At 40.3% G+C, this 61489-nt stretch overlaps 1 protein-coding gene across 1 annotated transcript; it reads left to right on the top strand.

The window, feature by feature from the left end:
- Nucleotides 1-4020: 4020 nt before the first annotated feature.
- On the top strand, nucleotides 4021-54938 carry mettl16 (methyltransferase 16, N6-methyladenosin). The gene is made up of 10 exons (XM_007900710.2): nucleotides 4021-4163; nucleotides 8377-8505; nucleotides 30608-30804; nucleotides 34088-34228; nucleotides 37222-37337; nucleotides 38814-38956; nucleotides 44789-44858; nucleotides 45573-45662; nucleotides 53049-53222; nucleotides 54185-54938. Exons 2-10 carry the CDS (start codon nucleotides 8378-8380, stop codon nucleotides 54836-54838), a joined length of 1713 nt encoding a protein of 570 aa, XP_007898901.1. The 5' UTR covers nucleotides 4021-4163; nucleotide 8377; the 3' UTR covers nucleotides 54839-54938.
- The last annotated feature ends 6551 nt before the right edge of the window (nucleotides 54939-61489 follow it).

Raw genomic sequence — 61489 nt, 5'->3', positions numbered from 1 at the left:
CTTGAGACCGACCTTGAAGGAGGCAAGGGAGGAAGCGATGCCAAAAGACCGTGGGATGGAGTGCCAGAGTGTGGGGGCAGAGAGGCTGAAAGCCCGGCCACCGATGGTAGGGTGGGTTGAGTGGGAGACATGGAGCAGGGCGGAGCCCAACGAACGGAGGGAGTGGTTTGTAGGGAGTCAGCAGGTCAGAGAGGTAGGAGGGGGCAAGGCCATGGATGGCCTTAAAGGTGAGGACAAGGATCTCGAACTTGATCCTCTGGGGGATGGGGAGCCAGTGGAGTCGGGCGAGGGTGGGAGGGATGGGGTCACGGAGCCTGGTGCGCGAGAGTACACGAGCTGCAGAGTTTTGGATGATTTGCAGCTTGTGAAGGGAAGAGTTAGAAAGGCTGATAAGGAGGGAGTTCCCATAATAAAGCCTTGAGGTGACAAATGCATGGGTGAGGGTTTCAGCAGCCTGAGGGGTGAGGCAGTGGCGGAGTCTGGCACTATTGCGGAGGTGGTGGTAGGCAGTGCCAGTTATGGCGCGGATGTGGGGGAGAAAAGACAGTTCAGGGTCAAACAAGATACCCAGGTTCCTGACTGGCTCAGTGAGGTTGAGTGTGCAACCGTGGAGGCTGATGCTGCCAACGCCTGAGGTGCAGAGGCGTTGGCGCGAGCCAATCAGGAGGGCCTTGGTCTTGCTAACGTTGAGTTGGAGAAAGTTGGCCCTCATCCAGGACTTGATGTTGGACAGGCATTTCGTCAGGACGCCAGTAGTCCTGGAGTTCAGGGTGGAGGCAGAGGTAGAGTTGGGTGTCATCCGCATACATGTGGAAGGTTACCCCATGTCTGCAGATGACGTCACCAAGGGGGAGTTGAATGTTACCAACTGAGCAAAGGTGACACTTTTATGGCAAGCTTACTCATTTTATGCCCTCATTAACCTCTGTTCCATTCAAACCTAGGCCCAACTTTTCAAGTCTCCATATAGTGATAATCTCTCAGTCTCTAATAAATTTCTGCTGCATTGTATCCATTGTTGTGACATCCCAACTTTATACATCTGTAACGCCCCTTCTATAATGTGGTGCCCTAAACTAGATGAGATACTCTAACTGTGGCCTAACTAATGTCTTGTACAAACTTAATTTTACCTCCTTACACTTGAAGTTCACAAGGGAATTAAATCAACCTATAATCGTGGTGTGGATTGGTTTATGCAAGCAAGAGAATACAATGGTGTTTGGAAGAAGGGACTGAGAATGTGGAAATGGTCAGATGCAATATAGTGATTTTTTTTAATGTATATTTTTACATTCCTAAGTTTAAAAGTTCCTGGCCATGGAAATAAGAGTTGTACTTCCGGATGTATAATTTATGGCTTGTGTCACCAATTAGCAGATTAATGTGCTCTTCTTGTAATTAGACTTGGGTGAGAGCAATTTGGTACTTGGCAATATAACTGCACAGTTCTAGCTCCGAATTATTCTGCAGTCAGTAAATGAAGCAGTAAATGTGAAATAAAGACAAAATCAATGTATTTTCATTGTAAATGCTAACATTTTTGCTTTACCAATGTGTAGTAAACCTAACCATCTTGAAAGGAATCTTGTCTCTTTTCTAGAGGTTCTGTGGCTATTTTAAGATGACCATATTATTAGTACCTTCATTGAGGAGTCTTTGCAAACATTCATCAGACAGTTAAAAATCTGTATATAAGGAACAAGAGATAATTTTATGAAAATACATCCTTTGCACTTTTACAATTGTTCCTGGGACTTGTGAAATTTCCCCAAAACTTTTTTTTAAATCATCCTCCTTGTTTGTAACAAAATTAGGACCGATTAATAGGTTTACGACCAACATTCCATTTTATGAACTGCAGTTGATATTCTAACCTGGGGTCTCCTAGGTGAGACCAACATGAACCCACTTTAGTCTTTCTAAATAATTTCACCCGATTGGAAAAAATGTAAGGAATCTTCAAATTCTTTTATACAAGTGTTTTGCATAAAGGTGATCTTTGTAATTTTGTTATCAGTTGTAGTGATTAATGATTGATTAGTGGTAATGCTGAGACAAGCTATAAAAGGACTAGATTTTACATTACATAAGAAATGCTAGGTGAAAAAAGACCAAGGTCCATCTAGTTTGCCTTATACCTTCCTGGCAGTTGCATGCACATATGTCCTAAACTGCCTATGTACTGTATCCCATAATGTTATTTCCTAAAACTATCTAATCTGTGTTAAAAAGAATCAACACTTCCTGCTTCAATGGTCTCCCTAGGGAGCCTGTTCCACAGGTTCACTATTCGCTCACTGAAATAGTGTTTGCGTAGATTCGTTCTGAATTTACCTCCCCCCCCCTTTCAATCGCAGGCCACTGATTTTACTATTCTGGACAAGTTGAAACAGCCTGTCATGATCTATATTGTTTAGCAACTTTAGAATCTTAAAGACAGCAATCATGTCGCTTCTCAATCCTCTCTTTTCCAGCAATTTACACCTCATAGTCCAGTTCTTCCATTCCCTCAATCATTTTGGTTGTCCTCCTCTATATCTTCTCGATTTCTCAAATATCCTTTTTATACTGCGGCGACCAGAACTATACACAATGCTTTAAGTATGGTCTCACCAATGATTTATACAGTGGCAGGATTACCCTCTATTTCGGCTTGCTATTGATCTTTTGATGCATTCCAACATCTAGTTTGCTTTACTCACTGACACAGAGCATTGTTGGGAGAGCTTCAATTTATTGTCAATCAGGAACGTTAGGTCTTTTTCATTTTCCATACATATTATTTTTCTTCCATTCAAATAATAAGTCCCTTCCATGATATTTTGTGCCCATGTGAAGTACTTTAGATTTCTCCACCTTGAAATTAGTGATTGCATAATTGCAGCAGTTAATTCGTGTGCAGCAAAATCATTGAGGTGTGTGCTTTTAGTAACCTTTGTCACCTGATAGTGAACCTTCCAAACAGCCAGATTGCATGTATATTACAAGATATTTGTTGCATCAGTTTTTGCATTCAATACAAATGTTGTAGAAATGTTTTGCTTCATGCAAACATGAACATAGTAAAACTGTACTGCAAAAAATCAATGTGGAATGTGCTTATGTATCACTGTGAGAAAGTATCCTAAGCACACAAACATAATTCTGAAGTGACATCTACTTACGTAGTGCAGTCCATGTCCAAATGAAGTACAGAGTGAACAATTTATTCTCTCTAACAAACATTTAGGGTGATAGACTAACTTCAAATTGATGGCTCAGTTACTAAAGCCATTGCTTAGAGGGTAATAACAATACAGATCTGAAAGATCTCTAGTCTTTGCCTAAATATATCCAGGGTAACAATAACATGCCGTTGGCCTCAGTAACCCTTGCATTATTGTGCATTCCTCATTCCTTCCCACCATTGGTAGTTCAACCTGGGTGTGGACAGTTCAGCCTATCCTAAACTGTCCCAGTGGTTGAATCGTCAACCAGCACACAATGTCTAGGTTCATACTTGCATAATAGTCACTAGGCTGAGGCCTGTCAGCTTCTGTTGAACTGAATCCAGTGAAGTCTATTCTATTACCTTAATGAGAGGGATAAAAAGATATAAGTGTTTAGCTTGAACACAATTTCTCTTGAAAAAAGAGATCAGGGACAAACTGGAAAAGTATCACCTCTGTCTGTGCCAGATAAACACAGCGCCATACATGTTTAGAACCGTAAGAGGCAATCCATCTTCAGAATGGGTTCGACAATGTGCCACTCTTGTCGGACGCAGTAATAATCCTTGCATTTTATACAGCGCCTCATCACATCGTCGAGACGTCTCAAAGCGCTTCACGGAACACACCGTAATTTGTAGCGACTGTGTACTTTGTGGGTGAAGCACAAATGGTTCAGTCACAATAAAATGATTAAAAAAAAATTATAAGAAATGATCAGTGAAGAATCTCCCGAACGTCGGCAGCTCTTCCACTGACACACAGGAGGCGTCTGCGGGGAGAGAGCTGCGCGTGCGCGAGTGAGTCTTTCCGGGTCAGAGGGGAGGACAGCCTTGGTGCGCGGCGCCCGGAATGGCGGCGGCCTGGGACTGACACAGAGAGGACAAGGCCCCGGAGAGCGGGCGGAGGAGCAGGACCGCGCTTCAATACCAGAGCCGCCGCCTCGGCAAGGTACCGACGTTGCTTATAATAGTTCGCACAAGTCCGTGAAACGACACCCTTTAGCCAGAGGAGGGTCTCTCTTTGAGGGGTGGGTGGGGGTGGGGAGGGATGAGTTTCCAAACAACACTTTACCCCCATCTGAATAAAATCACGACAGCGTTAAATCGGGATGTGTGTTGAGGAATACCTTTCTGAGTGAAATGCTAACGAGCGTACACCAAAGTCTTGAATGTGACACTCCTGTTTCGAAATACACTCTCAGTGCTCTCGCCCCTGACCTGTCATTTCGGAGTTGTTCCTTTGTGGGGATCTAAGGTCGTGGTGATTCATTCACCTGCTCCGGAGTCTGAACCCCATTTATGCCCTTGGGTTTGCACTGTGCTTCTTATGGTTAAGTGTTGGGAATCAAGGCACGGTATTAAACTACAGCAGTCGCTGAAGAAAGTTATTGAAGGAGGAACAAGGTGCAGGGATGCCTTGAAGTGCAGCTATCAGGAGGGAGGAAAACTTGACAGTGGCTGAATGTAGCCTGAATTATTATGCAGGGTCAGCTTGTCAAGGGGAGCGCGATTGTTCATGAACAAATCGTAGAAATGAATAGTCATTTGGGCGAGGGTTATGATTAATTGAACTTTAATAAAACAAATACTGTAATCAAACTTGCCTGGGCATCTATTGCTCATTCCATTATTAACAAGAACAAATGTCACCAAGTGGTAGGAGGGTGGCCGAAGGCCAGTCGAAGAGGAGGGTCTTGAGACGTGTCTTCAAGGAGGCAAGGGAAGGAGCAAGTAAAGGGACTGCGGATAGAATTCCAGAAGGTGGGGGTAGAGAGGCTGAAGACCCACCGCAGATGGTGGGTCGGCGGGGGACGTGGAGCAGGCCGAAGCCCGCTGAGCGGAGGGAGCGGACGGGCCGATATTGCGTTAGCAGGTCACCGAGATAGGAAGGAGCAAGGCCCTGGAGGGCTTTGAAGATGAGGAGAAGGATTATCTTCTGGGGGATGGGGAGCCAGTGAAGCAGGGCGAGGATGGGGGTGATAGGGTCATGGAACCTGGTGCGGATGAGTACACGAGCTGCAGAGTTCTGGATGATCTGCAGCTGTGGAGGGAACAGTTGGGAAAGCCGACAGACAGGGAGTTGGGGTAGTCGAGCCTAGATGTGACAAATGCATGGATGAGGGTCTCGGCCTGAGGGGCGAGGCAGTGGCGGAGCCAGGAGATGTTGCGGAGGTGGGGAAGGCAGAATGGCACGGATGTGGGGTAGAAAGGACAGTTGAGGGACAAACAAGACGTCAAGGTTCTGGTCTAGCTCAATGAGGTGGACGGTGCGTCCCTGGATGGTGATACTGCCAGCGCCTGAGGTGTGGAGGTGCTGACGGGAGCCAATCAGGAGGGCCTCATTCTTGCTGAAGTTCAACTGGAGAAAATTAACTCTCATCAAGGACTTACTGTCTGACAGACATTCCGTCAGGACAGCAGTAATCCTGAAGTCGAGGGTGGAGGCAGAGATAGAGTTCGGTATCATCTGCATACATGTGGAAATTGACCCCATGTCTGCGGATGATATCGCCAAGAGGGAGCATGTCGATATTGAAGAGGACAGAGCCCTGAGGACCGCTGCATGAGACCATGCGGTGGTTAGAGGAGAAGCCGATTGTGGAGACAAAGTGGAGGCCGTGGGAAAGGTAGGATTTGAACCGGTCAAGGATAGAACTGTGAAGGTTGAGGTGAGAGGAGAGGTGGTGGGGGAGGATGGAGTGGTTGGAAGAGCAGAGGCAGCCGAGCGGATCCCCTCGATTTTGGTCTTGAGGAAGTCCAGCATCTCCTCGGAGTTGGAGTTGGAGAAGAGGATGGGCAAAGCATGAGAGGGTGGCCGGAGGAGCCAGTTATGGTGGAGAAGAGGAGCCTGGGTTTTCCTTGACCTCCAAGATTATCTTGGAGTGGAATATGATTTGGCAGAGCAAAATATCTTTTCTCTGTGTTTTTCTGTATATGTTTGATAGATTTTGCAGAATCAAGTACTTATGTTTATCAAAATTCCATGTGGAATTCTGGAGGCATTACCACATCAGCCAAAACGTGGTGTAAAAGTACCTTACTATTTTTAATGTGTTTTGGGGGAAATAATGTTCGCTGATGCAGGATATTAAGTTCCATAGCTCATTATTGCATCCTTTTTTAAAATTCTTATATTGAGCGGGAACATTAAAGTGTTGTGCACACCTGCATTGAGCACTGAATTCATTGGTTTAAATGAACACTGCATTTTGTGTCATAATGTAAGATTGTTTCACAAAACTGACTTTGTTGTGCATCATTGTGGTTTTTTAAATGAAATATCGCCCTTTAAGCAAGGGAAGGTGTTCTGAACATGCTCATATTTAGTCACTCTACTGATTGTTAATTACCTGTTTTTTTCACTTGATGGATGTGAGCCGATTCCTGCTGAGCTGCTAGTAAGACGCAGTCTTACTAAACCAAAAAAACCCCCCAAAAAACAAAAAATAATAAATTGGTCATTTTCAACCTATGACTGTTTGTGGGACATTGCTGTGCGCAATTGGCTGCCGCGTTCGCCCACAAATATACAGTCAATTCACTTTAAAGTGTGTTCTGTGAAGCGCTTTGGGAGGTCCTCCCGACGTGAAAAGCGCTATATCAAATGCAAGGATTATTATTATTATTAGTGAATGGGTGTGGCATTCACCTGCAGAATTGTGAAAACACAGAGCAAGTTGACCTGTGGTATTCTGCTCCTCCTACTGTCAGTACAGAGCAACATTGACTTTGGAAGAAAGGCTTTAGGAGAAAGTATGCCTTCTTGGGTGGGAAAAGATGTGATCTCCCTGTTTGTGCAATGGAAATTGACCAGAACTCCCCATTCCTTTCAATGGAATCTGCAGACTTCTCAATTCTCTCCACCTACTCCAACTCCAGTTGCACCCTTCCCATGTGATATTTTTCCTCTAATTCACTAACGCAATACATCTTCAAAAGACCGCAGTAAAATCATACAAACAGAGAATGGTGTCTCAAGATCTCATTGACTAAATGCAATGTGTGGTGTAGTATTGAATCATACAGACCGAAAAGCTGTTAAGCTCACAAATGTTTGTACGGTAACCAATTCAATAATATTTAATAGTACTGTATATAAATACTAATAATCCTTGCATTTTATATAGCACCCTATCACATCATCAAAACATCACTGATTCACAGGATTTTATTGTATAGTATAGTGACTGCATTTATAAATTAACCAAAGCAGATTCTACAGCTTGTGTTTTCTCTATAATGAAATTAAATAAGGATTAATCTAATGAGTGATTTATGCTGGAAACTGTAGATGTTGGGTCAGGCTCAGCTGAGTGGAGAGTGGACTGACAATCATGAACCAGTACATCAGAGAGAGGCATAACCTTTGGGAGAGGAGCGAATAATTGTGTAGAAGGGAGTTTATGAAACAGCCAGATCTTGCACGTAGCCTTCCCCAAGGGATGGAGTGTTGCCAATCACAAATTGGTTGTCTCCAGATCTCTGAGAAAATGACAGTGATATTCACAACACGTTAAAGCATTTGTGACAGGTTTTGACATTGAGACTGAAGCACTGAAATGTTACTATGAATGTAGTAACATTCACTGGTCTGACATAGTATATCCAAAAAGTGGACCGTCAGCATAATAGAATTGTAGAAACTACTACAGTTCCTGCTTCATTGCTGTAGACTGGGCTCTTTATTGCAGATACCAGTTTTGTTCTTTAATATGTTGCCTCTATCTACTTCTTGCTTTCCCTCCCCTCACTTTCAGTGTGGATGGATGGATTGGTTGGGGTGTGTGGTGAAGAGAGAAAGAAGGGTAAAGAAAATGCATAAACGGGGTAGGTGGACCCTGATGCAATCGCGGCTGCATTCTTAAGTGCTTAAACAACAGCATAACACTTGGAAATCTTACCTTGTGTTGGATTGTTTTATTATTTAACTTGGCAGCTCTGATAACAGTGCATTTATTGTTCAGCTGTCAGAAGTTGAAGACCATTAGAGAGAAGCAAAGAAAACAGAATTATTGTTCTCCAGTGATCCTTACAAATACTGCAGTCCGCAACTTATTGATGAGTTCTGCATAACGTTATGCAGTTATTTTCACACTGGTCAATTGCACGTTTCTCCATTCTTATTTTGGAGTTTTCACATTCTGGCTTTTCTTTATTATTAGGATGGCTCTCAACAAATCTATGCATCCAAGGAACAGATACAAAGATAAGCCTCCGGATTTTGCATACTTGGCTTCAAAATACCTGGAATTCAAGCAACACATACATACAAACTTGGCTGGAAAAGTCAGGTAAGTTTAATACATGTTTTAATGTTTGACAAAATATGCCATTAAATATTTGCTGTACTTGCTGGCGTGACGGATGTGTTCTCAGGTTGAATTTATTCCTTAGTGGGCTGATTTTTTTTCCTCTTTTTTCAATGTGGCTACTTCTTTTGTAAGACTATGTTGTAAAATAAAAGATTGTTCTGTTGCCAGAACTAAGGGCTATAAGGGAGGGCATTATATAACTGAATCATAGGTTCCAGGATCTTTCATGAAATAAAGCTAAATACTGTAACATCAAGTTCATAGTTTGAAAAAAGGATCACTATACCCTTTAAAATCATTGTTCTCAACTATAATTTATTGCTCAACTCCAGCAGTAAAGTAGTGGTTCTCAGTATTAATTATTTCTGTTGTGTCATCTTTGTGTTTGCTGATTTTGTTTTCTCGCTCTTCAATTTGTGAGATACTTCAATTATGTCTGACAGCTCAAGTAGAAGACTGGTTGAGATTCTCATGTGACTGGCCTCTAAATATTGGACAAACTTGGGTGCAGAGCCCGTGCAAAATAAAATCTTGGAAAAGCTTTGCTAGCTGCTTTATCAGCTTTAATCCAAAAGTTTGCATTGTGCTTCTTAAAATCAATAATTTAAAATATTGATCAATGTAAACAATTTATAATTTGCGCACTGGTTTCCTTTCATTTATGTGTAAGATGGTTCTCCCCCTCAGTACTGCTTTAAGAGTTGACGAATCCTATAGGGATATTATCTATTTTTCATGATTTAAAACTTGTTGAAGCCTTAAGTGCTAATTTGTATCATTAGGCTGGGACATAGCACTGACACTGACTGAGATTAATTGTTTACACTAGAATTCACAGGATTGCCAAAGGAGCCCAGTTTAATGCTTATATACAATGTTAATTTACCTCCCTTGTACTGTAGGGATTTGTAACTCCACCCAGTCAGTTCACTTCACAATGTTGTCGAGAGCATAATGTATGATCATAATTTTGTCAATTTCTAAGTAAAACAATAATAATTTGGTCACTCAAACCACAACTGTTTGGGGGACACTGCTGTTGTTTGTTGGTTGTTGCGTTTCGCCCACAAGGTATGCAGTCAATTCACTTTACAGTATACTCTGTGAAGCACTTTGAGATGTCTCAAAGATGTGATGAGGCGCTATATCAAATGCAAGAATTATTATTATCAGACTCCATATGGTTTGGAAGAGGAAACAAGTAGTATTGCAGTGGATACAATGCTGCTTCTTTGTTTCAGTGCGTATCCCGTATGTAAATGCGAGGAGTTCTGAGTCATAAATAATAATAATCCTTGCATTTGATATAGCGCTTTTCACGTTGGGAGGACGTCCCAAAGCGCTTCACAGAACACACTGTAAAGTGAATTGACTGTATATTTGTGGGCGAACGCGGCAGCCAATTAATTGCACACAGCAATGTCCCACAAACAGTCGTAGATTGAAAATGACCAATTTACTATTGTTTCTGGTTTTGGAGGGATTATTATTAGGCTCTGTGTGGAGTAAGGAAACTTGTCCAAGGTTTCGCCCTCTGCCTGGGATTGAACTCAGGTCTCTCGCTTGCAAAGCGAGTGCTCTAACCACTGAGCTACAGGAGTCCACATAGAAACAGGCTAATCAACCCCTCAAGCCTGTTCCGCCATTTTATAAGAACATGGCTGATCTATAACTCAAGTCCGGTTACCTGCCCTTGCCTCATATTTGACACCCTGACCCACCAAATATCTGTTTAACATAGTCACATAGATCAGGTAGATTCCTGGTTCAAATCCTGGTCTTTCAATGGTGCAGCAGGTGAGAGGTGAAAGATCAGCCAGGGTCTTCACTTACAATTGCTATCTAGTAATGTCTGCGTTTCTGTCTTGTGATGCTTGCTGGAAAGTGGAATTATGTAAATGTTGGATGAGGATATTATCTCTAATGTCCGACCACGCGGGCGTGCGCACACACACGCACATATAAACACACACATATACACAAATACACAACACACATACAAATAGCCAGTCAAATAGTCAAATAGCCTACCAACACTCAGTGGCTGGGCTCATCCTAAAGCACAGCCACTTGGGCGAGGAACTGACGTACCATTCCATTTTGAGTCATTGCCCTTTGGAGAGAATTGAACAAACTTGGAAGGAAAACAAATGCTGATTTCAAGCATGAGAAGGCCCTCAAGAATCATCAGTAAAAGCTGTTGCAGTAAATAATCCTGAAAGATCTTTGCCCATTCTGAATATCATGGTTCATCATGGAAGTAAAAATCTAAATGCAAGTTCCTATGCCAATCGGTGAAGGTTTTTTGCCACTGGCAGTGAGATAGCATGAAGCAATCTCCTAGGCTTTACTTGTGCCCAGAAAACAGATCAGCTGTAATTTGACATTTGATGCTCAATATCTAATTCACCCAAATTATGAGTCTTTGTATGGACCCATTGGTTTGTTTGGAAGCATGCCAGTGCAATTTCATAGTGGATTCTGTAGCGAATTCTGACTGGCATATATATTCCTCTTTGCTTATTGTATCACACGCCTTTCTGCCTGGCAGGAGTCTTGTGTTTCCATTGATGTTTAATGTTTCAAAAAATGAATGTTGTTTAAAATGGAGCTGTTCCATGAAGAGCATGTTACTAAATAAAACGGTTCCAATAAACAAGCCATCTGTATTCAATACAGTGGGTCTAGTTGAGCATCAGGTCCCTGTATAACTGGGCCATTCTATCACTTGTAATTCTGGCATAACCATTTTGCCATTTTTCCTATTTAACAACAACAAAATTACATTTTTATAGCGCCTATTCAGTAAGCATTTTTCCGTTCGCTCTTTAGTATTTATGATTTAAAATGAACTGTTCATTATTGTCATTCATTTTTGACTGACTATAATTGAATATGGAAAACTCTGCCCATATATTGTAAATGTCCAGGAATTTTTTTTAAAAAAGTAAGAACGTGCATGATAGAAAAAAGACTTCTGGAGTCTATTTGGCCCATCTCAAAGAATAACAACAACAGCAACTTGTAATTTATAGCGCGCCCTTCATGCAGACAGTGTCTTGGAGTGCTTAAAGAATGAAATAAAAATATTCTAGGTAAAATACATGGTGCAGTAAAACCTCATTACAAATTGATATCTTGGTTGCAAGACAAATGTCCTTAACAAGAAGTCTATTGTAGTTATCATTCATAGAATTTCAAGCCCCTAGCCCTATACTGTGATTATTGCAAAAGCAATATTTGAATATACAGGTGGAATTTGAAGAAGTTCATCTCAGAGTTCTCTTATTCCTGCCATCTATTACAAAGTGAACAAAGTTTTGTAATAGAAGTACATTTCAGAAACACTTATCAATATTTAAGTTCCATGTGCCACTGAAATTGTATTCTTCACGTTGGCAGGGTTTGGGGGGAAGGGGGTGGAAGTGGAGTTGAGGGGCATAAATTTGCAAACTGGCCCTTCCTACAATTTAATGGATCAAAAATGTTGAATTCCTTGTCCATAGTGTCATTTTGATATTTTAAAAAATTATATTAGGGTAGAGGGGGATTCAGTAACTACGGTTAAGTCTCCCAACAGGGATCCAGTTATCTTGTTGCACTTTGTTGAGAAAATAATTTGTTCATCAAAGCTGCATATTTTGTTGAGCCTACAACAGTTGTACATCCTTTGGTTCTGTGCCCTGTCATTCCTATTATTTTCTCCCTTGTTTCTACTTTGAATGTGATTTTCATTCCAGTTTCAGAGCAGCGTTGCAGGGAATTTTGATTCTAGAATTTCTTTAATGTTTTAGCGAAAAAAAACTATTGAATCTTATGGTTACAAAACATGTTGGTTGACTTGCGTAGTGCAACCACGAGGAAGGGAGTAGGAGATAGATTCCGTGTCCCATATTAGATTTCTCATCTTACTGGAACCATTTTAGGGCACTACTTGAATGGGTCATTGTTCTATCCACACACAGTAGAAATGAACCTACTGCCCTGAGGTGTTGAGCTAAAATTGTTCTTCAAAACATTTTCCATTTTCCCTCCTTAGTATCAGAAGCCCTCGTGGTGCCATGGATTCTCATCCAAAATTGTTGTTGTTACCTATGACGAAACAGTAAGCACTGGGAGGTCTTTTGCCATGAAGGAAGACATCATATTCAATTTGATCCTGTCCCAACACCCAGACTTGTACTTTCCAACAAGTCGGTCACTATATAGAAATCAGATGACAATATGGGGCTTATGTATCTATCAGGAAGATTTGGCTTATAAAAGAGCAGGTGTGATGGGGTGATCCAAATGGCTGCATTGGCTGTTATTCCTGCTGACTGTGGGAATGTGCTTGGTTTCTATTTTACCTCCAGAAGACCATTCAATTTTAATAATCAGTTGCTGAAGGTACTCCTGCCATTCTGTGGTATCCTGTCATCACACCATCTCATTGGCATATTAATGCTTTGGACCTAAGCACTGCGTGCAGTCTTCAGATCAAAGACCATTTCAAAAATAAATAAAAATTCTGTAAGGGACCTAGATTTTAATAAAGGCAGCAAATTTTAATGTAGAGAACTCCTGATCTTTAAAGGCGTTCATGATTTGAGATATATTGCAGTGCTGGCAAGTGCTCTCTTGTGAAGTTCATGGTCGGGATTAAATATTCACAAAAATGCTGGGCTTAAGTAGAATTTGTGTGCTTTGCACGAGTGAAGAGAATGTGGTATTTCACGCACACAAAAGGTTTATTATTAGCAGGCAAAACAGGAACATTTCCCATCCTACTTGTAAATAAGAAATGAGTAGTAGCTTGGTCAGTTTGTATAAAGTTTTAAAAACTTTAAAAGCTCTTTGTGTATTCAACACTGACATCTGCTACTGCTTTCACAAGTTAATTTTCCTCCTTTTACCTTGACACATAAATGAGAGGTGTAGAAACTGAACTACAACATAAATAAATGCTACAATTGGAGTTACCTTTATTACTGTGATGAACTTTATTGCTGGCTGTCAATTATTCTGTTTAATGTTTTAGAGGCAGCTTGAAAGTAGATACTTTAGATGTCATTCTCTCCCTCCTGTTTCCTGCTGTGATGATGATCTGCATTCGTACAGCAGACAAGCACCATGGATGTTAGGCACCATTCCTCATGCACAATGTCACAGGAATGGAATCTAATAATGACACATCAGAGGGATGTTGTACACAGAATGTCTGCTTTTGGGCTGCCTCTCAAGCAAGGTAATAAAGAGTGATTGAGTGACACTGGAAGGTGTCTCTCATATAACATTTTGGAATGAATGAACGTTCAGCAGAATATTTTTCACCTTCAACAAAATTCCCCCAGCTGGAATATGTTTTTTTTCTAAATAGAGTGTGCCAGGTATGGAGTGTTGTCTGGAAGGGTTGGAGGTTATTGCACTTTTATGTCAGAACTCCCAAAAGGGTCTTAGCTCTCGCATATCTCACCTTTTGAAAGATTCATTTGAAAGAATGATTAGATCGTTATTTGGGAAGGACAAGTTTGCAGGGCTATGGGGAGAGAGCGGGGGAGGGGGATTGATTTGGATAGCTCTTTTCAAAGAGCCAGCACAGACACGATGGGCCGAATGGCCTCCTTCTGTGCTGTATAATTCTATGATTCTAAGCATTCGTCACCTAATTCTGTAATGGAAAACCACATATCTTGGCAGTGATTATATGTCTGACTTACTCAGTTTACCCTGTAAAGATGGTTGCTGTGTACTTGTAAATAACTCTCGTTTGCAGCCTTGTTGTTTATTCATTGTTTAGGAGATATTCATTCCTTGTAACCTCAGCAGCAGAGGTGGATATTTCTTTATTATTCCAACAGCATAGATTGTCAGTTTTACTGATATAAAATCATTTTGTGCTGAGTGCATTAAATGTAATGATTCAGCCCTTCTAGCTCTCACAATCTACAGTTTATTTTACAATGCAAGTGTTGTATTATCTTGTGGTAAGACCTTCTTTCACAGAACGTATGGCTGTGCTGCTATATGTAATGAATTTTAGAGCTTTTCTGTGATAATTTCATTATTGAATGGTGATAAAAATAGATCAAAACTCTGGGGTTCATACAGTTCTTCATCTTGAATCAAACCAAGGATACAAAATACGCAGGCACTACCCTTTACGGTAAATCCTGTGAAGTGCTTTAAAGTGTCCTCCTGATGTGAAAGATGCTTTTTCAAGTATAAGTGCTGGGATTATTTTTTAAGACTTGTTATGCACAATCCTATAGGAAGGCAACTTATGGGAAAGCTTCAGGCACTGGGGAATCTGATGTTGGGATGTCCCCCACTCCCCTGGGTTCTGCCTCCACCCATGGTATGTCTCAGTGAGAACTGCGGGTTGATAGTACTCGTGGACCTATATCCCATCAATCCATAATCTGTTGGGGCTCCAATTTATGATCTGCTGTTGGAGGCTCGTCCTTTGGAATTGGCTGGTCAGTTTACTTCATTTCAATATTTTACTTATTCACATGCATAAATTTTTCTACCTTGCTGCAAATTTGATTCATGCATAATTAATAAGACACTTACAGTTTGAAGAGTTTGCTTTCTGTTCCATGCACATTTTTCATGCCTAAAATGAGCTTATTTCTAATGAATATTATAAATATATAAAAGAGCTGACAGCAGTACATAAATAGGAAGCGGGTCTCTTCTGTTTACTCTTTAGAAGTTGGGAAATCTTTTGTATTTTCTTGTGTTCTAGAAATAGTTCAATATCTGTAAAACCAATTAGTTACAAGACTTTCTTCCCCTAATGAGATAGGTTTTGAAATGTGGGGGTATTAGGCAACGGGAACCATCCTTAAACAAACGTGTACATAGTTTGTATAGTTTGTTTTGATGAAAGTGCCGATTAATAGTTTTGTGGGATGGGAATAAGACAGAATTGAGAAACACTTGGGACCTCGAGGAGGCTTTCCTACAATTTGGAATCTGATTGTTGCCTTTATTTACACTGTCTGGTCGTGTCATGTCAGCACAAGGCTTCTCTCCAATTTGGGGTGCATAGAAATGTTTCTTTCTGCCACAGGATAGAGGCTTACTTTATTTACAGGTAGCTCCTGTTACCTAATATCCCTGCATTTCCAAACCTATTTCATTAGGGCAAAACAATCTTATATCTGTTCAATGAAATTGAGAAAAGATAAAGCACATTTAATTTTAAAGTGGATGCATCAAGTACTGCCAAGTCAGGTATGGAACACGCAGAGCAAAGCTTGTTCCACTTTTGTCCAATAATATGCCTCGGGATCAACTGTCGAAAAGTCTGTTTGTTTGAGTATAACATTTTCCAATTCCCATCCATCCTTGGCCTCTTGAGTGAGATTGCCAATTTGTGCCACATTAAAGACAGTTTTTTTGCTGTGAGCCCATGCCCATTAAGAAATTGTTTGAAACTGCCCCAATAAATTTCACACAGCACCCATCAACTAGCATACCTAGCAGACTTTCATCCATCATTCTGAGCTAGACTTCAGCCCAAGTATCAGAGGTAAAAGGCCAGTTTCTAATTCACAGTGTCACTCACTCCTGTAGCTCTTTGAGGTTACGAGACTGGCTCTTGATTGTTTGCTAACTGGAATTTTAGCTACTGCATCATTGATTGGATTTCAGTAATAACCATGAAGGATGAAACTTCCATTTACCCTGTAAAGAGGTATAGATATTGCTCTCACCTCAGCTTAAAAACATTACGTGTTAAAAAGTGAGAAGTGCCTCCACCCAACAGCAACAGTGATGACATCTGTATATTCGAACCTGTCTCTTTATTAATAATTGGCAGTTATACCCACTAACATGTTAACCTTGCAACAAATATTTTGCTTCCACTGCATAAAGTCCTTCTATAGCTAACTGACTGACTGTCATCAAGCCTTCAGCAGATTGATCTGGCATCATTAAGGAACACAGCATGGCTAATGTCAACTATGCAATAAAAATTCAAACCGTCAAGATGACTGTGGGTTAACCTATTACAGGGTGTGCAGGGAATTCAGTGAGACTGAAAATCGGGTTCATATAAATTTGAGTAGAACTTGTTCAGTCTTATTGTCAATCCCTTTGTATGTGTGTGCATTTGGTGGGGTGCTCTTTTGAAGTTGACTTTAACGCACATTTTAGAGAGAGAGAAGAGAGAGCTTCACCCTGACTTTGAGTGTGCTCTGTATATGACCTGAGAACATTTAATTCTGAAATCATCAGTAGTAAATGTGGAAAGAGTACAGTATTTGTTTCTAACATTACTCATCTTTATGAGCCCCCTAAGTATTAATTTGGAATTGTACTTCATAAAAAATCATGTTTAACCCTTAAATTAATTTAAATTAAATTAATTTATTTAACAGATAATTCTTAATTATGTTCTTTAAGACCCCATATTTGTTTCTTCTGAGCGCAATCGTTTTTTTTGAAAAAAAACAATCCACTAAATCATCTTCAGACTCTATTACATATTTAAGTGTCTTTGGAATTTTAATTTCCTTTTGGAAATTGGCATTGGCAATGAATTAAGATTGACATACTTACAAATATTGTAAGCTTTTAAGCCTCTCAGTTTATTATTGTGTTTTATAACATTACTCTATTAAAAATTGAATACAATTATATAACTTTCATGATTACTACTAACAGAGAAATTCTTAATTAGTTGCATTCCTGAATCATAGGATAGAAGTCTCTGTCAGCAAACTTTTCAACCTAACCGTTTAAAATGTTATCTTTCTTTGCATCTTCTGAAAGCATTTGACTCCCTCGTGCCAAGTTCAAAATGTTGATCATATTTCTAAAAATAACTTTCATAAAAATTTGCTTTCTTTGGCTTTTTTTTCTTCCAAAATAGTATCAGTTGGAACCAAAAGCATTTGATGGAAATACGCAGCAGGTCACAGTAAATCACTTCAAAACAGTAATACAATTGGGGTCAATTGTAAAATTGGGAATTTGTAAAGCAGATTAATTCAAAAGTGTTGGTTGCCTATTGGTTGCCTGATTTAACAACAGTGTTGGAGCATGAAGATCAAAATCAGCAGTGTTGGAGACTGCAAAACTGCCTCCCCTCTCCCCCAACACCAGTAATCAGGCTTCTATTAATCAATGCTGAAATCAGCTTTAGTGACTAAAAATCTAAGGCACATATTTCACCCCAATCTCAGCCGTTACAGGTGTGTTTGTGACTGGCTACTGGATGTTTCTTCCACCATTTGATAGGAAGACATTACCATGTTTTAATAATTAATTGGCCTTGATTGTATGGGGGAAGGGACTTCAACCTTCTTCAGCTACTTTATACAGATTATTCACTGTCCTTGATTGTACAGGAGGAATGTGAGCCTTCTTTCTCAACTTTATGAAGCATAAGCAGTGGGAATCAGTTCAAAAATCAAAATTAGTGGCTTTCTATCTCTCTGTGTCTTATCTATTGGAGCTTTTGCTTAGAAGGACAGTGTGTACAGTGTTTCTAGTGCTTTGTACGATTTGGTGAGTAAGTGGTTGCTTCATAAAAATAGTTCTGTGTCAGAATTGAAGAAGAAGGGTGGTTGGCACGACGCAAGTGAAACTTGCAGGAATATATTATCTGTTTGCTTATCCATTTCGGGGATGGGTCAATTATATAATTAAATAAATCATTAAGTTATGTCATTAAAATAAATAAAATAACAATTTGGTCACTCAATCCATGACTGTTTGTGGGACACGGCTCACAATTGGCTGCTGGGTTTCGCCCACAAATATACAGTCAATTCACTTCACAGTATACCCTGTGAAGCGCTTTGAGATGTCTAGAAGATTATTATTATCTCTTTCCACCCAGGGTTTAATTTTTTTAAAAAAATATATGATTCAAAGGACCATTTCAGTAATCGTGATTACTCACTACCTACAGTAATATTTTGAAATTTACAAGATGTTAAATCTGAGAAAATTCAACACAGGGAATGATTTCCTGAAATCATTGTACTTTGGGAATGGAAACTGTTATTTTTGATTGTATTACTAGAAACTTGCAAGCATGCAATTAATTTTGTGCAAATCAGACTTTGGATCCCTTCCATCCAGTATGGAAATTGCACTCTGACTGAAACCTTTACGTTGTAGCACCCACTTTAAATCCTGTTCTTGTATTTGCTCAGGTTTGACATTTCCACCATTGTTTCTATGGTTTAAATTTATTCTTCATAGAAATTACCGAGATTAAATTTTGACTGACCTATTTTTGTGCTACAATAGAGAGCCGAGCATCCACTAATTGGCCCAATCCCGAAGTGGATAAGGAAACACAAAATACAAATTGGATACATTGCTAACTAAAATATTATTCCATCAGGAGTTACACTGTCACACAATCACACATTGCGCCAGCGCTATTCCTTTGTTACTATCTATACCAATCTCAGAATTTCTTTCTCTAATGCTTTATTTTGCACTCGTATTGCCTTTCTCTCTCTCTCGCTCTCTGAGTCTCTCACTTTGTATCTCTCTCTCTCTGTGTGACTTGCTATATCTTTCTCTGAATAACCCTACACTGTACAAAAATATAAACATTCACCTTTGTACTATTGATTTTAAAAAAAAAGTTGTGCACAAATTTGTGTGCCCAGCGTGAGGTTACTAGGCTGGCCCAGTGTGAGGAAATTGTGAACCTAGTAATCATGCACGCAACTTCACCCAAATACACAATTGTGGAGGGTTTTTATTTGCCATACCCGACAGTGCCACATCCACTTCAGCATAAGTGGACATTCCAGAGCTCCCTCTGACTTCTCTGCTGCCTTCGACACCGTTGACCACTCTATCCTCATCCACCGCCTCTCTTCTCACCTCAACCTTCGCGGCTCTGTCCTTGACTGGTTCAGATCGTACCTCTCACACCACCTCCACTTCATCGCCTCCAGCCCCCGCAGCATCTCGTGTGGCGTTCCTCAGGTCTCTATGCTTGGCCCCTCCTCTTCAATTTCTATATGCTCCTTCTTGGTGACATCATCCAAAGACATGGGGTCAACTTCCACATGTATGTGGATGACACCCAACTGTAACCCCCTCCTCTATCCTTGACTCCAAGACCAAAACAGTACCCGTTGCCTTCGTTCCTCCGGGTCTGGCCTCCTCCTCATCCCCCGAGTCCTCCGCTCCACCCTCGGCAGCCGTGCCTTCAGCCACTGTGCCCCGGATGGCGCTATATAAATCCAAGTTGTTGTTGTTGTCCTGACAGAATGTCTGTCAGACATCAAGTCCTGGATGAGAGCTAATTTTCTTCAGACATAGGCTCTCCTGATTGACTCCTCCTCACCTCAGGCACTGACAGCATCACCATCCATGGTTGCACACTCCACCTTACTAAGCCAGTCCAGGAGCTTGGGTCACCCTCCCGATGTGAAAGGCGCTATACAAGTATAATTTTGTTATTGTTGTTGATATGCGGATATTTGGCATGTGGATAAATGGTGTTCTACTGTATTTTTCTTGTAAATATTTGATTTTTATCAAAGCTTCTTCCAACATAAATCTCTTAACCTTTTCCAGTTGTGTTGTATTTTGTAAATAACAACAACAACTTGCATTTATATAGCGCCCTTCACGCGGGGTAGCATCCCAGAGCGCTTGATAAATAAAATTAATATTCTAGATGATACTCATGGAGAGGAATTTTTATGGGGTACATTTTAAGCTGACAATTTCCATGTCAAAAAATCTATGTGTTGCTTAGTTTCTTTATTTACTGCTATAGGGAACAAGTGTGCACAGATGGGACCAATCTATAATGGATTCTGCTTAGGGATTTGGGCTGACGATGCAGTGACACTTATGGTTTATTATTATAAATAGTGTTGGAATTGCTATGAGTATCATTATTGCACTTGCAAGTATATATTTACTACAGCAGGCATCAGGACTCCTAAATACTGATGCTAATACCTTCAGCAGTGATGACAGACTGTAATGCATATCATCAACAGTAGAAAGATTCCTGCTGAAAATACTGACTTGGTGGTAAAGAAACAAAGATGTTGCATTTTTATAGCACTTATAAAATCAAAACATCTCAAAGCACTTCACAGTAATTACTGCCAGACGTAGTAAATGTTTTTTGTAGGCATATGTATGAGCCATTTTGCACATAGTAAAGTCCCTCAAACAGTCACAAGGTGAATGATCAATTAATCTGGAGGAATGTTTGGCCTTGACACCTTTTTTGAATAGTGTCGTGGAATGTTTAATAAGCAGGCCCGAAAAGCTACTCTGTGGTAATGCGTCCAGAAGTAAATTCATAGTTAGTTAAGACACGGGGAGCTTGAAATGTAGACTCAATTAAATTGTAGTTTGTTTGCATCTCATTTGAAAATTGCTCCGCTACTGTTAAGCACTATGAAACACTAGTGGAGAGCGTTATATAAGTGCACGTTGTTGTTGTTTATAATAATCCTTGCTTAATAATAATCCTTGCATTTAATGCAGCACCTTTCATGTCAGGATTATGTCTCATAGCAATCAACAAGATTTTACTGCAATGTGTGGGCAAACAAAACAGCCAATTTACACACAGCAATCAATGCCTCACAAACAATTTTATCTGGGGAATTATTAGTCCGGATAATGGGAGAAACTCCCTTCTCTTTTTGAATGGTGCCATGAGATCTTTAACTCCCCACAGATGGGAGATGGGACCTCAGTTTAATGTCTCATCCGAAGGACAACTTCTCCATCAATGCAGCGCAATTCCAGCATTCAAGTGTCAGTCATTTGCGTTCAGATCCCAACATCGAGCTTGAACACACAACTTTGTGACTTGGAAGGATGACTGCCACCAGCTGAACTAAGCAGGCACCTTTATTTCATTGAAAAAGGTAGCAATATGTTGGCAAAAATTAACTGGGTTTCTATGTGATGTTTCTAAATCACATTTGTATTTTAACATAAAACATTGCCTCATAGTAAGCCAGTTTGTGTTGTGGTAAACTTCCTGGCACATGTATAGGTGATGTTCTCTTGTGTCAGCAATGATTCTTACTGTCGGAACTCTGATATTGTTTTACTGCTAAGCTATGTTGGATATGCAAGTTTTTCATACAAACAGGAGTTATTGTGTGCATGCAGTAGATCGGGTTTCGTGACCTGATTGTGAATGGATTTTGAGTGGGAGCTCTGTTCACAGGAAGAAAGAGCTTGCCTGTTAGTTCATTAAGGCAGCCCCATTAGTGTTGGAACACTTTGTTGAAAATAGCGTTGGAGAACCAGTGTCCTTACCAATGTGCAGTACCCTGGAATGATCAAACACAGGTTTGTTGCGTGTGATTTCCAACAGTTGTTGAAGCCCATTGGCCAGTGCACAGATGTTATGTTCTTTCATATTTTCTGAAGGCCAATTGCAGTGAGGTATTGCAGAGGCCTAGGAACCCAAAAAGAGAAGCTTTAGACTGATTTGTTTTCATGTGAAGTGGCACTAAGAGTGCTGTAATTGGCCTCAGTGACCTCGGTTGGGGATAAGGTGAGGAAAATTAGTTCCTGTTCCTAGTAGCTAACCAGTGATCTCTGCTGGAGGGTGTGTGTGTGTGTGTGTGAGAGAGAAAGAGAGATGTATCAGATGGATTCCGCTGGGATGCTCACTCAGTTAAGTAGCCTATCCTACACTGGTGTCAAGGCTTTTAGATGAATAATGGATACTTGAACGAGTTACTGGAGGGTGGTGTGGAACCCAATAGAGAGGGGGGGAAAAGTCAAAAAAGCCTTCAGGAAGGGAAAGAAATGTGAAGAAAAAATTGATGAAGCAAAAAACTCATTTAAATATTAATAGTTTTGACCTATTTTAACACATTCTCCTTCTGTGCCACGCATTATTTCTCTCACTTTGTTTTTTTATTGGCCCCTGGATATTGTTGCTTTGAACAGTTCTGCCACACTAAATATTACAGTCACTTTTAGAAGTTACACAAATCTCCGAATTCAGTATATTTCAGAAAGAAAGCAGATTATACATGTTGTCTAATGATGCTACAAGTCTTTTGTTCTCAATAACCTTCACAAATAATGCAGAAAGACAATTTGTGAATCTTAGAACTTTGATGACGTGGTATCCCGTGTTACGATTCCTTCTGTTGCAATCACTTCTAGTTATCCTGGGCATATCTGGTACATGACCCTAGACCATTGAGCAAGCTGAATGAGCTTCATGGCATTTTAATCCCCTCCTTTATCATTTTCTTGCGCTTGCCTATGTCTTGCCATGCTAGCAAGCTGGTAGAATGGCTCATGTCAGGAAAAATAAATTGATACCTGTTGACCTGCCCAAATAAATTGTTTGAACAGAGAAATGAAAACTGTGGAAAGTATGTGTTTTTCTTATTTACTGTTAAGCAAATAACAATAATCTGAAAGTGAGGGATATATAGAGGACAATTGTGCCAAAGGTTTAACCAAAAAGAAGTATTAATAAAGCTGGGTTATTGCGCTAGTGTCATAGGGCAGTGTAATATGACTGATTATTTATAGAGATCTCATCACCACATTTCTCTAATTGCTATCATTTGTAAGGATAAGCTCAGTGTATGGTTCGCTGCTGTTTACTTTAATGACTTATGCTAATTAAGAAAAATTGTTGATTTTAAAAAATTAATAAACAGCATGCCAACCTCATTCATCAAATTGGTTTTGACTTATTTTGTGATTCATGGGAAAACATTACTTAACCATCCATTGGAAGCAGACATTAACTAGTGCTCTGTTATTACTCTGTTAGCAACAGGGCTTTTGGTCATAAGATTTATAAATTTTAAGAGCGGGTGTGAAAGGATTAATTATAGTCCATGGAGGGAGATGGTTGTGGAAGAATGGCTTGGGTCATGTCTGCTCCAGAGAAGTGTGATTTGTGTTTGCCGTTCACAGCATCTGTTCAGAAAGTCTGCTGACTTAACCAGCTAAAGGCAGGCGGAGATATGAGAGTAGAAGGCAGCAGAAGGAGAAAGATGGAATAACAAACCCAGAAACCACTGGTGCTTTGAATTTGCACAAAGCAATTCTCATTAACACTGAGCTCCTTCAATTTGAATCATTTGCTCTCCTGGACTGGCTTTTTTTTGGAGCTTTTATTACGTTGAGTGATCTTTGTATACTATTTACGCCTTTAAAATCCTATCATTCTGCAAACGTTGTAGATTTCTATTGCTCAGTTAGCAAAAAAAGTGTCGTGCAATTTCCAAAATGGTTGGCTGTGAATTCTCTGTATCAATTCTCCTAATATTCAGTCTTTATTTTTTAGCTTATTTTTCTCCCCTCTTGTTCTGAAGGCACTCGGTCTTTCCGGGATATCGTTCTACTGCTATAATAATAATAATAATAATAATAATCGTTGCATTTGATAGGCGCAGATGCTCCGAGACAGACTAGTTGTAGTGCTCCAACTGAGATCAGCTAACTCAGAGTAGATCAGGAATTAAGGCTGCAGCTGTCTGTTTTGTATGGCTTAGTGATGCACTGTGAAGGGCGCCTTTACCTACCAGGCCATTGGGATCCCAAGATTGAACATTTTGTATTGGGGCAGAAATGCAACTGGATATTTTCCATTGGGTTAATGATTGCCAGCTGTTTCTGTGCTGTAGACAGTATGGTTCATCCCTCAAATGGATGTTAATTCTGAACAACATTATGAGCATTGATTTCTTGTTGTGATTGAAAACTTCCAATAATTTGCGCTCTGAGACACTATCCCGCGTGAAGGGATATATTTGTCCAGCACCTTGGGATGTTCTCCTGACATGAACTCTAACAGTGTAATGTTATTGTATAGCTGTGGCTTTTGTTTCCTTGCAATAAGAAGTGATGTTAAGGAATATTGTGCTTATTTTGCCCATCAAGAGAAAGATAGCACAAACATTCACGAATGTCCTACTATCACCTAGCACAGTTACATCTGTTACAAGAATACTGCTTCATTTTGGCTCTGCAAATCTCATGTTGCTGGAAGGAAAACGTGAGCATCCTCTGAGAACAAAGCAAAAATTGTCCAACAAATTCAGTGAGTGTGACAGTTGGTCCTGGAACTGACCCTTATGACTTTGTGATGGGGAGTTCGGAGTTCTGCTGCTGTGCTGATCTGGAAATGGCCTTTGACCTGATGTTTTAATTACGAGCTATAAAAATCAGTTGCGAACCACAGCATTTAATCTTGTACAGTTGAGCTTTCAGATACAATCTTTGTGTCGTGCTTTGCTGACTTAAATTGCCCTCTGTACTGAACTTTCATCAGTCAAGTGTAGCAGTGAACAGTTCCATTAATACCGATATTGAACATGGGTATTTTTTACATTATGCCGATGAATATAATTTGTATTCATGAAAAGCCACCTTTCATATAAGATAATACTAGACTAGCTTTGAACTCTACTGGTTTGTTGTCCATTACGAATGGCTACAGTTCATGAATGAGTGAATGCAAAACCTACACTAGTAAACCTGTCAGCAAAAATATTTTGAGAGTCGTGGTTGGATATTTGCTGTAATTGCTATTGTTAGACACTATTCTGCCTAAAGAGAGATAAGGGGAATGCAAGTTGGTGTAGTCTGCTACGTTCCCATGTAAACACCTAATTCAAATAGATGCAATAACTGTTTCAATGGGTCTTCCCAACAGCATATCACGCAGAACACGTCCTTCGATGGCAACAACAATCCAATGGACACAGATAATCAGGCACCCACTTTACTGGAGCATTTTAGAGCATCTTCTAACTTTCTACTATACAGATACGCGGTGGCCTTGTTAGAACATGCGATTGAGTGTGGGTTTGCTTGAAGTGCAGTATACTATGCACCCACCCTCTATAGGAAGTGAGGTGCAGTCAGATTCTGGAGCTAACCAGCCAGCTTCCTGCTCTAAAAGATGTCTGACGTCAGGGACCACCGCTGACACAACTTACTGCGTGCTATAGTATATGCAGGAAGTGCTGCTGATGTCATATATAAACTGTAATATAAAGTGGATTCATTATTTCCTTAAGTCTTTGTTAAGGCTGTTTGCTCGATAAGAATGCCACAAAAGTCACAGAAAGAGGAAACAAAAATACTCATTGTCTAATGAAAACTTGTATTTTGTTCTTGTCGTCTCTACACGGTAACTGAGTAGGAATAGCATTCCAAACTTGCATTCCTAAGAAGAAATGTAACGTTCAGTTATTCCAGAACAGAATAGTTGTTTTCCTTGCTGCAAAATTGTTGCATACTCAAAGAGAAAAGAAAATTTAAAATGAAGGCAGGAATCCACAGCAGGTCAGTCAGCTATTTAAAGAAGAATCGAACATAAAATTCCAATTTATGTTAACTTTTGGGATGCCACCCTCCACCAAATCTTCACACAGCATTCATTTATCTTTGTCTGCTAGGTCCTGGGGTGCATTTTCAAGATTTTCTCTCTTTATTTTCAGATTTACTGTTTCACCCACAAAATATACAGTCATTTCACTTTACAGTATATTCCGTGAAGCGCTTTGAGATGTCTAGAAGACGTGAAAAGTGCTATATCAAATACAAGGATTATTATTATTATTACGGCATTCACACTTTGCTTCTATATATCTCCATCCTGAAATATAATGCCACTGATTGCACAACAATGTCAAGCTTTGAAAGGAGGCATCAACAGTTGCATTTCTGGACAAGTAAATGAATCCCAGAAAGTTGGTCACTGAAGATAAGCTATCACAACTTATCTTCATCCCTGTTCTCACAATAAAATCTGCTTGCTGCCATCGTTAAGGAGAACAAGAGATTCTGAACAGTTTCACAAATGAACAGTGGCTACAGTAGACATTTTAATTCTGACAAATCCCATTTCCATAAAATGTAAAGGACAATACAGTGATCCTCATGCCTGATAATAACCCCAGCTCCCAAAGGTTTGCAGTTCTGCAGCATTTGTCTGAAATATCTTCGCTTTTTTTTCAGAACTGTGTAGTGGTATGACTGCTAACCATGTAATAATGTATTCTTAACAGTTGCTATTGGAATTACTGGAATGTTGCTGTTAGGATTGATATTACATATTACATCTGAATAACTCAAAACAAGAATCAACCCAGGAATCTTCCTGTCCTGGTTATATAGCTAATTCTGTACTTACCCACTGTGGCATAGAGAGTCAGACCCTGAAGGGAGAATGTTTTAATGTAAGGAGAGAGGAGTATATTTTTAAAAGTCATTTTGGTTTCTTAGCACTGTGTTCAAATCTTGTTAGTTATTTTAGCCGCTTCCAGATTTTTGTTATCATTGGTCTGCAGCTTTCTTTAGTCTTGTTCCAATGTCCGTGGCACAATGCAGATCATAGTTACTTTGATCCCATGTTCAGATTCTGTCAAGCATACAAACACCTCACAACTTAACTGTGATTCCCATTTCCACGAAAGAACAATTTTCAAATGCGATCTTCGTGCCATTGTCACTCTTGAGATTTGGGAGCTTTCTCTTGTCATGTTTTGCCAAAGATTATCCATGTGTCACAATGACGTTTCAAAAGTATCATTCATTGCTGTTTGCTCTTTGTGAAAGCTATGGAAATGTGCTGTTGAATGGATTTTGAATATTGTGTTGGGGTGGAAGTAAAATGTCAATGAAAAACTCCCGACTGTGTATTTGGTCTTTGAGACGGGCATCAGGAAATGTCTTCTGTTTGAGAACTAATTTCTATAGAGCGAATATAATAGGATTCAAAACCTAATAAATTCTATCTCTTGAGATCAGCAGTTACCAAATGAGTGAGTGATTCTTTCTGACAAGGTTAGAATTACACTACAAAAAGGATCACCAAATGAACTGAACAAGGGCAACCTGGTAGTGCAGTGTGAAGAATGTTTGTTGCATGACCCAGTGGCCTTGGATTTGAATCGAATGGCAGCCACAGTCGTCGGGATCTTCATCAGTTCTCACCCATGTTGATGGGGTAGAATGGCCTGTGATAAACTGTTCACATTTTGAAGCGGAACGACTGGAAGGAATCTGTGGAAGAGTGCACCAGCAGCAGTTTGCAGAATGGAAATTGGAGCAAGAAATATTAATTATTAAAAGTAATTAATAGTCAAGATTATCTTCTTTACAGAAAATGTGTTCATTATCAAGTTAATTAATCTCACATTAATTTCTTAAATCTGCAGTTTCTGCTGTGAGAGATTACCTAAAACGATCCATCCTTTTGTGTTTCTTTCTGTCTGTCTCTGTCTGCCTGTCTCTCTCTCTCTCTCTCTTTCTCTCGTGCTGTGTTTTTTCTTCCAATTTTATTTCCTTCCTCTCGAGGGAGGGGGTTTGATTATTTTTTCCCTCTATTGGTTATAAAATTCCAGCTCCTGCCACCTGGCTCACCCAAATTGTTTTTTTTAGACTTTATAGCCGGGGCCATAACATTATTCGGCTTGCTCCTGCCCTCAACAACAACTTGCATTTATAGAGCGCCCCTCACTCCGGGCGGCGTCTCAACAACAACAACAACTTGAATTTATATAGCACCCTCCACGCTGGACGGCGTCTCAGAGCGCTTAACCCAATATCACCCCCATGCATTATCCACGCAAGTTCTTTCTTAGCAGGAATAATGATTGAGTAACTCTCACTTGACTTGTTTTCTCTCTTCCTCCTCCCTTGCCCAGGGGAGTTGAGGCAAATACACCATTGCCTCAGCTGACATCAGCTAACATGGCAAAAGAACGTGTAGATTTGAACTGGAGATGTTGCTGTGATTTCTTGACAACTGATTTTAGAAATGCTAATAATTAAAAATCCAGGTTAAGTACTGAAGTCCGCACTATTTATTAAGTTACAGTTCTTTCAGAATTCACTAAGGTAAATTTCCTATCAATCCAGAAATCACTAGCAAAGATTTTAAATGTACCGTGTTTTTATCAAAATTCTGTAATGAAATGTCTTCTGTTTTTATCTTTTGCAAAGCTTTGATTCGTTAGCTACAATGCATTGCTGTTGTCACCTTGGAGCCTAGTGATATTTTTACAGGGCTTTGTGTCTGCCAGCAGCACAGATGTCTGATTCGCATATCGAATATCACCGAATTTGCCACCCGGTTGCACGCTAAACTAATAATTAGTCTCGTCTAAAGTTTGTGCACATCTGCCTCTAACAAGATGGATTAGTTCACCTTTTAATTATTCCGGGTGATGGAGAGCAAAACGAAAGGGGAGCGATCACCTCACCTTCCTTCCTCAAACAAGCATGTGGTGTTGATGGCCACTGTGATGGTATGTTGCAGTCCGTCCGGACTGCCCCACCCTTTTGACAGTGGCATTCTTGTTCTGCAGAAGAAAAAAAAATTACAAAAAAAATGAAAATGTCCCTATGTGAGATGCTTGTTTTGTAGTAAAGCAACCTTCTCCATCTTTTTAAATGCAAGATTTGTATTCAGACTAAACTTTGAGGGTTAATGTTTGCAAAGCTATAGCTGTGACGCCTTTTAGGCCCTGAGATATTGATAATATCTGAAATACAGAAATATCAGTGTAAATGTTAATCCAACCTATCGTACTTGTATGTGATTGAAATTGCCTATTAATAATAAAGTGAAGCAATGTAATAAAAATTGAATAAAGTGTTTTACAGTCCAGATAGTTTGATTATATAAATGTGTGGAGCCCTACGAGCTGTGTAGGGTGCTGCTGTTATGAGAAATGTGTTTTTAGTTAGAATGTTGCTTGAAATTACAATTACACTGTGGTGCCTGAATTCTTATTTTGACCTTCTTTCTGATGCAGAATTTAATGCGAGTCTGCCTTCATAACCATTTCAAATGTTTTCTTCACTGCTGAAGACAGACACACTGTTGACAAGCTCTTTTTTTTCTGAACAGGATCAAATTGGTTGTAATTTAAACTTCCAATTCTGATTTCTAGCCTCTGTGCAATTTTTCCTTTTAATTTGAGTAGAATTCAAATGAAATGCTCACCATGTCATGAGCAAGTCAACTTCTTTCACATAATGTAAGGCTGATTATACTTTGAATGCAACACTGCAAAGATGAAGTTGGGGTGTGTGCTTACTTGGTGTATTCTGCACTCAGTGCTGACATTTAAGATCAAATAACAGACTTGTTTCATTCGTTACTGAGTGTCTACATTCGTCAAGGAATGGAAATTCTCTATTTCTGTCTGTAGCAGAATCTAGTTCCCATAACCAAACTGAATATGCCAATTTATATAAATGAGGTGCACCTTCAGTTTAAGAAGCAGGATCACTAATTGGTGTTGTTGATGAGGAAGACCCTAACATTGTGGTTCTGTTGCTGCTAACCACTAGCTCAGTATTTTTACAGGGGTAAGACTCCTGCTATGTTCTCAGAACTATACAATACAAAATTATAGGTCGGGAGGATAGACGGTCGGGAATTTGGACCCAAGCGGGCATGAGGGTTGGGATCAGGGAAGGTGGAGGGCAGGGACGATAGGAGAGTGGTTGAAAAGGGGATTATTGAGACGTGCCTTAAAGGAGGCGAGGGAGGGAGCGAGTCGAAGGGTACTTTTCTTGGAGTTGGTTTGAGTAATCTGCAGCTGCACTTCCTGCCTATCTGCAATGGGACCCCAGACAATATGTAGAACACTGATGGATGAAACTGACTTAATATTATGTCTGTCACTCCAGCTGCTCTGAGGGATGTGGGACTGACTGAGTAGGTTATTGTGCATCGAACCGAGTACTTCAAAAACATATGAAATGATTCACGTCCAGTTAAAGGGAGGCGCCGCCGTTCACTGTTTAAAAATAAATTAAAACCATATGGATTCACTCTTCCTCCCGACGTGAAAGGTGCTGTGTAAATGTAATGTGTTGCATTGTGATGACTTATGCTCTAATATCCACAGGCACTGGCAGGCTTCCGGCACCTTGTGAAATAATCTTTCTTTATGTTTGAGCCCAGGCAGTGAATGCATCTTGGCTCTATGACTTGGGCAAGCATCAGAGCTGAGCATAATTCTGTGTAACAGTTGACAACAAAACCAAGGTTCCCTTTGCACCTTGAGCTCGATTGAAATTGTTCCTTTTTTTTTAACACCTTTTTTCCTTCCTTTGTTTCCAGTTTAAATTTTAAAGACCCCGAGGCAGTCAGAGCTCTGACTTGCACTTTACTAAAGGAGGATTTTGAACTGACCATCGATATTCCGTTGGAGAGATTGATCCCAACTGTCCCTTTACGGCTCAACTACATACACTGGGTGGAAGACCTGATTGGCAGTGACTCTGACAAAGACAAACTCATCCGAGGAATTGACATTGGTATGAAACCTCAACTTTCAATTATCCTTTTCAACAAAGGGCCATTGCTTATTCAACATGGCTTATTTTATCATTTATCATTTTAGAAGGGGTTATTTAATAATCTGCGATTGATAGCTAGTTTTAAGGTGTCGGGAAGAGCAAGGAGGTGCCCTGTTCCTATGTCTCTGCTGCCAGGAGGTGACTTTTAATAATCCTTGCATTTGATATAGTGCCTTATCATGTGGTTGAGATGTCTCAAAGTGCTTCACAGAATACATTGTAAAGGGGATTAACTGTGTATTTTGTGGGTGAAACAAGGCAGCCAATTGCACACAGTAGTGTCCCACGAACAGTTGTGAATTGAATTTTACATTCATTAAGTTTATATTTTAGGGATTTAGAGGATTTAGACTTCCACGTCTGTTTCTTTTTCTCTTGTGTGAAAGATTCTGGTTTCTGCTTGACTCCTCCTCCTGAGGGCATGATTCAAACCTCGCTGTGTGAGCAATCACAGCTGGTGAATCCAACCACTATGTGCCCCAGCATGTTTGTATGCTTCCTATACATTGTTCCTCAGACATTAGTTATATAACAAAATTATCATTTTACACAAGGTGACTGATGTACTGTACCAATAGTATTTGATCCACCGAGCAACAAGACCATGAATAACTAGGATACTCCAGGCTGTACTTAACCACAAATCCCATTCGTAACAATAGCCACACGAATACACAGTTTACATTGCACAGATTTATGCCACACCTTTATTTTATCAGCACAAAACCTTCATCCCATATTGCTGCTCAATGGCCAAAGTGACATAGCTATACAGCTAACTCCGCAGACTGAACTCATTGCGTTTCGAGGGAAACCCACTCTCACTGCTTCTCAACGATTTTTTTCTCANTTTTTTTCTTGGTGTCCAGATAGTGATGCGTAGTACATTGTACTTGTGCCCAAACCATGGAAATTCTTCCATGTGCACAAAAGTTTAATTCTGAAATCTTAACATAACCTTAGATGGGGGTCAACTAAGCCTGAGATGCTGCCAATTACAATGACTCCATGTTTGTCTCTCATCAATCTGTGTGACGAGAGCGTTTCCTATAAATGTACTTGCAGATACATCACCTTCTGGGAAATCAAATGTACTTAGTAAATACACACGGTGGCAATAATAGTATTGCAGAGGCAAAAGAGAAGATTTATTCCCAAATCTGACCTTGATTTGAACTATAAGGTCATCAAACTCACAGCTTTAAGCCATTGTCCATCAGTGTTTAGACTGAATTATTTATGAGTCCTATCAAAAATCTTCAAAAATTGCAGACCCGTCTTATATTAAAAGGAATTTTTATTATCCTCCAGTTTTCTTTCAGAAGAACTGACTGGAATGATGAAACAGCTACTCATATGTATTCATGTTATCAGGATTTATGCTGATGTTAAATTAATGAGGTGCAACTAATTTATCCACATTGGTAAAATTCTGCGTTGCTCTTTCTTAATATTAATTCTGCTGAGCCATGTTGTCTGAAGGAATTTCCCTGCATGTTTCATTGTAAGGCAGATCCTTTTTTTCAAAAAAAAACCCACATTACTAAAACATTTGCTAAATGCCAGCTACTTTCCTTGTCTTCTTAGAAGATTAAAAAAATGAAGTACTTTCAGTGACAAGTGCTCTACATATTGAGTGCATTTATCTAGGGAAATGTCATTCTAAAACATTAAACTTTAAATGACCAGGAAGCCACTACAGCATTCTTGCTATCTGCATTTACATGAGACTGACAGCCTAGTAAAAGTGATGCTGTTCCAGTGCAATTTATGAAAAGTAGCTTTTGTAGGTTTTTCCTGAGCAGCATTAAAATCTTGCTAAGCTGTAGATTTCTGCAGACCGACAACTAGCTAACTGCAAGTGATTTACAATGAATGCTGTCTATCACAGCCACCTAATCTCACTGCCAACTCTATATGAATTGAACCTGTATTTATAGGCCAGACTGTACCAATCACCTGGACTCCTAACTCAAAGGTGGTTGCTGTCAAATGTCACCAATTTTGTAGGAAATTGCAGCAGAAAACTCCCAACACGGCTGCTGCTACCTGGGTCCACAAGGTAACCAGTTTGTAAGGCTGACTGCTTGTCACGTTGCACCATGTCCACTACACCTTACATTCTTCACACTATAAATGTAATATAGCCAAAGAATGATTGTAACAATAAAAAGAATGTAAAGCATATGGTTGTGCTCTTGAAAGTGTTTCAGAATGGACTGCATTATTGAGTAGATCAAGTCACTTCCCCAAAAGGATCCAGGAGAAATTCGAGAGCAAATCTGGCACATCTGCTCTCGCACATCTCACAGCTGATTAGTGTGCAATTGGCAGAGGTTGGAAGCAGGTTGGCTGCATACTCTTATCCAGGAATGCTTTGCGGCAAAAGATACTCGTATTAGCATTGGCACATTGACACTTAGGCATCGAAAGCAGCAGCATATATCCGTCCTCATTTCTTCATGACCTGCTCTTTGACCCAGATTATACTTGTATAGCACCCTTCGCGTCGGAAAGACGTCCCAGGGCGCAGGACATTACTGAGGTATAGGCAGCCCTCTGTTATCACACCAAGTGGTTACTCCTCATCGTGAGGCCAATTGTTGAGTGTTGGCATCGATTTGTCTGCAACAATAATTATTGTCCTGTGATCAGAAATTCCTGCTAATATCACTCTCTGCTATCCCCCTTCTTGACCAGTAATGCAGAGGTTATTTTTAGCTGCAATTATATGAGATCTGCCAACTCAGCTTAAAGGTAATTGCAATACTTCTGGTTTGTAAGACAGGACCGCACCAGGTAATTTGTATGCCCATGAGGCATCAAGCTTGCATTTTCTGGGTGTATTTATTACTACTTATAGAGTGGTTCACTCCGAGGCACTACCTCGGGTGAAGGGCGCTATGTAAATGCAACTTCTTGTTGTTTTTGGTTCATCATTGTCTAGTGTATTAGAAGTCTGTCACTAACATAAAGGTATGCTCATACTGTAAAGCCCCTCCCATGTTATCAGCTAAGCAAAAACAATTCGCAAGACTTTTAGTCTGGCTAAAATTTTAGTCTGACTATGTATTGGCTACCTATGAGATTGATTTTAAGGGCACTTTTATCTGGAAGGAATAAATATCTGTCGCTCAAAACTATAGACAGATATTTCAAAACCATAGAAGCGTGTATTTAATAACCACTATTGCTGTGCCTCCCTGTGTATTTAATAACCACTCTCCTTTGAATGTTGCAGGCACTGGGGCCTCCTGCATCTACCCTTTACTTGGGGCCACTATGAATGGCTGGTTCTTCCTTGCCACTGAGGTGGACGATATGTGCTTCAATTATGCAACGAAAAATGTGGAGCAGAATAATCTTTCTGAACTCATTAAAGGTTTGTGAAAGGGATTTTTTTTCAATCACTTGTCACCTTCTTAAGGGTTCTGTAGAAAATGGTAGTGCAGTATACACCTCCCGCTTCTTTCTTTTTCTTCTAATTCTTCCTCAGATGTCGTCCTTCAATTTGCATTGAGTGGCTGCCTTGTCTGACGTGCCTTATTGGCACTTTCAAATGCTGGGAGCTGCTAAGTGTTTTGTATATGTCCCTTTCTCAAGCAAAGATATTTATTCTGCTCCGTCTTCCGGACCCATCGCCCATCTTTCACTTGGTGCTCAATTTGACAATGTAGCTAAGTTGGAAGCCTGCTATCCTCAGGGTGCAGATGTCAATAGTGTATGTCTTCCAGTGCGTGATGTATGCACTGTATTTGGCAAGAGTTTAATACAGCTGTGATATGTATTCTGATGTTGAGTTTGCTCCCCTCTACACTTGTGCAATATTCAAAATCTAGACGCTTTAAGGAAACGTTAGCGCGACCCTATATTTTAAAATAAAGATTGGATAAAAGTAGTTAACTATTTTGAACACCCTGTTCAGGACTACAGAGGAGTTTGGACGCAATTGAGTGAGCGTGCAAATCTCATCAAACCTGATTGAATTTGGATTTGACAAGCTTAAGTTTAACTTAATGTACCAGCTCGCTCTGCCTTGTGGGCTGCTTAGTCACACCAACCAGAAGGACTCGGAGCTTGACTCTTAATTGAATGAGCTAATTGGTGTTTGGAAATATAATTGAACTTGGGGTAAAAATGAGATAAGGTTCAGTTTGAGTTTGAGGTGAGTTTACCAACGGAATGCTCGTTCTGTATTATTCTTCATTTCTCCTAGATATTTAGAAGCAGATTTTGCATGAAGAAATTGGTTCCTCTTTTGACCAAGAGCTCTTGCCCAGTGTAATCTCTCTGATGTCTGTCCTCTTCCTTTTATCTCCGCTTCTCATCACGCAGATTTTGTTTCTCTCAAAACGTTCAGATTGTCATTGTGCACAGTGATAGTCAAATTGGGGAAGAAGCTGGGTGGGATACATTTAATATGTTTCACACCGCATTATAGCTATACAAATAATAATACATATCCATGAAACTAGAATGCACTGGAGCAGGTTGTGCATGTTAGTGTTGCAAAATTCGTTCATTACAAACAATGTGTATGACATTCGATATCTGCTTTTCCCCGCACTCCCATTGTTTTGGACGATTTTCCAGTTATGCTCGAATGTGTTTGTGCTCCGATTCTAAGCTCATCAGATATTTATGTCTGGACATGTGTGGCTTGCATTGTTGCACCCATTTATCTGTGTATAATTATATATAATGATTTTCATATTAAGCCTAACTTGCTGTGAGATTGTAATCTTTTGGCACGCTGCAATAGGCCTGCGTTGACGAACTGAGTATAATCAATTAAACAATTTAATGGTCAGAAAATATAGCCATGTAATGATTCTGTTATCCACACAGCAATCTGTGTAGTGTGCAAAGCATCTGGTTTTTAGGCAGTATTTCAGATCGTGATATACAAACATTTACTGAAACGCTTCTGTCTTGTTCCATGTTTTACCCCAATTCAGCGGGTTATTGAATTAAAGTGATAAGTAGCTGAGGACCATTTCATGCAAGATTAACACATTTATGGTGATTGTGTAGCCATTTTTTAGTTTGATTTTTCCAAGCATTCAGTTTAACATTTCTGGTATAAGTAGTAATACTCCCTTAACATTTCATTGGTTAATACATGCCTCATCCAGAGTGTTTGATGAAAGAAAGAAAATGTTAATTCTATTGCAGAGCTCCCTGTGTGTGTGGGGGGGGGGGTGGGCTTGTTTGAGGAGGGCGGTGGTGGGGGTCTGAAACAGCCCACACAGCTCGCTTCTACAGCCAAGCGTGTACCACAAGAAATTCACTTTGCCATGAGCCCCAGTATTGATCAACAATAATTATTATTGAAACCGGTATTGGCAACCAAGAGAGTCTAAAAAAGTGATCCCAAGCCAACTGATGATGCACTCACTACATATTGCCTAAGAAACACAAAGGATTTGCAGCAGACCATTCTGCAACTCATGGGAGAAGGAAGGAAAGGAAAGATACGGGAGTGCTTTCAACCCATTGCCTTCATCTTTAACCAAATATGGTCGAAGAAAATCTGAGTACCCCATTTGCCCATCAGTGTAGTATTTATCAGCAGTCATTAAAATGCATGCAGTGCTGAAGGCAAAATTTCCAGTTGAGTACTTGTGAAAATGTGAACATCCACACAATTACTGTCAGAGTGAGCGAGAATATGAATTTAAAAATTTAAACGTTATTAGTATTTTTTTGTGTGCTTGAGCACGGACCCTGTGGAATAAACAGGAACTACATACAGCTGGCTTCAAGGGTTAATGTTGCCAAATCAAACTATTCTAGTTTATGGCTGCATAATCACTATTGAAACGCCAAGGCTTGAATTCACTGAGATCCCACAGTGTCTCATTCCTTCCTTTTATGCTGTTAGGCTTTTACTGCTAATTAGCTGCTCAAATACAGGGCATGGGAAAGGGGAAGTTGTACCGAAATTGCACCAATTTAAATGAGAAATGGAAATCAATTTTTCTTTATTTTCAATGACAAACTTATTAACCAATTACAGCATTAACTTGCTAAACTTTCACAGTCCTACAAATAACTACGTTAACTCTGTAACATGCCAATTGTTAACACCCCTACCGTGAAAATTTGAGATAATTTAAATTGCTCCCCATAATGAGGAGCTTTTCTAGCGTTGCATTTTTGATTAGAAAATGACAATTAAGTGTTTATTTTGTGCAGCCTTACGGCTTTCCTCTCTCTCCCACCACCACCCCCTTTGTTCGTTCAAGAGGAAGGATGTAAATAGATTTTATCCAGAAGTGAAAAGTCTCATAAATAAAGAAGAAAGAAAGCCTCTGTGTCAGGTGAGCGTCTCTGTAGCTTTTGTCCCTGACTCACTGTTCTCTCTCTTCCCAGTGGTGAAGGTACCCCAGAAAACGCTCTTGATGGATGCCCTGAAAGAGGAATCTGAGATTGTTTACGATTTCTGCATGTGTAACCCTCCATTCTTCGCAAATCAGTTAGAAGCCAAGGTAAAATCTTTTACAATGTTACCCTTGTGGAGTCCTGTAGCTCAGTGGTTAGAGCACTCGCTTTGCAAGTGAGAGACCTGAGTTCAATTCCAGACAGAGGGCGAAACCTTGGGCAAGTTTCCTTACTCCACACAGAGCCTAATAATAATCCCTCCAAAAAAACAAAAACAATAATTAAATTGGTCATTTTCAATCTACGACTGTTTGTGGGACATTGCTGTGCGCAATTGGCTGCCGCGTTCGCCCACAAATATACAGTCAATTCATTTTACAGTGTGTTCTGTGAAGCGCTTTGGGACGTCCTCCCGAAGTGAAAAGCGCTATATCAAATGCAAGGATTATTATTATTATTATTACTCCTTCACAAAAACATCTCCTGAAGGCACACATTCTCTTTTGTTAGGCTCATTAAATCCAGCATTTAAAACTATATAACTGGGCTATACAAAACGTCACTGAATGCATATTGATTGCTCCGCTGTGATCTAATAGTTGTTGACATAAATTTTTCTTAGAAGACATTTAAAGCGTCCTTCTAACTCCCCCCTCCAAGTGAACAATATTCCAGGTTCTCTCACTCACGAGCTGTTGCCTTAACTCAGCCACATACTTTTGCCGGCGGCTAAACCGATTGACTTCTTGAGTATAATGTTAGTTGAAAGCCACTCGTTGCTGAACTGGCAGGATATAGGCCACAGTGCGAAACTACTCAGCCTTTTGTTACTACTTAATGACCTAGCCGAAACGTGCCACGTGCTCTGCCCTGTTCAGGCACTCTTCCTGCATGCTGACCAAATACAATGCTAGGAATGTCTGGAGCCTGGACCATCTCCATCCTTTAGGTCTGCGGAGGATTCTCTGACTGAAGGTGATGATAACCGTAAAGTGGTTATAGACCCAAAGTGCTTCCGAAGACTGTTGCCTGGTCTCAAATAGGTCAACTTTAAATATTTTCTTTATTATAATAATAATAATAATAATCCTTACATTTGATATATGTAAGAAATGGGGAGAATAGAGATGAGCAAAATGAGAAAAGGTTAAAGGAAGAAAACGTATAGAACAGTGAGATGCAATGAGTAGAGCAAAAATGTGGAATGTTACGATTTATCAGTATTGCACTTCCTTATAGATAAGTACGGAAGTCGGCTCATTTGCTTTCACTTCCATAGATTATAGAAAATTCATCTTCAGAAATAAATCCTAAGCAAAAGATAAAATGCACTCATACAACAAATTCACTGAGCCATCGGAGGAGATAAAACAGTGTTATTTTTTTTAAAAAAACTGTTCTTCCTGTATCCTAAGGGTTAATGGCCACCAATGTGTTCACAATTGTGGGTGAGCTCATTAGTGACAGCTTCACATTCTCGATTTCATCTTCAAACGTGATACATATTAAAAATAAACCTTCAATGTTAACCGGAAACAAACATCCCGCTGCACTGTAGTTCTCATCTGAGCTTTTATTAACAGGGTGAAAACTCTCGGAATCCCAGCCGCCCGCCCCCCAGTTCTGTAAACACAGGTGGAATTACTGAAATTATGGCTGAGGGAGGTGAACTGGAGTTTGTGAAAATAATCATCCACGATAGCCTTCAGCTGAAAAAGAGACTGAGGTAAGTGATGTGGAGAAACCTATTCTGCACCATTACCTTTCTGCTCCAGAGATTGCCGTAGAGAATATTTCCAGCACAATTATTGCATATTTAAAATTGTTGTGGCTTTGAGTCTAATACATCAGGATACAGGGAGATCTTGTTGGATTCACATTTTGCCGGCACCAGCATTTTACTCCCATATATGGGCAAATGTCTGTGAGACTAATTTTAATCACCTAACGCGTGCAGTAATGATTCCTGGGAGAACAGTACGCTCCCAAGAACTTTTCCCCCCGCCCCCCCACTTGTGCTGTCGTGACAACAGCATTCCTCTGCACACTAAACATTGGGTTGCGCTTACCTCAGAAATCCTCCTGCCCTCTGATGAACATTCTCCCTGCAATGCAAACATAATGTCATTTTTTTTAAAAACCTTGTTCTACATTAGATCTAAAAAAAATGATAATAAACAGAAAGCAGCTCTCTGTCCCGCTCTATGGGATAGCTGCTGACCTTTGCTCTGCTCGTCCCCCATCTTGGCTTGACTGCGATTGGAAATTGTGAGGGGGGGTCTTCTCAGTTCCTATATAAATCCCCGTCTGGGTGTAATGAAACCAATATTGACTGCAGTTTTCAGGCTGTATGATAAACTGGTCTCTCCCAGGTTACACAGTTGACCTTGAGTGTGTAGTAATGCCCTCTACCTCCAGCCTTGGGCATTATAACGTACTCTCAGTCACTTGCACAATCTTTGTGCCAGTAGTTTCCTCCGTTTGCCTCGAAGCTGCAGTTCAATCAATATTTGTATAATGTAACGGTATACACTGAATTTGAAGTTAATTAATTAAAGCAGATGGAAGTAGATATCAAAACATCTCGCTTATGGGTCAGTGAAGACAAAAATCTGTTGCATCGCCATTGGACTACATTTATTAAATGTAGAGAGTGTCGATGGCCTACAGTTTCAGTGTAGATAGTTTCAAAGTTTATGTTTCAGAAGAAACATAGTTGAGATAAGAGATAGCAATATAATAATCCTTGCATTTGATATAACGCCTTTTCATGTCTTCTGAGAAATTTCACCTAGTTTTTGCTGTAAGACTATTTTATCTCAAAATGTAATCTCGCCAGAATTATGAATAATTCTTAAATTAATTTGGACAATGTATTTTTTTCCCCCCAAGAACCGCAGAAAACAGTGTTCCCAAGCAGGACTGAAATTAAGAATTTATCACAATTCTACAGTCTCATATTTTAAGACAATGGTCTTGCAGGCTAAAACTACGGGAATTTCAAGCCTTTGTCTGTTGAAAATAAATGGGCTATTTAAATTAGATGGAGCTATTACAAATGACTTTAATCATATTCACTGGCCACAGTACCTGCTGATAACAGCTGACCTTATTTTCAGTTTCTGTAGTGCAGTGGCATTCTTATGAATCATTTTCTGCTTTGTCATGAAGTCGGCATTACTCCTTTATTGAGCAAATAACTTCTTCTGATCAATATTCAATCCCGTTTCATTTTTGCCTCGATCAAAGATAATGAGCAAAAATTAGGATTTGCTAACAGTGCATGACTGGACAGTTACTGGAACAATTCAACTGAAATAAAATAACATTTAAGTCCTAACAAGTGGAAATACATTTTTCGGATCACCGTTTGAGGTTAACGAGCATGTCTTCAGCCCAGAACTTCCAGTATCTGCCTGCTAATTAATCTCTCTGTGAGTAGATCAGGGACGGTTAGGAGAGGAGACGTGGACATTAGTGTGAGTATTTTGGAGGATGGGATTACTATTGGTGTTTCTTTTAAGAAAACAGCAGCCTAATGTGGTGTATCACAGATACTTTACCCTTGCGATTGCCTTAGTCAGGATGTTTCCACACAGGCAGAGAAGTAAAACTGGAAGATGAGTCAAGCTAGATGCACACGCTAGCTTATTGAAAGATACGTAAGGATGGGCTGTGTATCTTGTCAAATCCAGGAATAGTGTGCACAGGACAACTTTAGGTCTGTGTATTTCAGACAAGAACCTTTAAGGACTCTGAAGTATTAATTGTTACACTGCGAGTTTGGGCCATTTGCTAAGGATACAGTGGTTTCTTTACTCAGTAAGATTTAATGTTTTTACGTTTGGGTGAGCAGATTGCTTTGCTTAACTGACTGACCTTGAAATCTAGGTTTGCTTTTTAAGTATTTCAGCAGCACATTGTAATTGTGTGACTAGTAAAGGGTAACACAGTACATGATTAAATAAATTGGTTAGATTGAACTTAGAAATGTTAACAGCACCATATACATATTAAAATAATTCATTAATCCCCTGCAGCAGGAGATTGTAATTCTTTTTTAAAAATTGAATATTTTTAATCACAATACTGAATTCTATTTTGGAATACTAGTGTCTTGATTTGGTTGATCTTGGAGGCAAATTTTAATTCAAAGAAAGAGCTTGCATTTTTTTTATATTGCCTATAACCCAGAAACATCTCAAAGCACTTCACAGCAATTACTATTACATGTAGCAACTTTTCTGTAGCAAATACTGTAATCATTTTGTCATATAGCGAAGTCCCACAAGCAGCCATTGGAGTAAAAGTCTGAGGATTGTTGACCAGAAGAGAAGCTCTTCTCGTTTCATATAATGCTTGTGATCTTTAATGTCTGTCTGTAGAATAGGCAGTCAGGAGCTCGATTTAATGCCTCATCCAAAAGATGGCATCTCCAATGATGCAGCACTCCCTACTGCACTAGAGTATAAGCCTTGAATGTGCTGTAGCCCCTACTCGATGCAAATTGACAGCGAAATTGAGAGCGCATTTATTTTGAGTGATGTAATTTTATTTTAAAAAGTTATTGGTGCTCTTCCGACTGAGAGCAGTGAGATGAGCAGCAGCCCATTGCAAGTGTGCCTAAAAGCCCCAAGCCAGCACATGAGACGCAATGAAATTGTCACAGTCGTGAGTTCTCAACCACGGAACCTTTCATGCTTGCTTTACCTTCTGCTCCAATCAAGGTCAACGACACAAATCTGTCTCAAAAGCCATTTCCAGTCTCACTCATCGGTTGGCATTTATGGTACAGAGACTGTCTATTCAGATAATGCAGTGGAACCTTAAATCTGACAATGCAGAGAACAATAAAACGTCTCCTCTCCTTCACAGTCAAAAGAATTCCTCTTCCAATTTTGATTGTAGCTTTCTCTCAAATGATACAATTATCCTTGGGACTCGTGGCTTGTTTTCATTGATTCTTACTTGAAACCGGGTTGGTTCCACTGTATGCTGGTATTGATTGTATTTTATTTTCTCCTCAATTGACAAGTGCACCCTGTGCGAAATTTAGGACATATGGTATTGATGAAATGCAACAATAAATAGAGAAAAATGGCTTTGAGCTAAATTCAGTTTAAGTCAAATGCAAGTCAATATGAATTCACTCTTGCAAACCCTTTTTTGATTGAGCACCCCCTCCCTCCCCCCCAATACACACACTCACACACACTCTTTCTCACACACACATAGAGGCAGGCAGCCTTTTTTGACCAATAGAATTTCCTCTGGAGCTGAAAGGTGAAGAATGAGACGAGACAGACTCCATACATAATTGCGCCAACAGATGTGTCAATTTCACAAGCCGGATAAATCCTCTGCATTGTCTGCGCCAGCTCATTTTCAGCTCAATTATCAATGCTGTTGCACAAATACTTGTTTCCTTCAAATGGAAATTTGAAATTGGAATTTAAGGATGTGTTTTGAAAGCAGTTGCTTCTTTTTCGTACCTCTGTGGACTGCCATAACAGGTTTTCCTCTAGTGTAGAATTTAGAAATTCTTCTCTGGATTCACAATCTCCTGTCCTGAAATTTGGAAGTTTAGCCAATATTTTTCTTAATGTTTCCATTTATGAAATTCTGGACAAATGTACAAACCCTAGACAGCAAACTATTGTGGTTTCTGCTGTCTGTCAACATTAACTTACCATCTCAACACATTAAATCTCATCTAGTTTCTTCAGGAAGCTTAATAAGTGTCATCACTAGTGTTACATCACCTGTCTAAAATGCACAAAATTTGTGTCAGCAATAAATTAAAAATGAACTGGGGGCATTTTGCAGTGATGCCTGTCTTTAGTTGCTATCCTGTGTATCTGAGTGCCAGTCTCCTTTGAAAAGTAGCTTCCTTTAATTCAAAATGATATTTTTTCTTCCTGTGTCCTTCTGCCTTTTTATTCTCTTTTGCTGTTTTCACACACTTTCTCTGTCTTTCTGTTTCTCGTGCCTGTCACCTTTCTGATCCGCTGTCTTCTATATGTACTTTGCTTTTATTTTTTCTGTATCTCAAATTTATTACTATTATTATTGTTATATAATCTCTGCAAATTCCCACTTGTGTTATTCTCTTTTTCCTTGTGAACTATATTGTCTTTGGGTCAGTTCACTGAGATAATGTTGCTAGTACAATATTTGACATGGCTATTATTTTACAGAGATTCTCATCTTTATTCTAGTTATGTCAGTAATGGACCCAGCGAAATGTTTTGCACATTTTCAAAGTGACTTGTTAGTTATTACTGCAGTTTAATCATTTTGAAATAAATTCAGCTACAGTGGAGGATATAAGAGAAGCATGATAGTGATTTCCTTTTCTACTTTGCTTAAAGATGCACAATGTGTTTTTAATATCAAATCCAGTATCTGTGTTCTAATATCACAGGTGCACTGATGTAAAGGTTTCAGCCGTTAGTGCACAGGCTCAAATCTGCTTGAAGGCGGCATTTATGAAATTGGATTTTGTGCAAAACTTTCAGTCGGTCCTGTCTTTGAAAAGCTGTAAACTGTGAAACAGGAGAAGCAGCCAGTTACCTGTACCTTCCCCAGTGAGGTAGATTCAGTTTCCATCCCGTTAATCAGATTGATTCCTGCTTCAGATTCAATGTGTTGAGCTGGAAAAATAAGAAAAGCTGCTGATTTGCAGAAGATTGCCTTTATTCTTGGCCCAATCGCAGGTGTGATGCTGTACACAAACTAGCTGGCCTGACAGATTGAGGAGAGACCCATGAACAGCCCAGCTGACTGAATAATGTTATGGAGCAAATCGTTCAACTCAGCAGCCTTACCGTCCATCTTAGATGAAGGATCTTTTCTCTTTTGCTCTGCAATACATTTCTAGCTGGCAGGTTTACAGCGTTTACAGCTTTTATACGCCTCTAACTAATTTGGGACAAGTGGAAAATCAGTACAAAACCATCCCAGCCAAGGCTGTGTAAGCTGGCTACAATTCATCTTGCTGTTTCAATTACCCGGTTTGTTATAAAATTGATGCCCTTTATTGAAGCGGACTGTAGTTCAGTGTAGCTGAAAGAAGATATCCAGGAAATGGCCTGTATCTTCCTCACAAGTAGACAAGACTGAAACTAACTCTGGCAAAGATTCCCTGGTTTATATGGCTGTTAAATTAGTAAATACAGTAATCTGATAACTCCTCACTCTGAGGGAAACGGGCTCAATGATGAGTTATCAGGAGTGGGTGCTCGGCATATGTATAAATGGCAGCATGATGACTTAAGTGGTAGTGACAAGTTAAGCCAGGGTTGAATTATCAGGAATTTACTGTATTTAAATGTTACACTATCACAACAGTGTATATGAATATAATTAAGCTACTTTGACTATCTTTTAAATCACTTTAGGCAGATTTTGAGCTGGGATGGGGAAAGATTCTATCAAAAGACCAGGAGATATATTATATGCACAACTCCCTTTGTGTGTAGCTCAGTGATCTTGGGCTTCTAACAGTAGAATCCTTGTCTGATGTTGATTTAGTAACTCCTCATCTGTACATTCCTAGATGGTACAGTTGTATGTTGGGGAAGAAGTGCAGTCTGGCTCCACTGAAAGAAGAACTTCGACAGCAAGGGGTAAGAGTATTCTGCAATTAAATTAAATCACGATGGTAATGATGGGCGGGGGAGGAAAATATGGTTGCTGGTGAGGGAGAGGTCATGGGTGGATGGAGAGGCTCCCTGTATTACCCGCTCCTTAATTACTATGGTGGAGAAGGCATTTGCTCCCTGGATTGAACAATCTACCTGTCATTTTAGTTAAGATCTGACACAGTAAATCACATGTATGACTGGCTGATACAAGGGTTCACCAAGATTGAAAGCCAACTGTGTCTTGCGAGTATCTTAATAATCTCTTGCCTTGTCAATGTTATCTTGTATTCTTTGAACGCTTACAGTAGCTTATGTACGTTACCCTTAGTGGGTTGTGGCCAAAATGACATCCCACGAGGAGGATGGAGTGCACCATATTTCAGGTAGCATTCACAATTTGAGTAATGGGATGTTACTTGCAGCCCATGATTCTCCACATAACAGATACTATATCCCTTCCATCGGAAGTAAAAGCGAGTAAAATGCATTTCCTGATCAGGGTATTAATTAGTACCACTCTTATACATCTGCTGCCAGATCATAGAGCTGCTTGTCCAGATTGGACCACCGTACCCATTAGGGCTTTGGATGCAGGGTTAATGAGAGCTGAGTGGGAAGAATCCCTGATTCCAGGGATGAATTAATGTTTAAGTAATAAAACTTTTAGTTTTTGCCTCTTTGCTGCATGTCTTGCAGGTCCCTAAAGTCACCCACACTGAATTCTGCCAAGGACGAACTATGAGATGGGCTCTGGCCTGGAGTTTTTACGATGATGTAACCATGCCTGTAAGTACTTTAAATGTACTTAATGAGACATGTAAACAGTTTTCTGTTCTCTATTCTAGCATGAGTTATGCTGAAAATTATAACAAGTAAAAACGCTTCATAGTTGACCTGTAAGTTTAGGAATGTGAATATAGAACACAATAAGTAAGAGTAAAACACAGGAGTAGGTTTCTTCCCATCATTGTAATTTATACTTGAATAAGAACAGGAGTAAAATTGAATTTCAGTAGTACATGATATTTTATCCATTTAAAACAGAAGGCACAATCTTCAAGCTCCAATGAAGATATAGTCACCTTTAATGGGTTCTGACCCATAGTGTCAGCTTTGGTTTCCACTCCAATCCCATGGAAAGCACATGTTCTGAGTTTGAGCAGTGAATGTCCTGAAAAAGCTCCCATTTCACCTTAGAGTGCCCGTTATTATATGATTTCCCCCCCCACACCACCACCACAAATCAGTGGTAGCCCAAAATTATATATTATAACCCTCTTCTGAGTTTGATATTAATTGCACAGACAGTTATCAAGTTAGCTAATCCTCCTCTTCCCCCACCATCCCCCCATTTCTCATTCTCCTGCCCCCCACCCAGCTATTAGATGAGTTGAATGGGGGTTGGGGGGAGTAAAAGGAGGAAATAATAAGTCTTGTGCGTTTTCACATTGAAATTCAGCAAACTTGTGCAGTATTCTCCAAAGACTCATTAATAACTTCATTAATGTTTACATCTTTTGTGTGTTGATTTTTTTTTAAAAAAAAGAAATTGAAAGCAAGAAAGATCACAATTTGCTAAGCGAAATGATTAAGGGCACCTTGGAGTCCTTATCGTTTTTGAAAGCTTCCATCACTGGTGTCCAATCAATCACACGTGTAACTTCATTATCCCCGTATGAGGCTCCTCGGGCTATTGGGAGGAGACAAATAGGGATGTTAATAAAGGACCAAAGATTTTTTTTTAATTAGGATCAGAATATGTAAGAATCTCCTGACATTTTGTTTCTCGTTTCTGTTCATCATAATAATAATGAGCTGCTTGATCAAAATCACACGGCCTTTAAAGCTAGTTCAGATTATCGATGAGAAGGTATTTCCGCCAGTTGAAACAGCCCCAGTTCCCGTAAGGTGAAAGCAGTGATTGGGCCGGTATTGTAAGCATTTTTAAAGAGTGGTCTATTATCTAATAATGCAGATGTGCATTTAACCTACAAAAGTAATTCTTTGTTTAAAGGGGCGGCGGTGGGTGGGGGAATGAACCTGCTTACGGATCCCATCACTGTTGCCATGACACCTGAAGTATTTCCCAGGGGCCAATTTAATATCCTAAACAGATGCCATTGTTTGCATTAACCTTTAGTTTGACAGCATTTTTTTTTACAGGCTATTTTTACACTTTCACAATTTTCCTAATGGGACGTGTGGAGCACGAGACTTTTATTCATTGCAGTGTGATATTTAGCTGGATGCGTGATGTTTATTCGTGTGAGAATTTAAATCGGCACTTCTGTCCATTGTTTCCTTAGCGATGTGTTTGTCACAAGAAGCCGTAAATAGATATCCTCAAACTAGTTGCGTCGTGTTGCAGTCTTATTGAAACACAACAGCCAATTACACACAGCAATGCCCCGCAAACAGCCGGGAATTGAGTCACCAAATTATTATTTTTTGTGGGGGTGGGATTATTACCCTCAGAAAAGCGATATGCCAATCGATTAATAACCAGGTTGCTACTTACTGCTAAGTAAAACCGAGATAAGGAAATTTGCCCAACGTTTCACCCTGCCCGGGAATCAAATCCAGGTCCTCTTGTTTGTGAGTCAATACGCTGCAGTACTCCATATTTATACATATATTAACTGGAGGCTTGGGTGTTAACGTGGTCACTACATTGGGATGGAGTCTGATTACGAAGTGTTGCAAGTTCCTTCTCAATCTCTTCTCACAACAATACAATTGGACTTATTTCAATGTTTCTTTGTTCTGGGGTTGGCGTGAAGTCTTTCTGAACCCTGGTTTCAGTTGGGCCCAAATGAGCTCAAAAGTAAAGAACTATTTTTGACGATTCACATACAGAAGGTGCAATTTGTTTCTTTTCCTACTCCTGGTGTGGAGCCGGGGATGCTGGGATCACGGCTAGTGTTTTCCAGCAGCTTTTGCTTCGGTTTTACTTGCAGGTACTGAGAGAAGCCACCTGGGGCACTTCCACCAGTTACTGTGTTCCCCTCAGGCACAGCATGGGATTCCCAGGCTTGTTAGTGTTTGTACTTCACAGTCTGCAGCAGCAAGGCTGTGCCAGCTGACAAACATTAGCTTTGTAAACGGACGTGCTTTTTCTTTCTGTATTTTTCCATTTTAGGATATTCTAATGACGCTAATTACTGTCAGATTTTTCCACCCTGGGTCCAGTTTGTTATTTCATAGGATAGCTGGATAGGTAATCGCTGAAAATTAGGGACCCCTTGTGCTATCTGGGGACATAGGTCCTTGTTAGCCTGTACCCTGATTGATAACTAAATGTGATGCCAGACTTGGAGTGAATTAGGTGAAATATGACCTTGACACAGCAGCATCCACCAGCCTGGTCTTCAGGGAAAACACTTGCTTTCAGAGACTTACTTCTTTTCAAAAGAGGGATACGTGTGTGTGTGTTCAGTGATTTTTTTTGTGTGTATGTGTGTGTGCATGTGTGCATGTATTAAAAATAAGCAGCTGACAAAACATTTTTGTCTTAAAATCTTGACGAGAGCCAAAATGGGTCAAGTGATTCTGGAGACAGTTAAACATTTAGCCACGAGTAACTGAGCACTTCCTAGAATGGGAAGGGAAGGCTTGAGAAGGGAGAGGGAGGGGGGAGAGGAGTCAGTGGAAAGAGAAGGTTGCTATTAGCTTTACAACGTCACCGAACACTCTTTCAAAATAGAAGATTGACAAAGCAAACAAGGGAATTGTTGAGTTAATTGTAGACTGTGTATTTCTTTTTTTTAAAAAAAAATTGGCGTTGTGAGATCTTAACGTTATTTGAGATAAACATGCCTGCTGCCTACCCTGACATGCATTGACTATCGAGCACAATCGTACATTTTGTTTTGTCACTGATAAACACATCAAAACAGAAAAGAAGCTGGCATTTGTCAGTCTGGGTAGCAACATGCTGTTAATAATGCATTCCCTCGCCTTCCATTAGATGCACTTAACCTGCACCAGACTGCTGGTGCCTTCTGATTCGCAGTAACCCAGCAACAGTTCCGTGGCAGTGCAGCAGTTGATGTGCTCAGCGATTAGTAATCTTCTCAGGGGGATATTTTTTTTTTTCCTTTTGACACACTCACCTCATGGAGACCCGGAATGGGGATAGGCTGCCAAGGAGAAGGAAGCAAGTTAGGCAGAAACATTGGCCTAGTTTTCCTGCTCTCCGTTGCGGCCGGCAGCTACATGCTTATTCTGTTTTTATCTAACAGCAAAATTTAAAGGTAAAACGACTGCATTCATCATGACGAAACATCAGGGGCCAGAAATTCATGCCTTTGTGCTTGGTTTTGTATCATCCCTGGTTGTTTGGACCACAACAACACCTTTACATTGGGTAGCGTCCCGGAACGCTTGCATCAACCACAAAAATAACCTTCTCACGAATCTCAAACAAGCCCGATCTGAACCAAACACTGAGAGGTGTATTTAAATAGCTGAGGAATAATGCCCCCAATTAAAACCTAACCCACCCCACTGTGTGAGAAAGTGCCTCATTTCCACTGACTACCTCCCAAATGTGGCTAAGGTCAGGCACTATGTGACACAATGATTTTAACCTATAATTACTGAAGCATTGCCATATACCTATCATCCCTAAGCTTCCTGAACCGTAATCTGCATTACAGATCCTCTTTTTTAAACCTTTGATACTTATTAGGATTTATTCCGTGCCTCACAATATCTTGACAGGCATGAATTTACAAATGCTTTGCATTGTGTAAACACGGAAATCCATTGAATTTACACCACTGAATAATCCTTGAATTTGTTATCTATAGCGCCTTTCGTGTCAAGTATCAAAGTGCTATGCAGATATATGTAAAGTGGAGTCACTGTATTATGTGGGTGATCTCACATTTTTGTGGGCTTAGTATTTCATGCCCAATGCATTTAGTTATTTATGCAGTAATTACTATTAATATTTTTTGCATAATTTTATCACAAACTACCGTGTTTTAATCTGTGTTAGCATGGCTGGGTTGGTGGCACTCTTGCCTCTGCGTCAGGAAGCTGTGAGGTCACATCAGGACTTGGAACTCATTGTCTAGACTGACACTCCATTACAGTACTGGAGAAGCGCTGTATTGTCGGAGGTGCTGCCCTTCGAATGAGGCATCAAACTGATGTCCTGTGTGTCTAGCGAACAATTCCCGTTTAAACTCGGTTATTTACTTTGTGGCTATCGATGGGGCATTGCTTGCTGAAATTGGCTGACCCATATGCCTACAAAATACACAGTAGCTATTAGTAAATCCTGTGAAGCGTGTTGAGATGCTCTCCAGACCTGAAAGGGTTGTGTCAAATGATAGGATTATTATTATTATAATATCAAATGTAAGGATCATTATTACATCAAGTGCGAGGATTATTATCTGATGTCGAAATCCCACGTTGCTGGTGGTATTCATAATCTTTCCAGTTAGTGCTGTCAGCCCTGTGAACTGGGGTTGTTTGTGTCTAGAGTAACAGCTGACTTGGTAGTGAATTACGAAACTGTAACATGATCAAAGAGTTCAAATGATATAAAATGGGAACCTGATTGGAACCTAAAGGTTGTGTTGCAGCCTGTAACTCAAATAGAAATCTCTCCTCCCTCCCCTTTAAGCAGGAACTTGGAGCGTGGTTGCAAGGGCATTGACACCTCTCCCAATACCTTGCACTAAATATCACTCTGCACATTCTGTCAGCAAGTGCTGACAGGCTTTGAGCTGCGGGAGGAGATTTACAGTTTAAAGTTGAGCCAAATTCGATAACTACCCTGTGTTAACACACCTATACACACCCATCTACAACAGGTCACTTGTTCTTAAAACTCTTCACTCCCCTCTCCCCCCCCCTTTCCCAATTGTTCCCTCACCTCCTGTAGACATTCCACAGGCACTGGCTGCAGTCTGGCACCGTGCCCAAGTTACCCAGACAGTGAGCATCAACAGGGCAGCATCACAGCCGAGCCTGATCTTGTCCTCACGTGACATCCACACATGCATACTTTCCAGCTTGGATCACCGGGTAGCAATAGGAGTGGGAACCCTGCCTGCCATGATTTCACCCCCTCCCTCTCGACGAGCCTTTGGCGCTGAAGCTAATTATAGAGCCGGCCAACACTGGCTGCTCTGCTTCACGCACGGGGAATGGTTACTTCAGCGAGGTGCCAGCGGGCTTTGCCTCCTGCAGCACCGTACCTCAGCAAGATTCACGCTCGTCTGGAGAGGAGGGAGGGTAACCGGCGAGAAGCCAGCCTTTGACAGGGTAATCTGCAATACAATGAAAAGGTGTGGTTATCTAGTACACTGGTCCTAACACAGCGCGACTTGTTTTGTCCTCTTTGAATGTCAAAGGAAAAGGCATGAACACAAGGCCCTCTGGTGGTTAGATCCTGAATCTTGAGCTTGAGTCACAGTCATATCATTTATTCTATTCTTTTTAAATAATTATTGAATTGTTTGTTCTCATTAATTGGAGGTGGGGGGGGGGTGCGGGGAAGGTGGGCCAAATGGGAGAATGTTTCGTCGTGGTTCCAATTTGTGCATTTAGCTGTTTTGGCGGAATTTACCAAAATGTTTTCTGATTTGCACAAATTTGTGTGTAAAACAAGTCATAATTCCAGTCAATCTCCTGTGCAATAATTCAAATAGGAGACGATAACTTAAAAATGGGGTTGGAAGCAAATGCGTACAACCTGCTGCTGTAATTATTTTCTCCTGCGAAACCACTGTTGCTTCGCTTCACAGTAAAATCCTGTGAGGCGATTTGAGCTGTTTTGATGCTGCAATAAGATGCTATATCAAATGCAAGAATGATCATTGTTTTTTTCCCTGTTTTTGGTCTCTTACGTGAGAGGGCAAACAGACCTTTTGCTGGTACTGCTCTTGAGTTTGGTGAAAATATGGCACAAATATAAAATTGTGTTTGAGTCGCAGTGAATTTGCCCACAACATATACAATCAATTCACTTTACAGTATATTCTGTGAAACGCTTTGAGACGTCTTGAAGATGTAATAAAGCGCTGCATCAAATAGGAGGATTATTATAATTAATATAATTGTGATAAGCCAGGCTGCTCATCTGACCACCTGAAGGGGTGGTTACACCAGGAAGTTGACTCACACCACAACAGTATAAATGCACTTGGTACAAAAGCATCAAAGTGTCCCCTATCCATCATTCACCATGTGCCACTCACTGTTGGACCAACTGAGATCTTGAGTTTAAGCGTGGAGTGAATTTGCATTTTATTTCTCTGGTGTTTTACCAGGGAAGAGTGATCCACTGGGCCCCGGCCTATTTATTATAATTTATAATTGTTTCTGGATCGGTAAGATAGAATGTTGCCTTGGTAGGTGACTCTTACCTGAATTATTTTAACTTACTTCGCCCTTAGCTATGTATGGAGTTCTACTGTGTGATCGAATTAAAGTTCAGTTCTCCCGATAGATTAAAGGTCATGATATTTCATCAAGTTGGCTGAACTTTAAAATAACTTTCTTTCATCAGAACTTTTCCTCTCTTTATATTTTAAAAAAAGCACAGACGGAGACTGTTTTTATGTGATGTCTTTGAACATCTGTAAACACTTTATAGCTAAATGATTTATTGGATTTGCACCAAATCTGATGAAATTTTTCTTCATCAGCTTGTGCGGGGAGCCATCATTGGATCAAACGTTACCTCAGTTGCGTTAGTATTTTTATTGAACTTGAGGATAAAATAAACTTGAGGATCGTGTCTTTCAAAGCAGATTCCTGGCTCCTTTTGAAATAATTTTTTCTGAAAACTATGACTGGAAACACTCCTTGGTCACCTTGCTTTAAAGCACTGAGGCGTTTGGTTTATGTTTGGCAGTGGCTTCCTCAATGAAATATCTATTATTTTATTATATTTCCCATCTTGAAAGGCACTATATAAATATAAATTGGTATTGTATTAGGGACTTGAACCACTCCTTTAGATATGTTGGATTAGACTTGTGAATTTAACTCATTTAATTGCCATTTAAAGCAGGTCAGTTCTGCTCAATCAGAAGAAATTTGCAGATGATTGGATTACCAGGCAATCGGAAATGTGCAAAGAGAATTCAGCACAGAAATGATTCACCAAGGACCATTGTCTCTCTAAGCAGTCCTTCTGTTACTCCTCAGTCTCCTCCATCCAAGAAAAGGAAACTGGAGAAACCTCGGAAGCCCATCATCTTCACGGTGTTGGAATCTACAATCATGGAACTGGGAAATAAAGTCAGGAGCTCTGAGTCGGTGACTACAGAAGGCATTGAGGTGGTAGCTACAGGAATAGAGAAAATTCTCACAAATCTGAAGGTAACTTTTCAATACCATCTCTTTAGACTAGAATGATGAGAAATAATTAACATGTTCGCACTGAGGAGTGCGAAGTGATTCTCTGCATGATGTATTCCTAGCATCTGATTCATTCACCGTCAGGAAGAGGCAATAAGCAGTCACCAGGCGCTTCCTAGCAAAGAGAAAAACTAGTGGTGCAAACCTTGCGTAACTTCTTGCGTAACTTCTTCCGTGTTGCAGAGCAGAACTGAGCCCAGGTCATGTTAGCTCTCGATCAGATCCCGGTGGCGATCTCTTAAGAGAAAAGGACAGAAAGCGAGCTCTCAATAGTTTTTGAGTTTTCTGTTCCTGTGGAGGCACAACACACCATTCGTAACCCTCAACCTGAACACCAAAATCAGGAGAGATCTCCTGTGTATCGGAGATGTCATTTGTTGGGGTGAGAACATAAGATTGGGATGAACATTGCAAACTAATTATAGAAAACAAATTCATTTTAGGTAGTTTGTCTTTGCTTTTAAGGACATTGTTCAACTATGAAAATGTTAATGTCCAAACAGGCTGTTTGTCATGATGAGAGACTGGTCGTACAATAATAGGTCTTGGTACGTTGCTTGATTAAACTCTTCTGTGGAGACACTTTCTCCACATTCCTTGATAATAATTAGCTTCAACATTTAATCAGAGGACCCCATCCCAAGTAGCTGTACATGTGTATAAAGTCACTCCATCCTTTGACAGCTGCTATTTGTAGGGAATTTTGATGAAATGAGGTGCAAGCTATTGCGATGGCCGATGTTATTTTCATCTATCTCAACTTTGTTGTGAGTGCATCGAAGACTGATACCTATAAAATGAGATTAGGATACTTCACACTCGAAGCTTAGCAGCCAACTGCAAGATGTAGATATCACGGATGCTAAATCTGAATTCAAAAAGTATATTGTTACCATGTACAGCAATTCTTCTTTTCTCTCCAGGTGCTTTATAAGCATGTCCCTTGTGGTAAAGATGAAGTAAGTTTATTTCTAACAGCAATAGAGAATTCTTGGATTCACATCCGTCGGAAGAAGAGGGACAGAACAAGACAGCTTCGGGAACTGCCCAGAGCCCGGACAGATCTGCCACAGCCCACTGAAACGGACAATACAGCAGAAAAGGACCCCACCATTAATAATACTGCTTGTCATAGGGTTTCTGAAGAGTCTGATTGCCCCATGGCGAGCAGTGCTGTTGCAGTACAAATGGTGGTCAGTGTCGAAGAGGAGCTCTCGACTCCCAATGGCAATAGCTCACTGAATATGTTGCATCCGGTTCAAGAGAGCAATATGGAGACTGAGGAAAAGGAGAGCGAGAGTTGCTTACAGGTTGAAAACAGTTCTGCTGGCTGTAAAATGGATGAAGCGGGTAGCCAGGAAACCGTCCGTTCAGTGAACAAGGAAGCAGCAAATTCGGAAGTGCAAGACACTCCCAAACGGAGGAGAGGTTATTTCTTGTTCAAATGTCTGATGAATGTGAAGAAAGATGGAAAGAATGCTCATGTAGAAATGCATTGGGTCGAGGGAGAGAACAGGGATTTAATGAACCAGCTCTCTACCTATCTGAAGAACCAGATTTTCAAGATGGCTTATTAGTCGAAAGAACAGTTTTATATTCCTACTAACAGACGCTTCATCTTCAACGTTTACTGTTACTTTTTCACCGTTTTCCGTATTTTAAATTGTTTAGCTGAGCAGTTTTTTTTTTACAGGTTTTCTGTTAAAGGAAGACTTGTCAAACGCCTTCACTGAAATCTTAGCATTCCAGCAAGGTTCAAGACTGCACGTCTCTTTCAATTGTGCAAGCTGGCAGATGTTGGTGTGTTCAAAGATTTCCTTTCCTCCCTGCTTCAAGGAATCATCCAAATATCTGTGTTTAATAAAAATAATGCAACAGATACATTGTTTTCTAATTTTATTTTAAAAATGTAGCTTTTAAGAGACTGAAGTGCAAAACTTTTTCATATGTTTATTATTATGTTACAGCGGCGCCAACCGGAATGGAAAGCCATGAGTAGGGCTTCTGGTTTTCGTTTTTAACACCGACGAAACACCTTCGGTTTATAACAAAGATGAAATCATTTGTCCAATAAACACCGCAAAGCCCCATGAATGGTCCTGACCCAACTGCACCTGCGTGACTCTTTCTCCACCTCTCCCACTCCCCCTTGTGTACACAGACGTGCGTGGTGGTGGGTTTGTGAGAGGAGGGTGGCTCAGTCATGGGACTGAGGGGCACTCCCTCCCCCACTCCATGTGCACAAGCGCGCCTGAATCGTCCATTAAACACCCTCCAAAAAATGGTCCAAATAAACTAAGACGGGACCCTGAAAAATTAATTTTTTAAACGCCAAAAAACAGAAGCCTTGGCCATGAGCTGCCAGACTTGGGTTAGTTAATGCTACTACACAACACCCTTTCTGCAGCTTCAATTGTTCTCTTAACGGAGAAGGAAAAGAAGATCCCTGTCCGGAAAATCGTAAATTTTTAGGAACATAGAATACCATTAAAACAGAAATGTTTCCCAAAGCCAAGAAACTTACTTCACCTCCGACACATTCATACCCAAAAATATATATTGCTTTTTATTTCCCCCCTGTTTTTCCTCCTTATTTCCCCGCCAATAAGATGGCCTAGAGACTTGCACCGCCAGTGCCACTCGGGTGTACCATTTGGTGTTCAAGACTAGCCCTTTGGGATAACACCCTCCAGCTTCACTTCCTACACAGAAGCATCTGTCCTGTGTTGAGTTGCTCCGTCAAGCATCATTTGTTTTTAAAAAAGAAAGTTATTTGGAGGAGCAGTGGTACAATGAAAAGGGTGACCAAAAAGTCATGACACCATTATAATGTCGAGTAAGTCTTAAAGAAATAATGATTTTTTGAGGGGATGATAGGGTAGATATCACGACTTTTTGGTCACCCTGTATGTACAGCTCTCCTCTTGGCTTAATCCTTCGTAGAGAAGTACACGTACCCATTTTGTTACTTACTTTCTGCCTGTACCTCTCGATCTATCCTGCCCCTTATAAACAAAGGATTTATTTTAACTCGGATCTCTTTCTTTTACCATTGCTATCTTATTCCGTTCTGTCAGGTCCTTTCTATAATTTCATCATACCATTTCTTCCCCCCCACCCAACTGTGTTCCTGATTCACCCCAGACTGATTCTATGGATATCCTAATAATTGATGCGAACATTCATACAGTGACTAATTGTTAAAGTTGGAAATTTTCTTTGAAATTTGTTTACTTGCGTTGATCAGCCTTTTTGCACTCTGTATTTGGTCATACTTGTTTTCCCTTGAAATACTTCTATAAATAAACCAGCAAAAATCCAGTGGCTGCCTTGGGACAGTGCGTTGTGAGATCAGTAACACTGAGTTCAGCTGAACCTACTCAAGCTTCACCCTCAGATGATTGCCATCATCTGAGCTCCCTCATCCTTATAACACCACCCAGGACTGTCTGTTCTAATATTCTTTGGTCACATTTCATGTGCAGCAGTCGGTGTAGGGCAAAGATAAAGGTGCACTGGCCTTTTAAGACATCGCATTGGGTTTGTTGCTCTTTCACAGATAGTGTTCCGTGGGCTGAAACTAATTTCCTGTTCCTATCATCCAGCTTCTGTTTCCTACCACAGAACTGGGTTGTGATCATCTGTCAGAACTGGAAGCAATCAACCCGATATTGACGGCAAAACGTGTGTATTTTTCAGAGATTGAGTCCCGACCTTGAAGCGTTGACCTTCACCTGTGTGCTGCTGAACAATACCGGTTCTAAGGCCACTGTTCCGCCCCAATAAACTTCCACATTACTTCTATTGCTGTGATGTACTGATGTGATCAGCGGACTTTGAGGTTGGTAGTCAGCACTGAGCCCCACTTATCTCTCATTAATTATATTGCACTGATTTATTACGAGAGCTATCTTTAATAATACAAGCTAAAGGTATCCATATTATTTGCACAGCAGTAGTGGTTGGTTGCATAGACATAAAATCTTTGGTGATTACATTTTTTTTATTGTGGTCGACAGCAGTTATTCTGGTGGAAAAACACTGAACTGTCTTCCCCTTTCAGCATCCGATTGGTCTCCTACTTTAAGAACATTTTCTGTTTTATTTCGGATTTCCAGCATTGTGTCTTTTTTTACCTTTTATCTCTATGGAAAATAATTTTCTGTCCTCACCTTCAAGTGGTTTGAATAGCTTTCCTCTCTGGCTTCAAAACGCTCTTTATGAATCTTTGTGTGACCATGCTTTTGGTCCGCTTCCTCAAATTATCTTTCCTCTTCTCCCCAATGCTTCTGAACATGCACCCTACACGGAGAAGCTCTGTATGTAAGTACAGGTTGTTATTGTATTTGTTAAAGTCTGAGCATCCAAATCCGAGGTGCCAGACCCTGGGAAAAGCATAGCATCTTGGCTGCGATGACTGTTCATAGAGTATTGTCCGCAGCAGCAAGTGACTGGAGTTCTGTCTCTCACAAGGCTGTGTGTCCAGTCTCAACTCGAGGCAGGCAAAGTGCAATAATAATAATCCTTGCATTTGATGTAGCACCTCATCACGTCTTCGAGACGTCTCGAAAGCGCTTCACAGAATACGCTGTAAAGTATATCGACTGTACATTTTGTGGACGAAACTCGGCAGCCAATTGCACACAGCGGTGTCCCACAAACAGTCTTGGATTGAGTGACCACATTTTTATTTTATTTTTTTAAACGTCACCCTTTTCCCACTCCTTCCTGGTGTGCAGCCCTCATCAGTTAGCCGGAGTGTTCCTTTGGCAGGTGCCTGTGACCTGGTTGCCTGCACTTCTACTGCAAGCCACCAAGGGGCATGTATCTGTGAATGCTACACAGGTCTTTATCCTCAATTACTGTTTATGGAGGCCCCTAAACAGCAGGAGCCCACCACTGGATTTAACTGGTAGACACAGTCTGCTTTATCGCTTTTTCTTTTTTCTAAAAAAAAATGCTCAATCATTGTAAGCACTGCCTAAATTGGTCTGATTTTTGCAGTGCTAGTCAGAAAATCACTGCTTGCTTGATTTTAAGTTGTGCAAAATCGGGCAAGAAGCCATTTTTTATAAGAAACACTGCATGTTAGTGAAATACTGAAGTAGTCCTTTCACAGCAGAGAACCCAGTATTACAGCAACTATAAATGTGTTTTGATGCCATTGGTATTACAGCATGAGTATTTTAATTTTCCTGTAACCACATAGACTACAATTAAAATCCTGGTTATATTGAGCAGGATAGCAATCCTAACTCCTCTAATTACAGGGACTTTATCTACATGGTGCCTAGAGGGATTTATTATGTGGTGTAGGTAGTAAGACAATCTCCTGTTCCCAGACTGTTCCCATTATTAAGCTCCTGTTCACATCACCTATTGATCCGTCCTTCGGATGAGACGTTAAACCTAGATCCCGTCTGCCTGTTCGGGTGGATGTTAAATATCCATTGCACTATTTGGAAAAAAAAGGGAGTTTCTCTCTCCCAGTATCCCAGGGTGAAATCACTTCGTAGCTGTTTGTGGGACATTGCTGTGCGCTTTGAGACGTCTCGATGACATGATAAGGTGCTATATCAAATGCAAGGATTACTATAATTCAGACATTCTCTATCAGCGTTGGTTGTAGGGCACAGACCAGAGACATGTTCCACCATTTGTCTGGGGGAAAGAAGAAAGAGGTACAATCTTGTACTCCTTACACGCACACACATCCGCATACCACAGATACAGAGAGAGCGGAATTTGCTCGATAACCACCAACCATTTGTGGTTTAAAAAAACAATTTGATCAGACAATATCTCTATGTTAATGTGTAGCACTGGGAACAGCTTAACAATGAATTAGCGTTCAGTGGCAGTATTCAAGCATAGTTTTGACGAAACACACAAGCAGTGTCGTAACAATGGATTTAGTTACTGCCGTCTTTTTAAATATTTAAGAACGCTGAAGTGAGCTCTCTGAGGCCAGTTATAAAACGCAACGAATCAGTGAAGCAATGAGGCTGTGCTGCAGTTTACACAGTGACGGTGCCCTCCAGCACAGAGTTAATAACGTGGCTTTTTGGTGGAGTGCCACTCGACGCATTCTATGACCATGCTTCCCACACTCCTGCCGCCTCTCACCTCCGCAAAATCATTTACACTTAAAAACGTCGCATCAATCCACAAACACTTCAAATCACCTTAAATGTTGAAACATTATTCTACACATAGAAAAACTGTAGTGCTCCGCCTTATTCTTGCATTGTTCATACAATCTTGGTCTGAATTGCCAGCAATCACCCAGAAGCACGATGATTGACTAAGTTTTTCCATTCAGGCTGTCTGCCTGCTTTCCTTTGTTTATACTGCTCCGCTTAACATTTTAACAATTAACTTTAGTTTACAAACTGAAAGCACGAGTATTTAATAATAATAATAATAATCTTTGCACTTGGTTTAGCGGCTTATCACGTCATTGAGACACCTCAAAGCGCTTCACAGAATATACTGTCAAGTGAATTGACTTGTGTATTTTGTGGGTGAAACGCAGCAGGCAATTGCGCACAGCAGCGTCCCACAAACAGTTGTGGAACCACAAACACTTGTATTAAAGGTTTCAGCAGGACAGACCATTTAAGCATTAAGTGGCTTCAACAAAACCCAGCACAGAATGTGCTATACATGTGGAAGGTTCCAGGTTCATCCTTATCTCTGTTGAATTCATTGATCTCAACCAGAGAGTCAAAATTGGATGTTGCAAGTGACCTCAGTGGATTTGGGTTAGGCAAAAGTTTTAATTTCTATTTTCTGTTCATCCCTGCTGGGAAATGGGTACATTTGGACATGAGATGAGGAAGAACTGGGCTCTTGGGTAATGCTCCCATATTGGCATTACCTGCCGAAAATCACTGTGTTAAGATGATAATCCTTACCTTTGATTTTGCCTTTCATGTCGGGAGAACATCTCAAAATCCTTCACAGGATTTTGTCAGCATTTGCCTACAGTAGTGACTATTTTATAGGGAATACACAGCAGCCACTTTGAGCACAGCAATGCCCTACAAACAGCCACAAAGTGGGGGATTGTTTCACCCTGGAGAACCTCCCTTCTGCAATCTTTGCTTCCATGTGAAGTACAGCAACTTGGATGAGCTATTACCAGAGAGCAGGTGGTGCCTGCGCATCTGTATTGCAGCAAGAAGTCAGCGTCAGGACCTGAGAGGGATGGAGAGAACAGAAAAAACAAAATGTGTTGTATCACACTGCAATTTGTATGTGTATATACACACAAACTCGCACTTAATTCCAGTCATTAGCTCATCCGCATGATGTATGACCCATTCTGCTGCTGGCTCACAAAGGCGTGTTATTGTACTGCCCAAGATGTTTACGTCGGCAAAGTATAAGTCCTCTTCAAATGACACACGGGATGATTAATCCCTCCAGCAAAACGAGAAAAACCTTATTTAAGTCCTTTGGTGACACTGTTAAGGATGTTCCTCTAAATTACGGCATCGCTGAGTCACTTATTAAGATCTCCCTGCGTCCGCAGCAGCCAAGACAGGGAACAAACTCCAGGTCATCTCTTTGTGGTGACTAAGCTTTAGTCTTGAGGTTCTATTTCCACTCCCTGTGAGTAGTTAATATTTTTTTTGCAAGAACCCACTGATTTTACCGAGCTCAGCGGATCAAGACACAGCATATGGCATAAATCCAGCCCTGCTCAAATAGGCTGCTGCTTACCATCTCTCTCACCCTCTCCCACCCCCCTTTCCCATTTATGTTTCTTATTAATAATTTTTCCGGTATTAAGCAGAACAATGTCAGTGCTGAGACACAAGGTTTGTTTCCACTTCCTGGTACACGCTGTCGACATCAGCTGCGTTCAGGTCCAATCTCATCATCCTTTTTTCGGATGATGCGTTAAACCGAGGTCCCGTCTGCCTGTTCAGGTGGATGTGAAAGATCCCACGGCACTATTTCAAAAAAAAAAGCAGGGAGTTTCCCCAGTGTCCTGGGCCAACCAACAGTCCTCCACAATAAATTGCTGGGAAATGGATGGGTCCAGAAGTGTCAATTATATCCGTGGGCAGAAGGTGGCACTCACGTTTCAAAGTTTTGAAATGAACGTGTGTATCGATGCCACACTTTTCAATTAAAATGAGTTTAAATCTATAATTGATTTAAGTCAACCCACGGAGAGGGGAATTAAAGAGAACTATTAACATTTGAAATGTATAAAC

The sequence above is a fragment of the Callorhinchus milii genome, unplaced genomic scaffold (genome assembly GCF_018977255.1).
Source record: "Callorhinchus milii isolate IMCB2004 unplaced genomic scaffold, IMCB_Cmil_1.0 Scaffold10, whole genome shotgun sequence".
Classification (NCBI taxonomy): Eukaryota; Metazoa; Chordata; class Chondrichthyes; order Chimaeriformes; family Callorhinchidae; genus Callorhinchus; species Callorhinchus milii.
This window is presented reverse-complemented; position numbering and strand designations above follow the sequence as displayed.

What these genes read in the sequence shown, in the direction of transcription:
- mettl16 (XM_007900710.2), top strand. Translation starts at nt 8,378, where the DNA reads ATGGCTCTCAACAAATCTATGCATCCAAGGAACAGATACAAAGATAAG. An exon ending in AAGAACTTCGACAGCAAGGG is followed by an intron (nt 44,859 to 45,572) that starts GTAAGAGTATTC and finishes CATGTCTTGCAG; the next exon opens with GTCCCTAAAGTCACCCACAC. An exon ending in ACGATGATGTAACCATGCCT is followed by an intron (nt 45,663 to 53,048) that starts GTAAGTACTTTA and finishes GTTACTCCTCAG; the next exon opens with TCTCCTCCATCCAAGAAAAG.